The sequence below is a fragment of the Stegostoma tigrinum genome, chromosome 17 (genome assembly GCF_030684315.1).
Source record: "Stegostoma tigrinum isolate sSteTig4 chromosome 17, sSteTig4.hap1, whole genome shotgun sequence".
NCBI lineage: Eukaryota > Metazoa > Chordata > Chondrichthyes > Orectolobiformes > Stegostomatidae > Stegostoma > Stegostoma tigrinum.
Window position 1 is genome coordinate 10,379,328 of NC_081370.1, and position 72,089 is coordinate 10,451,416.

Sequence of the window (72,089 nt, forward strand, 5' to 3'; positions counted from 1 at the left end):
TATTCGCAGACCCTTGGTTCTTATTTACCCCTCAGTATATATCAGGAAAACTTACAGTGTGTTTATTGTCACATTTCTATTTGTACGAGTTTGTAATGCAAAGATCGGCCGTTTTGTTTGACCAATGACTTCATGAGTCCTCTTGGAAACGTTTTACTAATTTGAATGAGATCTTTATTCCATTGCCACGTGTATTCACCGAAGCTTGTCGGGCCCAACTTTTCTGCTGCACTTGCGAAATTAAAAAGTGTGAATACGCTTCAAAGCAATTAATCAGGTGGAAACCCACAGGAGGAATTTGCCTTGATACCGGCAATGCCATAAAAATGCGTCTCAGTCATTTTGTAAGAGCAACATATTTTGAGAACTCAAAGAGCTGCTGTTTGCCGAATCTGAAAGAATGGTGCGGCTTTGAGTCCTTGGCCATGTTTGCACAGGCATGTACACAGATCCTTCAAAGGGACAGGACTCCTGACATACCATAGATCCAAAAGAATGTGTGCAAAGAAGCTTTAGAACATGCCATTACTGGATTTCTTCCTGAGTACTGACCCTTGGAAGGGATTACTTCAAATACTTGGCATGAATTTTAGATATGGGTCAAGCCAAATGGACAGTTGATGCTGTTTCTATGGGAGAACTACCAGAACTGGCAAAATTACTGTCAGCAATCTGTGCTGACATATTGCACATTTTGTAACGCTAGGGCTGCCCACCAATGGAACTGGTGAGCGATTTGGCTAAATTTGCGATGTGTATTTTGTTGAATTTTGCGTGTCATATTCACATGAACCATTTTGCAGTGAGATTTCTATGCATTTAGCTTCAGCATTGCAACCAGTGGGCCTGACATATGGACTCGAGGATTGCTCCAAGACTCTTGAGCTTGTTTCACAAAGTTTGTTTCGTTTTCAAATTGGTTTGACTCATTTGGGAAGTGAGGATCGGTGTTCCTCTCAGTTATTTATGGGATAAATTTGTTTTGTTGTTTGTGTTTTGGTTAGTTCGACATGTGTATTTCTAACAATCTGTATCGTGTTAGTCATTAAAATTTTACTTGTTCTTTCTCAGAAAAACCGGCCGACTACTATCCACCAGGTAAAGGAATAGATGCTCATGAGCGACTGCCGCTGTTGTCCGGTTGATGACCCTGATGTCTTTTAAAGCAATGAATCCAGATTTGTAGCTGTTATATTTGGTGCGATTGGCATAATTGTTGTGTGTGAGACAAAGTGATTTCAAATTGCAGCCCAGGACAGTCAAATGGTAAGCCGGTTTTGAAATGATGACCGGACATTCATCATTAAGTTTAGCAGATTATCCCATCCTAGACTAAACTGTGCTGCTCTCTTCAGCACGATGTGTAGAACAGGGACATGTTGGGGAATTTGTCCCACAGCTCTGGCGGGTAGAGCCCCTAAACTGTCACAGCATTAATTCAGAATATATGACAGACCAACTTATACTTATTGAGGCCGTCATATATCGGCTGATGTGTCTATGACGTTTGTTACACAACACTTGGAAGTTGCACAGTTTGCAGCTTGGATATGGAGTTTCAATGTCCAAGATGTAGAATAGCAGAACCATTGACGAAAACCCAAAAGTCAAATCTGCTAGACTAGGCCTGCATGATGTGGTGAGAAATTGTGCAGAATAGTGAAAAATAAGTTGAGGTTTTTGACTGCAGTACTGTTGTTACAGCTACGTCAATCCATCTCAGTAATTTTGAGGAGGACATGTGTGCGGTCCTTGCCACCATTGTTGTCCTTTCTCGCACCGGGGGAATGCAGCATGATGTTGTTTTGCACTTGAAGAATGAGAATTGTGGAGGTTTTGAACCGATAGTGTGTGAGGTGTGTGAAAAAATGCTCTTAATTCATGCGATCGTCATTGCACTTGGAGAGAGGCTGAATGCCTCAATATCAAAGGGTTAGAACTCTTTTAAACACCTGAACCAATGTGTCTTGTCAGGCACTGAACAATTGAAGCAATACGTACGTATTAACTAAGCTCCACGTAGAAAAATGTCATAACACCAGGGGATGTTCACACCGTTGTCATCCTGTGACCAGGTGATGAAGGGATCATGTCCAATTCCCTGATGCACGACCTGAAATCATATTCATTGTTTGTGATGGTTTTTCAAAATTTCACTCTGAATTCCATTCACACTCAGCTACGATCCTGGCAGTACTTGACTCCAATTCTGTGGGGACTGTCTTGTTTGTGTTTGACTTCTGGCAAGGGATCAGTGATGGTACTGCGTGCATTCACATTCAAAATCATTGACTGCTTTACTTGAATATCTTCAAGTAAAGGAGTGATATGCGCTTTGATATCTAGAGCGAGACTTTGAACAAAGACCTGCCTGGTCCTGAATGAGGCGCACTTTGAGTCAACAAAGTGATGACGGTGTTTCACAAAGATGCTTGATTAGTTCATTCAGTCACTGAAAACCGGTCTTAACCTTCATTTTCCATGGATTAATTGTTCAGCCAGGAAGCAGGCATCAGTTGTATGCATGACAGAGCTTGATCTGAATAGCATTTTTCATGTTTTATTGAGGTTTTTCAACAGATGTCGATGTCAGATATTGTTCCTTGAATGCAGTATTGATAGCAGATTCCTTGATGTTTTCCAGAAAAACCCAGTGACTACTATCCACCAGGTAACTAACTTCATGACGGTACATGGAGATATTTAATTACCTTACTTTGGGATCTTCTCCATTCTTTTGATCACATTGAAGTTCGAGTGTCGGCGGTGGCTCAGCTGTAACAAATGTCATCTTTGGGGACAAGTGGATACTTTACATTTACAGCCGAGTTCTGGATGGTTGAAATATAATTGGCAGTGCATTGGTGAGGGAGTAGTAGGATTATCAGAGATATTTGCTTGTGCATGAATGCTGACATCGCCACGTCATGTTCAAGTTATTAAATCATGACGTTACCGCTGAAACTTTCAGGTCAGTTATTCGCAGACCCTTGGTTCTTATTTACCCCTCAGGAGACATCAGTAAAACTGACAGTGTGTTTATTTGTCACATTTCAATTTTTACGAGTTTGTAATGCAAAGATCGGCTGTTTTGTTTGACCAATGAGTTGACGAGTCCTCTTGGAAACATTTTACTAATTTGAATGAGATCCTTATTCCATTGCCACGTGTATTCACCGAAGCTTGTAGGGCCCAACTTTTCTGCTGCACTTGCGAAATTAAGAAGTGTGAATACGCTTCAAAGCAATTCATCAGGTGGAAACCCACAGGAGGAATTTGCCTTGATACGGGCAATTCCATAAAAGTGCGCCTCAGTCATTTTGTAAGAGCAACATATTTTGAGACCTAAAAGTGCTGCTGTTTGCCGAATCTGAAAGAACGGCTCTGCTTTGAATACCTGGCCATGTGTGCACAGGCATGTACACAGATCCTTCAAACGGACAGGACTCCTGACATACCAGAGATCCAAAAGAATGTGCAAAAAGAAGCTTTAGAACATGCCATTACTGGATTTCCTCCTGAGTACTGACCCTTGGAAGGGATTTGTTCAAATACTTGGCATGAATTTTAGATATGGGTCAAGCCAAATGGACAGTTGATGCTGTTTCTATGGGAGAACTACCAGAACTGGCAAAATTACTGTCAGCAATCTGTGCTGACAAATTGCACATTTTGTAACACTAGGGCTGCCCACCAATGGAACTGGTGAGCGATTTGGCTAAATTTGCGATGTGTATTTTGTTGAATTTTGCATGTCATATTCACAGGAACCATTTTGCAGTGAGATTTCTATGCATTTAGCTTCAGCATTGCAACCAGTGGGCCTGACATATGGACTCGAGGATTGCTCCAAGACTCTTGAGCTTGTTTCACAAAGTTTGTTTCGTTTTCAAATTGGTTTGACTCATTTGAGACGTGAGGATCGGTGTTCCTCTCAGTTATTTATGGGATAAATTTGTTTTGTTGTTTGTGTTTTGGTTAGTTCGACATGTGTATTTCTAACAATCTGTATCGTGTTAGTCATTAAAATTTTACTTGTTCTTTCTCAGAAAAACCGGCCGACTACTATCCACCAGGTAAAGGAATAGATGCTCATGAGCGACTGCCGCTGTTGTCCGGTTGATGACCCTGATGACTTTTCCAGCAATGAATCCAGATTTGTAGCTGTTATATTTGGTGCGATTGGCATAATTTTTGTGTGTGAGACAAAGTGATTTCAAATTGCAGCCCAGGACAGTCAAATGGTAACCCGGTTTTGAAATGATGACTGGACATTCATCATTGAGTGTAGCAGATTATCCCATCCTAGACTAAACTGTCGTGCTCTCTTCAGTACGATGTGGAGAAGAGGGACATGTTGGGGAAGTTGTCCCACAGCTCTGGCAGGTGATATAATTACACTATGAGTTTCGTTGTATTCAGCAAACATCCCAGAGTCCTGCATCAGCTGTACGATATGTCCACAGTCGGTCCTGTTCCAGTAGCAAGATGGTCCGCAAGACACAGCCACACACTGCGATGAGGTCAGGAATCAAACTAGAACCCTTAAACTGTCACAGCATTAAGTCAGAATATACGACAGACCAACTTATACTTATTGAGGCCGTCATATATCAGCTGATGTGTCTATGACGTTTGTTACACAACACTTGGAAGTTGCACAGTTTGCAGCTTGGATATGGAGTTTCAATGTCCAAGATGTAGAATAGCAGAACCATTGACGAAAACCCAAAAGTCAAATCTGCTAGACTAGGTCTGCATGATGTGGTGAGAAATTGTGCAGAATAGTGAAAAACAAGTTGAGGTCTTTGACTGCAGTACTGTTGTTACAGCTACGTCAATCCATCTCAGTAATTTTGAGGAGGACATGTGTGCGGTCCTTGCCAACATAGTTGTCCTTTCTTCGCACCGGGGGAATGCAGCATGATGTTGTTTTGCACTTGAAGAATGAGAATTGTGGAGGTTTTGAACCGATAGTGTGTGTGGTGTGTGAAAAAATGCTCTTAATTCATGCGATCGTCATTGCACTTGGAGAGAGGCTGAATGCCTCAATATCAAAGGGTTAGAACTCTTTTAAACACCTGAACCAATGTGTCTTGTCAGGCACTGAACAATTGAAGCAATACGTACGTATTAACTAAGCTCCACGTAGAAAAATGTCATAACAACAGGGGAGGTTTACACCGTTGTCATCATGTGACCAGGTGATGAAGGGATCATGTCCAATTCCCTGATGCACGACCTGAAATCATATTCATTGTTTGTGATGGTTTTTCAAAATTTCACTCTGAATTCCATTCACACTCAGCTACGATCCTGGTAGTACTTGACTCCAATTCTGTGGGGACTGTCTTGTTTGTGTTTGACTTCTGGCAAGGGATCAGTGATGGTACTGCGTGCATTCACATTCAAAATCATTGACTGCTTTACTTGAATATCTTCAAGTAAAGGAGTGATATGCGCTTTGATATCTAGAGCGAGACTTTGAACAATGACCTGCCTGGTCCAGAATGAGGCGCACTTTGAGTCAACACAGTGATGACTGTGTTTCACAAAGATGCTTGATTAGTTCATTCAGTCACTGAAAACCGTTCTTAACTTCATGTTCCATGGATTAATTGTTCAGCCAGGAAGCAGTCATCACTTGTATGCATGACAGAGCTTGATCTGAATAGCATTTTTCATGTTTTAATGAGGTTTTTCAACAGATGTCGATGTCAGATATTGGACCTTGAATGCAGTATTGATAGCAGATTCCTTGATGTTTTCCAGAAATACCCAGTGACTACTATCCACCAGGTAACAAACTTCATGACAGTACATCGACATATTTAATTACCTTACTTTCGGATCTTGTCCATTCATTTGATCACATTGAAGTTCGAGTGTCGGCGGTGGCTCAGCTGTAACAAATGTCATCTTAGGGGCGAAGTGGATACTTGACATTTACAGCCGAGTTCTGGATGGTTGAAATATAATTGGCAGTGCATTGGTGAGGGAGTAGTAGGATTATCAGAGATATTTGCTTGTACCTGAATGCTGACGTCGCCACGCCATGTTCAAGTTATTAAATCATGATGTTACCGCTGAAACTTTCAGGTCAGCTATTCGCAGACCCTTGGTTCTTATTTACCCCTCAGTATATATCAGGAAAACTTACAGTGTGTTTATTGTCACATTTCTATTTGTACGAGTTTGTAATGCAAAGATCGGCCGTTTTGTTTGACCAATGACTTCACGAGTCCTCTTGGAAACGTTTTACTAATTTGAATGAGATCTTTATTCCATTGCCACGTGTATTCACCGAAGCTTGTCGGGCCCAACTTTTCTGCTGCACTTGCGAAATTAACGAGTGTGAATACGCTTCAAAGCAATTAATCAGGTGGAAACCCACAGGAGGAATTTGCCTTGATACCGGCAATGCCATAAAAATGCGTCTCAGTCATTTTGTAAGAGCAACATATTTTGAGAACTCAAAGAGCTGCTGTTTGCCGAATCTGAAAGAATGGTGCTGCTTTGAGTCCTTGGCCATGTTTGCACAGGCATGTACACAGATCCTTCAAAGGGACAGGACTCCTGACATACCATAGATCCAAAAGAATGTGTGCAAAGAAGCTTTAGAACATGCCATTACTGGATTTCTTCCTGAGTACTGACCCTTGGAAGGGATTACTTCAAATACTTGGCATGAATTTTAGATATGGGTCAAGCCAAATGGACAGTTGATGCTGTTTCTATGGGAGAACTACCAGAACTGGCAAAATTACTGTCAGCTATCTGTGCTGACATATTGCACATTTTGTAACACTAGGGCTGCCCACCAATGGAACTGGTGAGTGATTTGGCTAAATTTGCGATGTGTATTTTGTTGAATTTTGCGTGTCATATTCACAGGAACCATTTTGCAGTGAGATTTCTATGCATTTAGCTTCAGCATTGCAACCAGTGGGCCTGACATATGGACTCGAGGATTGCTCCAAGACTCTTGAGCTTGTTTCACAAAGTTTGTTTCGTTTTCAAATTGGTTTGACTCATTTGAGACGTGAGGATCGGTGTTCCTCTCAGTTATTTATGGGATAAATTTGTTTTGTTGTTTGTGTTTTGGTTAGTTCGACATGTGTATTTCTAACAATCTGTATCGTGTTAGTCATTAAAATTTTACTTGTTCTTTCTCAGAAAAACCGGCCGACTACTATCCACCAGGTAAAGGAATAGATGCTCATGAGCGACTGCCGCTGTTGTCCGGTTGATGACCCTGATGACTTTTCCAGCAATGAATCCAGATTTGTAGCTGTTATATTTGGTGCGATTGGCATAATTTTTGTGTGTGAGACAAAGTGATTTCAAATTGCAGCCCAGGACAGTCAAATGGTAACCCGGTTTTGAAATGATGACTGGACATTCATCATTGAGTGTAGCAGATTATCCCATCCTCGACTAAACTGTCGTGCTCTCTTCAGTACGATGTGGAGAAGAGGGACATGTTGGGGAAGTTGTCCCACAGCTCTGGCAGGTGATATAATTACACTATGAGTTTCGTTGTATTCAGCAAACATCCCAGAGTCCTGCATCAGCTGTACGATATGTCCACAGTAGGTCCTGTTCCAGTAGCAAGATGGTCCGCAAGACACAGCCACACACTGCGATGAGGTCAGGAATCAAACTAGAACCCTTAAACTGTCACAGCATTAATCAGAATATACGACAGACCAACTTATACTTATTGAGGCCGTCATATATCAGCTGATGTGTCTATGACGTTTGTTACACAACACTTGGAAGTTACACAGTTTGCAGCTTGGATATGGAGTTTCAATGTCCAAGATGTAGAATAGCAGAACCATTGACGAAAACCCAAAAGTCAAATCTGCTAGACTAGGTCTGCATGATGTGGTGAGAAATTGTGCAGAATAGTGAAAAACAAGTTGAGGTCTTTGACTGCAGTACTGTTGTTACAGCTACGTCAATCCATCTCAGTAATTTTGAGGAGGACATGTGTGCGGTCCTTGCCAACATAGTTGTCCTTTCTTCGCACCGGGGGAATGCAGCATGATGTTGTTTTGCACTTGAAGAATGAGAATTGTGGAGGTTTTGAACCGATAGTGTGTGTGGTGTGTGAAAAAATGCTCTTAATTCATGCGATCGTCATTGCACTTGGAGAGAGGCTGAATGCCTCAATATCAAAGGGTTAGAACTCTTTTAAACACCTGAACCAATGTGTCTTGTCAGGCACTGAACAATTGAAGCAATACGTACGTATTAACTAAGCTCCACGTAGAAAAATGTCATAACAACAGGGGAGGTTTACACCGTTGTCATCCTGTGACCAGGTGATGAAGGGATCATGTCCAATTCCCTGATGCACGACCTGAAATCATATTCATTGTTTGTGATGGTTTTTCAAAATTTCACTCTGAATTCCATTCACACTCAGCTACGATCCTGGTAGTACTTGACTCCAATTCTGTGGGGACTGTCTTGTTTGTGTTTGACTTCTGGCAAGGGATCAGTGATGGTACTGCGTGCATTCACATTCAAAATCATTGACTGCTTTACTTGAATATCTTCAAGTAAAGGAGTGATATGCGCTTTGATATCTAGAGCGAGACTTTGAACAATGACCTGCCTGGTCCAGAATGAGGCGCACTTTGAGTCAACACAGTGATGACTGTGTTTCACAAAGATGCTTGATTAGTTCATTCAGTCACTGAAAACCGTTCTTAACTTCATGTTCCATGGATTAATTGTTCAGCCAGGAAGCAGTCATCACTTGTATGCATGACAGAGCTTGATCTGAATAGCATTTTTCATGTTTTAATGAGGTTTTTCAACAGATGTCGATGTCAGATATTGGACCTTGAATGCAGTATTGATAGCAGATTCCTTGATGTTTTCCAGAAATACCCAGTGACTACTATCCACCAGGTAACAAACTTCATGACAGTACATCGACATATTTAATTACCTTACTTTCGGATCTTGTCCATTCTTTTGATCACATTGAAATTCGAGTGTCGGCGGTGGCTCAGCTGTAACAAATGTCATCTTAGGGGCGAAGTGGATACTTGACATTTACAGCCGAGTTCTGGATGGTTGAAATATAATTGGCAGTGCATTGGTGAGGGAGTAGTAGGATTATCAGAGATATTTGCTTGTACCTGAATGCTGACGTCGCCACGCCATGTTCAAGTTATTAAATCATGATGTTACCGCTGAAACTTTCAGGTCAGCTATTCGCAGACCCTTGGTTCTTATTTACCCCTCAGTATATATCAGGAAAACTTACAGTGTGTTTATTGTCACATTTCTATTTGTACGAGTTTGTAATGCAAAGATCGGCCGTTTTGTTTGACCAATGACTTCACGAGTCCTCTTGGAAACGTTTTACTAATTTGAATGAGATCTTTATTCCATTGCCACGTGTATTCACCGAAGCTTGTCGGGCCCAACTTTTCTGCTGCACTTGCGAAATTAAAAAGTGTGAATACGCTTCAAAGCAATTAATCAGGTGGAAACCCACAGGAGGAATTTGCCTTGATACCGGCAATGCCATAAAAATGCGTCTCAGTCATTTTGTAAGAGCAACATATTTTGAGAACTCAAAGAGCTGCTGTTTGCCGAATCTGAAAGAATGGTGCTGCTTTGAGTCCTTGGCCATGTTTGCACAGGCATGTACACAGATCCTTCAAAGGGACAGGACTCCTGACATACCATAGATCCAAAAGAATGTGTGCAAAGAAGCTTTAGAACATGCCATTACTGGATTTCTTCCTGAGTACTGACCCTTGGAAGGGATTACTTCAAATACTTGGCATGAATTTTAGATATGGGTCAAGCCAAATGGACAGTTGATGCTGTTTCTATGGGAGAACTACCAGAACTGGCAAAATTACTGTCAGCAATCTGTGCTGACATATTGCACATTTTGTAACACTAGGGCTGCCCACCAATGGAACTGGTGAGTGATTTGGCTAAATTTGCGATGTGTATTTTGTTGAATTTTGCGTGTCATATTGACAGGAACCATTTTGCAGTGAGATTTCTATGCATTTAGCTTCAGCATTGCAACCAGTGGGCCTGACATATGGACTCGAGGATTGCTCCAAGACTCTTGAGCTTGTTTCACAAAGTTTGTTTCGTTTTCAAATTGGTTTGACTCATTTGAGACGTGAGGATCGGTGTTCCTCTCAGTTATTTATGGGATAAATTTGTTTTGTTGTTTGTGTTTTGGTTAGTTCGACATGTGTATTTCTAACAATCTATATCGTGTTAGTCATTAAAATTTTACTTGTTCTTTCTCAGAAAAACCGGCCGACTACTATCCACCAGGTAAAGGAATAGATGCTCATGAGCGACTGCCGCTGTTGTCCGGTTGATGACCCTGATGACTTTTCCAGCAATGAATCCAGATTTGTAGCTGTTATATTTGGTGCGATTGGCATAATTTTTGTGTGTGAGACAAAGTGATTTCAAATTGCAGCCCAGGACAGTCAAATGGTAACCCGGTTTTGAAATGATGACTGGACATTCATCATTGAGTGTAGCAGATTATCCCATCCTAGACTAAACTGTCGTGCTCTCTTCAGTACGATGTGGAGAAGAGGGACATGTTGGGGAAGTTGTCCCACAGCTCTGGCAGGTGATATAATTACACTATGAGTTTCGTTGTATTCAGCAAACATCCCAGAGTCCTGCATCAGCTGTACGATATGTCCACAGTAGGTCCTGTTCCAGTAGCAAGATGGTCCGCAAGACACAGCCACACACTGCGATGAGGTCAGGAATCAACCTAGAACCCTTAAACTGTCACAGCATTAAGTCAGAATATACGACAGACCAACTGATACTTATTGAGGCCGTCATATATCAGCTGATGTGTCTATGACGTTTGTTACACAACACTTGGAAGTTGCACAGTTTGCAGCTTGGATATGGAGTTTCAATGTCCAAGATGTAGAATAGCAGAACCATTGACGAAAACCCAAAAGTCAAATCTGCTAGACTAGGTCTGCATGATGTGGTGAGAAATTGTGCAGAATAGTGAAAAACAAGTTGAGGTCTTTGACTGCAGTACTGTTGTTACAGCTACGTCAATCCATCTCAGTAATTTTGAGGAGGACATGTGTGCGGTCCTTGCCAACATAGTTGTCCTTTCTTCGCACCGGGGGAATGCAGCATGATGTTGTTTTGCACTTGAAGAATGAGAATTGTGGAGGTTTTGAACCGATAGTGTGTGTGGTGTGTGAAAAAATGCTCTTAATTCATGCGATCGTCATTGCACTTGGAGAGAGGCTGAATGCCTCAATATCAAAGGGTTAGAACTCTTTTAAACACCTGAACCAATGTGTCTTGTCAGGCACTGAACAATTGAAGCAATACGTACGTATTAACTAAGCTCCACGTAGAAAAATGTCATAACAACAGGGGAGGTTTACACCGTTGTCATCCTGTGACCAGGTGATGAAGGGATCATGTCCAATTCCCTGATGCACGACCTGAAATCATATTCATTGTTTGTGATGGTTTTTCAAAATTTCACTCTGAATTCCATTCACACTCAGCTACGATCCTGGTAGTACTTGACTCCAATTCTGTGGGGACTGTCTTGTTTGTGTTTGACTTCTGGCAAGGGATCAGTGATGGTACTGCGTGCATTCACATTCAAAATCATTGACTGCTTTACTTGAATATCTTCAAGTAAAGGAGTGATATGCGCTTTGATATCTAGAGCGAGACTTTGAACAATGACCTGCGTGGTCCAGAATGAGGCGCACTTTGAGTCAACACAGTGATGACTGTGTTTCACAAAGATGCTTGATTAGTTCATTCAGTCACTGAAAACCGTTCTTAACTTCATGTTCCATGGATTAATTGTTCAGCCAGGAAGCAGTCATCACTTGTATGCATGACAGAGCTTGATCTGAATAGCATTTTTCATGTTTTAATGAGGTTTTTCAACAGATGTCGATGTCAGATATTGGACCTTGAATGCAGTATTGATAGCAGATTCCTTGATGTTTTCCAGAAATACCCAGTGACTACTATCCACCAGGTAACAAACTTCATGACAGTACATCGACATATTTAATTACCTTACTTTCGGATCTTGTCCATTCATTTGATCACATTGAAGTTCGAGTGTCGGCGGTGGCTCAGCTGTAACAAATGTCATCTTAGGGGCGAAGTGGATACTTGACATTTACAGCCGAGTTCTGGATGGTTGAAATATAATTGGCAGTGCATTGGTGAGGGAGTAGTAGGATTATCAGAGATATTTGCTTGTACCTGAATGCTGACGTCGCCACGCCATGTTCAAGTTATTAAATCATGATGTTACCGCTGAAACTTTCAGGTCAGCTATTCGCAGACCCTTGGTTCTTATTTACCCCTCAGTATATATTAGGAAAACTTACAGTGTGTTTATTGTCACATTTCTATTTGTACGAGTTTGTAATGCAAAGATCGGCCGTTTTGTTTGACCAATGACTTCACGAGTCCTCTTGGAAACGTTTTACTAATTTGAATGAGATCTTTATTCCATTGCCACGTGTATTCACCGAAGCTTGTCGGGCCCAACTTTTCTGCTGCACTTGCGAAATTAACGAGTGTGAATACGCTTCAAAGCAATTAATCAGGTGGAAACCCACAGGAGGAATTTGCCTTGATACCGGCAATGCCATAAAAATGCGTCTCAGTCATTTTGTAAGAGCAACATATTTTGAGAACTCAAAGAGCTGCTGTTTGCCGAATCTGAAAGAATGGTGCTGCTTTGAGTCCTTGGCCATGTTTGCACAGGCATGTACACAGATCCTTCAAAGGGACAGGACTCCTGACATACCATAGATCCAAAAGAATGTGTGCAAAGAAGCTTTAGAACATGCCATTACTGGATTTCTTCCTGAGTACTGACCCTTGGAAGGGATTACTTCAAATACTTGGCATGAATTTTAGATATGGGTCAAGCCAAATGGACAGTTGATGCTGTTTCTATGGGAGAACTACCAGAACTGGCAAAATTACTGTCAGCAATCTGTGCTGACATATTGCACATTTTGTAACACTAGGGCTGCCCACCAATGGAACTGGTGAGTGATTTGGCTAAATTTGCGATGTGTATTTTGTTGAATTTTGCGTGTCATATTGACAGGAACCATTTTGCAGTGAGATTTCTATGCATTTAGCTTCAGCATTGCAACCAGTGGGCCTGACATATGGACTCGAGGATTGCTCCAAGACTCTTGAGCTTGTTTCACAAAGTTTGTTTCGTTTTCAAATTGGTTTGACTCATTTGAGACGTGAGGATCGGTGTTCCTCTCAGTTATTTATGGGATAAATTTGTTTTGTTGTTTGTGTTTTGGTTAGTTCGACATGTGTATTTCTAACAATCTGTATCGTGTTAGTCATTAAAATTTTACTTGTTCTTTCTCAGAAAAACCGGCCGACTACTATCCACCAGGTAAAGGAATAGATGCTCATGAGCGACTGCCGCTGTTGTCCGGTTGATGACCCTGATGACTTTTCCAGCAATGAATCCAGATTTGTAGCTGTTATATTTGGTGCGATTGGCATAATTTTTGTGTGTGAGACAAAGTGATTTCAAATTGCAGCCCAGGACAGTCAAATGGTAACCCGGTTTTGAAATGATGACTGGACATTCATCATTGAGTGTAGCAGATTATCCCATCCGAGACTAAACTGTCGTGCTCTCTTCAGTACGATGTGGAGAAGAGGGACATGTTGGGGAAGTTGTCCCACAGCTCTGGCAGGTGATATAATTACACTATGAGTTTCGTTGTATTCAGCAAACATCCCAGAGTCCTGCATCAGCTGTACGATATGTCCACAGTAGGTCCTGTTCCAGTAGCAAGATGGTCCGCAAGACACAGCCACACACTGCGATGAGGTCAGGAATCAAACTAGAACCCTTAAACTGTCACAGCATTAATCAGAATATACGACAGACCAACTTATACTTATTGAGGCCGTCATATATCAGCTGATGTGTCTATGACGTTTGTTACACAACACTTGGAAGTTACACAGTTTGCAGCTTGGATATGGAGTTTCAATGTCCAAGATGTAGAATAGCAGAACCATTGACGAAAACCCAAAAGTCAAATCTGCTAGACTAGGTCTGCATGATGTGGTGAGAAATTGTGCAGAATAGTGAAAAACAAGTTGAGGTCTTTGACTGCAGTACTGTTGTTACAGCTACGTCAATCCATCTCAGTAATTTTGAGGAGGACATGTGTGCGGTCCTTGCCAACATAGTTGTCCTTTCTTCGCACCGGGGAATGCAGCATGATGTTGTTTTGCACTTGAAGAATGAGAATTGTGGAGGTTTTGAACCGATAGTGTGTGTGGTGTGTGAAAAAATGCTCTTAATTCATGCGATCGTCATTGCACTTGGAGAGAGGCTGAATGCCTCAATATCAAAGGGTTAGAACTCTTTTAAACACCTGAACCAATGTGTCTTGTCAGGCACTGAACAATTGAAGCAATACGTACGTATTAACTAAGCTCCACGTAGAAAAATGTCATAACAACAGGGGAGGTTTACACCGTTGTCATCCTGTGACCAGGTGATGAAGGGATCATGTCCAATTCCCTGATGCACGACCTGAAATCATATTCATTGTTTGTGATGGTTTTTCAAAATTTCACTCTGAATTCCATTCACACTCAGCTACGATCCTGGTAGTACTTGACTCCAATTCTGTGGGGACTGTCTTGTTTGTGTTTGACTTCTGGCAAGGGATCAGTGATGGTACTGCGTGCATTCACATTCAAAATCATTGACTGCTTTACTTGAATATCTTCAAGTAAAGGAGTGATATGCGCTTTGATATCTAGAGCGAGACTTTGAACAATGACCTGCGTGGTCCAGAATGAGGCGCACTTTGAGTCAACACAGTGATGACTGTGTTTCACAAAGATGCTTGATTAGTTCATTCAGTCACTGAAAACCGTTCTTAACTTCATGTTCCATGGATTAATTGTTCAGCCAGGAAGCAGTCATCACTTGTATGCATGACAGAGCTTGATCTGAATAGCATTTTTCATGTTTTAATGAGGTTTTTCAACAGATGTCGATGTCAGATATTGGACCTTGAATGCAGTATTGATAGCAGATTCCTTGATGTTTTCCAGAAATACCCAGTGACTACTATCCACCAGGTAACAAACTTCATGACAGTACATCGACATATTTAATTACCTTACTTTCGGATCTTGTCCATTCTTTTGATCACATTGAAATTCGAGTGTCGGCGGTGGCTCAGCTGTAACAAATGTCATCTTAGGGGCGAAGTGGATACTTGACATTTACAGCCGAGTTCTGGATGGTTGAAATATAATTGGCAGTGCATTGGTGAGGGAGTAGTAGGATTATCAGAGATATTTGCTTGTACCTGAATGCTGACGTCGCCACGCCATGTTCAAGTTATTAAATCATGATGTTACCGCTGAAACTTTCAGGTCAGCTATTCGCAGACCCTTGGTTCTTATTTACCCCTCAGTATATATTAGGAAAACTTACAGTGTGTTTATTGTCACATTTCTATTTGTACGAGTTTGTAATGCAAAGATCGGCCGTTTTGTTTGACCAATGACTTCACGAGTCCTCTTGGAAACGTTTTACTAATTTGAATGAGATCTTTATTCCATTGCCACGTGTATTCACCGAAGCTTGTCGGGCCCAACTTTTCTGCTGCACTTGCGAAATTAAAAAGTGTGAATACGCTTCAAAGCAATTAATCAGGTGGAAACCCACAGGAGGAATTTGCCTTGATACCGGCAATGCCATAAAAATGCGTCTCAGTCATTTTGTAAGAGCAACATATTTTGAGAACTCAAAGAGCTGCTGTTTGCCGAATCTGAAAGAATGGTGCTGCTTTGAGTCCTTGGCCATGTTTGCACAGGCATGTACACAGATCCTTCAAAGGGACAGGACTCCTGACATACCATAGATCCAAAAGAATGTGTGCAAAGAAGCTTTAGAACATGCCATTACTGGATTTCTTCCTGAGTACTGACCCTTGGAAGGGATTACTTCAAATACTTGGCATGAATTTTAGATATGGGTCAAGCCAAATGGACAGTTGATGCTGTTTCTATGGGAGAACTACCAGAACTGGCAAAATTACTGTCAGCAATCTGTGCTGACATATTGCACATTTTGTAACACTAGGGCTGCCCACCAATGGAACTGGTGAGCGATTTGGCTAAATTTGCGATGTGTATTTTGTTGAATTTTGCGTGTCATATTGACAGGAACCATTTTGCAGTGAGATTTCTATGCATTTAGCTTCAGCATTGCAACCAGTGGGCCTGACATATGGACTCGAGGATTGCTCCAAGACTCTTGAGCTTGTTTCACAAAGTTTGTTTCGTTTTCAAATTGGTTTGACTCATTTGAGACGTGAGGATCGGTGTTCCTCTCAGTTATTTATGGGATAAATTTGTTTTGTTGTTTGTGTTTTGGTTAGTTCGACATGTGTATTTCTAACAATCTATATCGTGTTAGTCATTAAAATTTTACTTGTTCTTTCTCAGAAAAACCGGCCGACTACTATCCACCAGGTAAAGGAATAGATGCTCATGAGCGACTGCCGCTGTTGTCCGGTTGATGACCCTGATGACTTTTCCAGCAATGAATCCAGATTTGTAGCTGTTATATTTGGTGCGATTGGCATAATTTTTGTGTGTGAGACAAAGTGATTTCAAATTGCAGCCCAGGACAGTCAAATGGTAACCCGGTTTTGAAATGATGACTGGACATTCATCATTGAGTGTAGCAGATTATCCCATCCTAGACTAAACTGTCGTGCTCTCTTCAGTACGATGTGGAGAAGAGGGACATGTTGGGGAAGTTGTCCCACAGCTCTGGCAGGTGATATAATTACACTATGAGTTTCGTTGTATTCAGCAAACATCCCAGAGTCCTGCATCAGCTGTACGATATGTCCACAGTAGGTCCTGTTCCAGTAGCAAGATGGTCCGCAAGACACAGCCACACACTGCGATGAGGTCAGGAATCAACCTAGAACCCTTAAACTGTCACAGCATTAAGTCAGAATATACGACAGACCAACTGATACTTATTGAGGCCGTCATATATCAGCTGATGTGTCTATGACGTTTGTTACACAACACTTGGAAGTTGCACAGTTTGCAGCTTGGATATGGAGTTTCAATGTCCAAGATGTAGAATAGCAGAACCATTGACGAAAACCCAAAAGTCAAATCTGCTAGACTAGGTCTGCATGATGTGGTGAGAAATTGTGCAGAATAGTGAAAAACAAGTTGAGGTCTTTGACTGCAGTACTGTTGTTACAGCTACGTCAATCCATCTCAGTAATTTTGAGGAGGACATGTGTGCGGTCCTTGCCAACATAGTTGTCCTTTCTTCGCACCGGGGGAATGCAGCATGATGTTGTTTTGCACTTGAAGAATGAGAATTGTGGAGGTTTTGAACCGATAGTGTGTGTGGTGTGTGAAAAAATGCTCTTAATTCATGCGATCGTCATTGCACTTGGAGAGAGGCTGAATGCCTCAATATCAAAGGGTTAGAACTCTTTTAAACACCTGAACCAATGTGTCTTGTCAGGCACTGAACAATTGAAGCAATACGTACGTATTAACTAAGCTCCACGTAGAAAAATGTCATAACAACAGGGGAGGTTTACACCGTTGTCATCCTGTGACCAGGTGATGAAGGGATCATGTCCAATTCCCTGATGCACGACCTGAAATCATATTCATTGTTTGTGATGGTTTTTCAAAATTTCACTCTGAATTCCATTCACACTCAGCTACGATCCTGGTAGTACTTGACTCCAATTCTGTGGGGACTGTCTTGTTTGTGTTTGACTTCTGGCAAGGGATCAGTGATGGTACTGCGTGCATTCACATTCAAAATCATTGACTGCTTTACTTGAATATCTTCAAGTAAAGGAGTGATATGCGCTTTGATATCTAGAGCGAGACTTTGAACAATGACCTGCGTGGTCCAGAATGAGGCGCACTTTGAGTCAACACAGTGATGACTGTGTTTCACAAAGATGCTTGATTAGTTCATTCAGTCACTGAAAACCGTTCTTAACTTCATGTTCCATGGATTAATTGTTCAGCCAGGAAGCAGTCATCACTTGTATGCATGACAGAGCTTGATCTGAATAGCATTTTTCATGTTTTAATGAGGTTTTTCAACAGATGTCGATGTCAGATATTGGACCTTGAATGCAGTATTGATAGCAGATTCCTTGATGTTTTCCAGAAATACCCAGTGACTACTATCCACCAGGTAACAAACTTCATGACAGTACATCGACATATTTAATTACCTTACTTTCGGATCTTGTCCATTCATTTGATCACATTGAAGTTCGAGTGTCGGCGGTGGCTCAGCTGTAACAAATGTCATCTTAGGGGCGAAGTGGATACTTGACATTTACAGCCGAGTTCTGGATGGTTGAAATATAATTGGCAGTGCATTGGTGAGGGAGTAGTAGGATTATCAGAGATATTTGCTTGTACCTGAATGCTGACGTCGCCACGCCATGTTCAAGTTATTAAATCATGATGTTACCGCTGAAACTTTCAGGTCAGCTATTCGCAGACCCTTGGTTCTTATTTACCCCTCAGTATATATCAGGAAAACTTACAGTGTGTTTATTGTCACATTTCTATTTGTACGAGTTTGTAATGCAAAGATCGGCCGTTTTGTTTGACCAATGACTTCACGAGTCCTCTTGGAAACGTTTTACTAATTTGAATGAGATCTTTATTCCATTGCCACGTGTATTCACCGAAGCTTGTCGGGCCCAACTTTTCTGCTGCACTTGCGAAATTAAAAAGTGTGAATACGCTTCAAAGCAATTAATCAGGTGGAAACCCACAGGAGGAATTTGCCTTGATACCGGCAATGCCATAAAAATGCGTCTCAGTCATTTTGTAAGAGCAACATATTTTGAGAACTCAAAGAGCTGCTGTTTGCCGAATCTGAAAGAATGGTGCTGCTTTGAGTCCTTGGCCATGTTTGCACAGGCATGTACACAGATCCTTCAAAGGGTCAGGACTCCAGACATACCATAGATCCAAAAGAATGTGTGCAAAGAAGCTTTAGAACATGCCATTACTGGATTTCTTCCTGAGTACTGACCCTTGGAAGGGATTACTTCAAATACTTGGCATGAATTTTAGATATGGGTCAAGCCAAATGGACAGTTGATGCTGTTTCTATGGGAGAACTACCAGAACTGGCAAAATTACTGTCAGCTATCTGTGCTGACATATTGCACATTTTGTAACGCTAGGGCTGCCCACCAATGGAACTGGTGAGCGATTTGGCTAAATTTGCGATGTGTATTTTGTTGAATTTTGCGTGTCATATTGACAGGAACCATTTTGCAGTGAGATTTCTATGCATTTAGCTTCAGCATTGCAACCAGTGGGCCTGACATATGGACTCGAGGATTGCTCCAAGACTCTTGAGCTTGTTTCACAAAGTTTGTTTCGTTTTCAAATTGGTTTGACTCATTTGAGACGTGAGGATCGGTGTTCCTCTCAGTTATTTATGGGATAAATTTGTTTTGTTGTTTGTGTTTTGGTTAGTTCGACATGTGTATTTCTAACAATCTGTATCGTGTTAGTCATTAAAATTTTACTTGTTCTTTCTCAGAAAAACCGGCCGACTACTATCCACCAGGTAAAGGAATAGATGCTCATGAGCGACTGCCGCTGTTGTCCGGTTGATGACCCTGATGACTTTTCCAGCAATGAATCCAGATTTGTAGCTGTTATATTTGGTGCGATTGGCATAATTTTTGTGTTTGAGACAAAGTGATTTCAAATTGCAGCCCAGGACAGTCAAATGGTAACCCGGTTTTGAAATGATGACTGGACATTCATCATTGAGTGTAGCAGATTATCCCATCCTAGACTAAACTGTCGTGCTCTCTTCAGTACGATGTGGAGAAGAGGGACATGTTGGGGAAGTTGTCCCACAGCTCTGGCAGGTGATATAATTACACTATGAGTTTCGTTGTATTCAGCAAACATCCCAGAGTCCTGCATCAGCTGTACGATATGTCCACAGTAGGTCCTGTTCCAGTAGCAAGATGGTCCGCAAGACACAGCCACACACTACGATGAGGTCAGGAATCAACCTAGAACCCTTAAACTGTCACAGCATTAAGTCAGAATATACGACAGACCAACTTATACTTATTGAGGCCGTCATATATCAGCTGATGTGTCTATGACGTTTGTTACACAACACTTGGAAGTTGCACAGTTTGCAGCTTCGATATGGAGTTTCAATGTCCAAGATGTAGAATAGCAGAACCATTGACGAAAACCCAAAAGTCAAATCTGCTAGACTAGGTCTGCATGATGTGGTGAGAAATTGTGCAGAATAGTGAAAAACAAGTTGAGGTCTTTGACTGCAGTACTGTTGTTACAGCTACGTCAATCCATCTCAGTAATTTTGAGGAGGACATGTGTGCGGTCCTTGCCAACATAGTTGTCCTTTCTTCGCACCGGGGAATGCAGCATGATGTTGTTTTGCACTTGAAGAATGAGAATTGTGGAGGTTTTGAACCGATAGTGTGTGTGGTGTGTGAAAAAATGCTCTTAATTCATGCGATCGTCATTGCACTTGGAGAGAGGCTGAATGCCTCAATATCAAAGGGTTAGAACTCTTTTAAACACCTGAACCAATGTGTCTTGTCAGGCACTGAACAATTGAAGCAATACGTACGTATTAACTAAGCTCCACGTAGAAAAATGTCATAACAACAGGGGAGGTTTACACCGTTGTCATCCTGTGACCAGGTGATGAAGGGATCATGTCCAATTCCCTGATGCACGACCTGAAATCATATTCATTGTTTGTGATGGTTTTTCAAAATTTCACTCTGAATTCCATTCACACTCAGCTACGATCCTGGTAGTACTTGACTCCAATTCTGTGGGGACTGTCTGTTTGTGTTTGACTTCTGGCAAGGGATCAGTGATGGTACTGCGTGCATTCACATTCAAAATCATTGTCTGCTTTACTTGAATATCTTCAAGTAAAGGAGTGATATGCGCTTTGATATCTAGAGCGAGACTTTGAACAAAGACCTGCGTGGTCCTGAATGAGGCGCACTTTGAGTCAACAAAGTGATGACTGTGTTTCACAAAGATGCTTGATTAGTTCATTCAGTCACTGAAAACCGGTCTTAACCTTCATTTTCCATGGATTAATTGTTCAGCCAGGAAGCAGGCATCAGTTGTATGCATGACAGAGCTTGATCTGAATAGCATTTTTCATGTTTTATTGAGGTTTTTCAACAGATGTCGATGTCAGATATTGTTCCTTGAATGCAGTATTGATAGCAGATTCCTTGATGTTTTCCAGAAAAACCCAGTGACTACTATCCACCAGGTAACTAACTTCATGACGGTACATGGAGATATTTATTTACCTTACTTTGGGATCTTCTCCATTCTTTTGATCACATTGAAGTTCGAGTGTCGGCGGTGGCTCAGCTGTAACAAATGTCATCTTTGGGGACAAGTGGATACTTTACATTTACAGCCGAGTTCTGGATGGTTGAAATATAATTGGCAGTGCATTGGTGAGGGAGTAGTAGGATTATCAGAGATATTTGCTTGTGCATGAATGCTGACATCGCCACGTCATGTTCAAGTTATTAAATCATGACGTTACCGCTGAAACTTTCAGGTCAGTTATTCGCAGACCCTTGGTTGTTATTTACCCCTCAGGAGACATCAGTAAAACTGACAGTGTGTTTATTTGTCACATTTCAATTTTTACGAGTTTGTAATGCAAAGATCGGCTGTTTTGTTTGACCAATGAGTTGACGAGTCCTCTTGGAAACATTTTACTAATTTGAATGAGATCCTTATTCCATTGCCACGTGTATTCACCGAAGCTTGTAGGGCCCAACTTTTCTGCTGCACTTGCGAAATTAAGAAGTGTGAATACGCTTCAAAGCAATTCATCAGGTGGAAACCCACAGGAGGAATTTGCCTTGATACGGGCAATGCCATAAAAGTGCGCCTCAGTCATTTTGTAAGAGCAACATATTTTGAGACCTAAAAGTGCTGCTGTTTGCCGAATCTGAAAGAACGGCTCTGCTTTGAATACCTGGCCATGTGTGCACAGGCATGTACACAGATCCTTCAAACGGTCAGGACTCCTGACATACCAGAGATCCAAAAGAATGTGCAAAAAGAAGCTTTAGAACATGCCATTACTGGATTTCCTCCTGAGTACTGACCCTTGGAAGGGATTTGTTCAAATACTTGGCATGAATTTTAGATATGGGTCAAGCCAAATGGACAGTTGATGCTGTTTCTATGGGAGAACTACCAGAACTGGCAAAATTACTGTCAGCAATCTGTGCTGACATAGTGCACATTTTGTAACACTCGGGCTGCCCACCAATGGAACTGGTGAGCGATTTGGCTAAATTTGCGATGTGTATTTTGTTGAATTTTGTGTGTCATATTCACAGGAACCATTTTGCAGTGAGATTTCTATGCATTTAGCTTCAGCATTGCAACCAGTGGGCCTGAAATATGGACTCGAGGATTGCTCCAAGACTCTTGAGCTTGTTTCACAAAGTTTGTTTCGTTTTCAAATTGGTTTGACTCATTTGAGACGTGAGGATCGGTGTTCCTCTCAGTTATTTATGGGATAAATTTGTTTTGTTGTTTGTGTTTTGGTTAGTTCGACATGTGTATTTCTAACAATCTGTATCGTGTTAGTCATTAAAATTTTACTTGTTCTTTCTCAGAAAAACCGGCCGACTACTATCCACCAGGTAAAGGAATAGATGCTCATGAGCGACTGCCGCTGTTGTCCGGTTGATGACCCTGATGACTTTTCCAGCAATGAATCCAGATTTGTAGCTGTTATATTTGGTGCGATTGGCATAATTTTTGTGTGTGAGACAAAGTGATTTCAAATTGCAGCCCAGGACAGTCAAATGGTAACCCGGTTTTGAAATGATGACTGGACATTCATCATTGAGTGTAGCAGATTATCCCATCCGAGACTAAACTGTCGTGCTCTCTTCAGTACGATGTGGAGAAGAGGGACATGTTGGGGAAGTTGTCCCACAGCTCTGGCAGGTGATATAATTACACTATGAGTTTCGTTGTATTCAGCAAACATCCCAGAGTCCTGCATCAGCTGTACGATATGTCCACAGTAGGTCCTGTTCCAGTAGCAAGATGGTCCGCAAGACACAGCCACACACTGCGATGAGGTCAGGAATCAACCTAGAACCCTTAAACTGTCACAGCATTAAGTCAGAATATACGACAGACCAACTTATACTTATTGAGGCCGTCATATATCAGCTGATGTGTCTATGACGTTTGTTACACAACACTTGAAAGTTGCACAGTTTGCAGCTTGGATATGGAGTTTCAATGTCCAAGATGTAGAATAGCAGAACCATTGACGAAAACCCAAAAGTCAAATCTGCTAGACTAGGTCTGCAGATCTAGAACTGGCAAAATTACTGTCAGCTATCTGTGCTGACATAACGCTAGGGCTGCCCACCAATGGAACTGGTGAGCGATTTGGCTAAATTTGCGATGTGTATTTTGTTGAATTTTGCGTGTCATATTGACAGGAACCATTTTGCAGTGAGATTTCTATGCATTTAGCTTCAGCATTGCAACCAGTGGGCCTGACATATGGACTCGAGGATTGCTCCAAGACTCTTGAGCTTGTTTCACAAAGTTTGTTTCGTTTTCAAATTGGTTTGACTCATTTGGGAAGTGAGGATCGGTGTTCCTCTCAGTTATTTATGGGATAAATTTGTTTTGTTGTTTGTGTTTTGGTTAGTTCGACATGTGTATTTCTAACAATCTGTATCGTGTTAGTCATTAAAATTTTACTTGTTCTTTCTCAGAAAAACCGGCCGACTACTATCCACCAGGTAAAGGAATAGATGCTCATGAGCGACTGCCGCTGTTGTCCGGTTGATGACCCTGATGTCTTTTAAAGCAATGAATCCAGATTTGTAGCTGTTATATTTGGTGCGATTGGCATAATTGTTGTGTGTGAGACAAAGTGATTTCAAATTGCAGCCCAGGACAGTCAAATGGTAAGCCGGTTTTGAAATGATGACCGGACATTCATCATTGAGTTTAGCAGATTATCCCATCCTAGACTAAACTGTGCTGCTCTCTTCAGCACGATGTGTAGAACAGGGACATGTTGGGGAATTTGTCCCACAGCTCTGGCGGGTAGAGCCCTTAAACTGTCACAGCATTAATTCAGAATATACGACAGACCAACTTATACTTATTGAGGCCGTCATATATCAGCTGATGTGTCTATGACGTTTGTTACACAACACTTGGAAGTTGCACAGTTTGCAGCTTGGATATGGAGTTTCAATGTCCAAGATGTAGAATAGCAGAACCATTGACGAAACCCCAAAAGTCAAATCTGCGAGACTAGGCCTGCATGATGTGGTGAGAAATTGTGCAGAATAGTGAAAAACAAGTTGAGGTTTTTGACTGCAGTACTGTTGTTACAGCTACGTCAATCCATCTCAGTAATTTTGAGGAGGACATGTGTGCGGTCCTTGCCACCATTGTTGTCCTTTCTCGCACCGGGGGAATGCAGCATGATGTTGTTTTGCACTTGAAGAATGAGAATTGTGGAGGTTTTGAACCGATAGTGTGTGAGTTGTGTGAAAAAATGCTCTTAATTCATGCGATCGTCATTGCACTTGGAGAGAGGCTGAATGCCTGAATATCAAAGGGTTAGAACTCTTTTCAACACCTGAACCAATGTGTCTTGTCAGGCACTGAACAATTGAAGCAATACGTACGTATTAACTAAGCTCCACGTAGCAAAATGTCACAACAACAGGGGAGGTTCACACCGTTGTCATCCTGTGACCAGGTGATGAAGGGATCATGTCCAATTCCCTGATGCACGACCTGAAATCATATTCATTGTTTGTGATGGTTTTTCAAAATTTCACTCTGAATTCCATTCACACTCAGCTACGATCCTGGTAATACTTGACTCCAATTCTGTGGGGACCGTCTGTATGTGCTTGAATTCTGGCAAGGGATCAGTGATGGTACTGCGTGCATTCACATTCAAAATCATTGACTACTTTACTTGAATATCTTCATGTAAAGGAGTGATATGCGCTTTGATATCTAGAGCGAGACTTTGAACAAAGACCTGCCTGGTCCTGAATGAGGCGCACTTTGAGTCAACAAAGTGATGACGGTGTTTCACAAAGATGCTTGATTAGTTCATTCAGTCACTGAAAACCGGTCTTAACCTTCATTTTCCATGGATTAATTGTTCAGCCAGGAAGCAGGCATCAGTTGTATGCATGACAGAGCTTGATCTGAATAGCATTTTTCATGTTTTAATGAGGTTTTTCAACAGATGTCGATGTCAGATATTGTTCCTTGAATGCAGTATTGATAGCAGATTCCTTGATGTTTTCCAGAAAAACCCAGTGACTACTATCCACCAGGTAACTAACTTCATGACGGTACATGGAGATATTTAATTACCTTACTTTGGGATCTTCTCCATTCTTTTGATCACATTGAAGTTCGAGTGTCGGCGGTGGCTCAGCTGTAACAAATGTCATCTTTGGGGACAAGTGGATACTTTACAGTTACAGCCGAGTTCTGGATGGTTGAAATATAATTGGCAGTGCATTGGTGAGGGAGTAGTAGGATTATCAGAGATATTTGCTTGTGCTTGAATGCTGACGTCGCCACGTCATGTTCAAGTTATTATATCATGACGTTACCGCTGAAACTTTCAGGTCAGTTATTCGCAGACCCTTGGTTCTTATTTACCCCTCAGGAGACATCAGTAAAACTGACAGTGTGTTTATTTGTCACATTTCAATTTTTACGAGTTTGTAATGCAAAGATCGGCTGTTTTGTTTGACCAATGAGTTGACGAGTCCTCTTGGAAACATTTTACTAATTTGAATGAGATCCTTATTCCATTGCCACGTGTATTCACCGAAGCTTGTAGGGCCCAACTTTTCTGCTGCACTTGCGAAATTAAGAAGTGTGAATACGCTTCAAAGCAATTCATCAGGTGGAAACCCACAGGAGGAATTTGCCTTGATATGGGCAATGCCATAAAAGTGCGTCTCAGTCATTTTGTAAGAGCAACATATTTTGAGACCTAAAAGAGCTGCTGTTTGCCGAATCTGAAAGAACGGCTCTGCTTTGAGTACCTGCCCATGTGTGCTTAGGCGTGTACACAGATCCTTCAAACGGACAGGACTCCTGACATACCAGAGATCCAAAAGAAAGTGCAAAAAGAATCTTTAGAACATGCCATTACTGGATTTCTTCCTGAGTACTGACCCTTGGAAGGGATTATTTCAAATACTTGCCATGAATTTTAGATATGGGTCAAGCCAAATGGACAGTTGATGCTGTTTCTATGGTAGAACTACCAGAATTGGCAAAATTACTGTCAAAATCTGTGCTGACATATTGCACATTTTGTAACACGAGGGCTGCCCACAAATGGAACTGGTGAGCGATTTGGCGAAATTTGCGATGTGTATTTTGTTGAATTTTGTGTGTCATATTCACAGGAATCATTTTGCAGTGAGATTTCTGTGCATTTAGCTTCAGCATTGCAACCAGTGGGCCTGACATATGGACTCGAGGATTGCTCCAAGACTCTTGAACTTGTTTCACAAAGTTTGTTTCGTTTTTGAATTGGTTTGACTCATTTGAGAAGTGAGGATCAGTGTTGCTCTCAGTTATTTATGGGACAAATTTGCTTTGTTGTTTGTGTTTTGGTTAGTTCGACATGTGTATTTCTAACAATCTGTATCGTGTTAGTCATTAAAATTTTACTTGTTCTTTCTCAGAAAAACCGGCCGACTACTATCCACCAGGTAAAGGAATAGATGCTCATGAGCGACTGCCGCTGTTGTCCGGTTGATGACCCTGATGTCTTTTAAAGCAATGAATCCAGATTTGTAGCTGTTATATTTGGTGCGATTGGCATAATTGTTGTGTGTGAGACAAAGTGATTTCAAATTGCAGCCCAGGACAGTCAAATGGTAAGCCGGTTTTGAAATGATGACCGGAAATTCATCATTAAGTTTAGCAGATTATCCCATCCTCGACTAAACTGTGCTGCTCTCTTCAGCACGATGTGTAGAACAGGGACATGTTGGGGAATTTGTCCCACAGCTCTGGCGGGTAGAGCCCTTAAACTGTCACAGCATTAATTCAGAATATACGACAGACCAACTTATACTTATTGAGGCCGTCATATATCAGCTGATGTGTCTATGACGTTTGTTACACAACACTTGGAAGTTGCACAGTTTGCAGCTTGGATATGGAGTTTCAATGTCCAAGATGTAGAATAGCAGAACCATTGACGAAAACCCAAAAGTCAAATCTGCGAGACTAGGCCTGCATGATGTGGTGAGAAATTGTGCAGAATAGTGAAAAATAAGTTGAGGTTTTTGACTGCAGTACTGTTGTTACAGCTACGTCAATCCATCTCAGTAATTTTGAGGAGGACATGTGTGCGGTCCTTGCCACCATTGTTGTCCTTTCTCGCACCGGGGGAATGCAGCATGATGTTGTTTTGCACTTGAAGAATGAGAATTGTGGAGGTTTTGAACCGATAGTGTGTGAGGTGTGTGAAAAAATGCTCTTAATTCATGCGATCGTCATTGCACTTGGAGAGAGGCTGAATGCCTCAATATCAAAGTGTTAGAACTCTTTTAAACACCTGAACCAATGTGTCTTGTCAGGCACTGAACACTTGAAGCAATACGTACGTATTAACTAAGCTCCACGTAGCAAATTGTCACAACAACAGGGGAGGTTCACACCGTTGTCATCCTGTGACCAGGTGATGAAGGGATCATGTCCAATTCCCTGATGCACGACCTGAAATCATATTCATTGTTTGTGATGGTTTTTCAAAATTTCACTCTGAATTCCATTCACACTCAGCTACGATCCTGGTAATACTTGACTCCAATTCTGTGGGGACTGTCTGTTTGTGCTTGAATTCTGGCAAGGGATCAGTGATGGTACTGCGTGCATTCACATTCAAAATCATTGACTACTTTACTTGAATATCTTCATGTAAAGGAGTGATATGCGCTTTGATATCTAGAGCGAGACTTTGAACAAAGACCTGCCTGGTCCTGAATGAGGCGCACTTTGAGTCAACAAAGTGATGACGGTGTTTCACAAAGATGCTTGATTAGTTCATTCAGTCACTGAAAACCGGTCTTAACCTTCATTTTCCATGGATTAATTGTTCAGCCAGGAAGCAGGCATCAGTTGTATGCATGACAGAGCTTGATCTGAATAGCATTTTTCATGTTTTAATGAGGTTTTTCAACAGATGTCGATGTCAGATATTGTTCCTTGAATGCAGTATTGATAGCAGATTCCTTGATGTTTTCCAGAAAAACCCAGTGACTACTATCCACCAGGTAACTAACTTCATGACGGTACATGGAGATATTTAATTACCTTACTTTGGGATCTTCTCCATTCTTTTGATCACATTGAAGTTCGAGTGTCGGCGGTGGCTCAGCTGTAACAAATGTCATCTTTGGGGACAAGTGGATACTTTACAGTTACAGCCGAGTTCTGGATGGTTGAAATATAATTGGCAGTGCATTGGTGAGGGAGTAGTAGGATTATCAGAGATATTTGCTTGTGCTTGAATGCTGACGTCGCCACGTCATGTTCAAGTTATTATATCATGACGTTACCGCTGAAACTTTCAGGTCAGTTATTCGCAGACCCTTGGTTCTTATTTACCCCTCAGGAGACATCAGTAAAACTGACAGTGTGTTTATTTGTCACATTTCAATTTTTACGAGTTTGTAATGCAAAGATCGGCTGTTTTGTTTGACCAATGAGTTGACGTGTCCTCTTGGAAACATTTTACTAATTTGAATGAGATCCTTATTCCATTGCCACGTGTATTCACCGAAGCTTGTAGGGCCCAACTTTTCTGCTGCACTTGCGAAATTAAGAAGTGTGAATACGCTTCAAAGCAATTCATCAGGTGGAAACCCACAGGAGGAATTTGCCTTGATACGGGCAATGCCATAAAAGTGCGTCTCAGTCATTTTGTAAGAGCAACATATTTTGAGACCTAAAAGAGCTGCTGTTTGCCGAATCTGAAAGAACGGCTCTGCTTTGAGTACCTGGCCATGTGTGCTTAGGCGTGTACACAGATCCTTCAAACGGACAGGACTCCTGACATACCAGAGATCCAAAAGAAAGTGCAAAAAGAATCTTTAGAACATGCCATTACTGGATTTCTTCCTGAGTACTGACCCTTGGAAGGGATTACTTCAAATACTTGCCATGAATTTTAGATATGGGTCAAGCCAAATGGACAGTTGATGCTGTTTCTATGGTAGAACTACCAGAATTGGCAAAATTACTGTCAAAATCTGTGCTGACATATTGCACATTTTGTAACACGAGGGCTGCCCACAAATGGAACTGGTGAGCGATTTGGCGAAATTTGCGATGTGTATTTTGTTGAATTTTGTGTGTCATATTCACAGGAATCATTTTGCAGTGAGATTTCTGTGCATTTAGCTTCAGCATTGCAACCAGTGGGCCTGACATATGGACTCGAGGATTGCTCCAAGACTCTTGAACTTGTTTCACAAAGTTTGTTTCGTTTTTGAATTGGTTTGACTCATTTGAGAAGTGAGGATCAGTGTTGCTCTCAGTTATTTATGGGACAAATTTGCTTTGTTGTTTGTGTTTTGGTTAGTTCGACATGTGTATTTCTAACAATCTGTATCGTGTTAGTCATTAAAATTTTACTTGTTCTTTCTCAGAAAAACCGGCCGACTACTATCCACCAGGTAAAGGAATAGATGCTCATGAGCGACTGCCGCTGTTGTCCGGTTGATGACCCTGATGTCTTTTAAAGCAATGAATCCAGATTTGTAGCTGTTATATTTGGTGCGATTGGCATAATTGTTGTGTGTGAGACAAAGTGATTTCAAATTGCAGCCCAGGACAGTCAAATGGTAAGCCGGTTTTGAAATGATGACCGGACATTCATCATTGAGTTTAGCAGATTATCCCATCCTAGACTAAACTGTGGTGCTCTCTTCAGTACGATGTGGAGAAGAGGGACATGTTGGGGAAGTTGTCCCACAGCTCTGGCAGGTGATATAGTTACACTATGAGTTTCGTTGTATTCAGCAAACATCCCAGAGTCCTGCATCAGCTGTACGATATGTCCACAGTAGGTCCTGTTCCAGTAGAAGGATGATCTGCAAGACACAGCCACACACTGCGATAAGGTCAGGAATCAACCTTGAGCCCTTAAACTGTCACAGCATTAAGTCAGAATACACGACAGACCAACTTATACTTATTGAGGCCGTCATATATCAGCTGATGTGTCTCTGACGTTTGTTACACAACACTTGGAAGTTGCACAGTTTGCAGCTTGGATATGGAATTTCAATGTCCAAGGTGTAGAGTAGCAGAACCATTGACGAAAACCCAAAAGTCAAATCTGCTAGACTAAGCCTGCATGATGTGGTGAGAAATTGTGCAGAATAGTGAAAAACAAGTTGAGGTCTTTGACTGCAGTACTGTTGTTACAGCTACGTCAATCCATCTCAGTAATTTTGAGGAGGACATGTGTGCAGTGTTCGCCAACATAGTTGTCCTTTCTTCGCACCGGGGGAATGCAGCATGATGTTGTTTTGCACTTGAAGAATGAGAATTGTGGAGGTTTTGAACCGATAGTGTGTGAGGTGTGTGAAAAAATGCTCTTAATTCATGCGATCGTCAATGCACTTGGAGAGAGGCTGAATGCCTCAATATCAAATGGTTAGAACTCTTTTAAACACCTGAACCAATGTGTCTTGTCAGGCACTGAACAATTGAAGCAATATGTACGTATTAACTAAGCTCCACGTAGCAAAATGTCATAACAACAGGGGAGGTTCACACCGTTGTCATCCTGTGACCAGGTGATGAAGGGATCATGTCCAATTCCCTGATGCACAACCTGAAATCATATTCATTGTTTGTGATGGTTTTTCAAAATTTCACTCTGAATTCCATTCACACTCAGCTACGATCCTGGTAATACATGACTCCAATTCTGTGGGGACTGTCTGTTTGTGCTTGACTTTTGGCAAGGGATCAGTGATGGTACTGCGTGCATTCACATTCCAAATCATTGACTCCTTTACTTGAATATCGTCAAGTAAAGGAGTGATATGCGCTTTGATATCTAGAGCGAGACTTTGAACAAAGACCTGCCTGGTCCAGAATGAGGCGCACTTTGAGTCAACAAAGTGATGACGGTGTTTCACAAAGATGCTTGATTAGTTCATTCAGTGACTGAAAACCGGTCTTAACCTTCATTTTCCATGGATTAATTGTTCAGCCAGGAAGCAGGCATCAGTTGTCTGCATGACAGAGCTTGATCTGAATAGCATTTTTCATGTTTTAATGAGGTTTTTCAACAGATGTCGATGTCAGATATTGTTCCTTGAATGCAGTATTGATAGCAGATTCCTTGATGTTTTCCAGAAAAACCCAGTGACTACTATCCACCAGGTAACTAACTTCATGACGGTACATGGAGATATTTAATTACCTTACTTTCGGATCTTATCCATTCTTTTGATCACATTGAAGTTCGAGTGTCGGCGGTGGCTCAGCTGTATCAAATGTCATCTTTGGGGAGAAGTGGATACTTTACATTTACAGCCGAGTTCTGGATGGTTGAAATATAGTTGGCAGTGCATTGGTGAGAGAGTAGTAGGATTATCAGAGATATTTACTTGTGCATGAATGCTGACGTCGCCACGTCATGTTCAAGTTATTAAATCATGACGTTACCGCTGAAACTTTCAGGTCAGTTATCCGGAGACCCTTGTTTCTTATTTACCCCTGAGTATATATCAGTAAAACTGACAGTGTGGTTATTTGTCACATTTCTATTGGTACGAGTTTGTAATGCAAAGATCGGCCGTTTTGTTTGACCAAAGACTTCACGAGTACTCTTGGAAACGTTTTACTAATTTGAATGAGATCCTTATTCCATTGCCATGTGCATTCACCGAAGCTTGTCGGGCCCAACATTTCTCCTGCACTTCCGAAATTAAAAAGTGTGAATACGCTTCAAAGCAATTAATCAGGTGGAAACCCACAGGAGGAATTTGCCTTGATACCGGCAATGCCATAAAAGTGCGCCTCAGTCATTTTGTAAGAGCAACATATTTTGAGAACTCAAAGAGCTGCTGTTTGCCGAATCTGAAAGAACGGTGCTGCTTTGAGTACCTGGCCATGTGTGCACAGGCATGTACACAGATCCTTCAAACGGACAGGACTCCTGACATACCAGAGATCCAAAAGAATGTGTGCAAAGAAGCTTTAGAACATGCCATTCCTGGATTTCTTCCTGAGTACTGACCCTTGGAATGGATTACTTCAAATACTTGCCATGAATTTTAGATATGGGTCAAGCCAAATGGACAGTTGATGCTGTTTCTATGGGAGAACTACCAGAACTGGCAAAATTACTGTCAGCAATCTGTGCTGACATATTGCACATTTTGTAACACTCGGGCTGCCCACCAATGGAACTGGTGAGCGATTTGGCTAAATTTGCGATGTGTATTTTGTTGAATTTTGCGTGTCATATTCACAGGAACCATTTTGCAGTGAGATTTCTATGCATTTAGCTTCAGCATTGCAACCAGTGGGCCTGACATATGGACTCGAGGATTGCTCCAAGACTCTTGAGCTTGTTTCACAAAGTTTGTTTCGTTTTCAAATTGGTTTGACTCATTTGAGACGTGAGGATCGGTGTTCCTCTCAGTTATTTATGGGATAAATTTGTTTTGTTGTTTGTGTTTTGGTTAGTTCGACATGTGTATTTCTAACAATCTGTATCGTGTTAGTCATTAAAATTTTACTTGTTCTTTCTCAGAAAAACCGGCCGACTACTATCCACCAGGTAAAGGAATAGATGCTCATGAGCGACTGCCGCTGTTGTCCGGTTGATGACCCTGATGACTTTTCCAGCAATGAATCCAGATTTGTAGCTGTTATATTTGGTGCGATTGGCATAATTTTTGTGTGTGAGACAAAGTGATTTCAAATTGCAGCCCAGGACAGTCAAATGGTAACCCGGTTTTGAAATGATGACTGGACATTCATCATTGAGTGTAGCAGATTATCCCATCCTAGACTAAACTGTGGTGCTCTCTTCAGTACGATGTGGAGAAGAGGGACATGTTGGGGAAGTTGTCCCACAGCTCTGGCAGGTGATATAATTACACTATGAGTTTCGTTGTATTCAGCAAACATCTCAGAGTCCTGCATCAGCTGTACGATATGTCCACAGTAGGTCCTGTTCCAGTAGCAAGATGGTCCGCAAGACACAGCCACACACTGCGATGAGGTCAGGAATCAACCTCGAACCCTTAAACTGTCACAGCACTAAGTCAGAATATACGACAGACCAACTTATACTTATTGAGGCCGTCATATATCAGCTGATGTGTCTATGACGTTTGTTACACAACACTTGGAAGTTGCACAGTTTGCAGCTTGGATATGGAGTTTCAATGTCCAAGATGTAGAATAGCAGAACCATTGACGAAAACCCAAAAGTCAAATCTGCTAGACTAGGTCTGCATGATGTGGTGAGAAATTGTGCAGAATAGTGAAAAACAAGTTGAGGTCTTTGACTGCAGTACTGTTGTTACAGCTACGTCAATCCATCTCAGTAATTTTGAGGAGGACATGTGTGCGGTCCTTGCCAACATAGTTGTCCTTTCTTCGCACCGGGGGAATGCAGCATGATGTTGTTTTGCACTTGAAGAATGAGAATTGTGGAGGTTTTGAACCGATAGTGTGTGTGGTGTGTGAAAAAATGCTCTTAATTCATGCGATCGTCATTGCACTTGGAGAGAGGCTGAATGCCTCAATATCAAAGGGTTAGAACTCTTTTAAACACCTGAACCAATGTGTCTTGTCAGGCACTGAACAATTGAAGCAATACGTATGTATTAACTAAGCTCCACGTAGAAAAATGTCATAACAACAGGGGAGGTTTACACCGTTGTCATCCTGTGACCAGGTGATGAAAGGATCATGTCCAATTCCCTGATGCACGACCTGAAATCATATTCATTGTTTGTGATGGTTTTTCAAAATTTCACTCTGAATTCCATTCACACTCAGCTACGATCCTGGTAGTACTTGACTCCAATTCTGTGGGGACTGTCTTGTTTGTGTTTGACTTCTGGCAAGGGATCAGTGATGGTACTGCGTGCATTCACATTCAAAATCATTGACTGCTTTACTTGAATATCTTCAAGTAAAGGAGTGATATGCGCTTTGATATCTAGAGCGAGACTTTGAACAATGACCTGCCTGGTCCAGAATGAGGCGCACTTTGAGTCAACACAGTGATGACTGTGTTTCACAAAGATGCTTGATTAGTTCATTCAGTGACTGAAAACCGGTCTGAACTTCATTTTCCATGGATTAATTGTTCAGCCAGGAAGCAGTCATCACTTGTATGCATGACAGAGCTTGATCTGAATAGCATTTTTCATGTTTTAATGAGGTTTTTCAACAGATGTCGATGTCAGATATTGGACCTTGAATGCAGTATTGATAGCAGATTCCTTGATGTTTTCCAGAAATACCCAGTGACTACTATCCACCAGGTAACAAACTTCATGACAGTACATCGACATATTTAATTACCTTACTTTCGGATCTTGTCCATTCATTTGATCACATTGAAGTTCGAGTGTCGGCGGTGGCTCAGCTGTAACAAATGTCATCTTAGGGGCGAAGTGGATACTTGACATTTACAGCCGAGTTCTGGATGGTTGAAATATAATTGGCAGTGCATTGGTGAGGGAGTGTTAGGATTATCAGTGATATTTGCTTGTACCTGAATGCTGACGTCGCCACACCATGTTCAAGTTATTAAATCATGATGTTACCGCTGAAACTTTCAGGTCAGCTATTCGCAGACCCTTGGTTCTTATTTACCCCTCAGTATATATCAGGAAAACTTACAGTGTGTTTATTGTCACATTTCTATTTGTACGAGTTTGTAATGCAAAGATCGGCCGTTTTGTTTGACCAATGACTTCACGAGTCCTCTTGGAAATGTTTTAATAATTTGAATGAGATCTTTATTCCATTGCCACGTGTATTCACCGAAGCTTGTCGGGCCCAACTTTTCTGCTGCACTTGCGAAATTAAAAAGTGTGAATACGCTTCAAAGCAATTAATCAGGTGGAAACCCACAGGAGGAATTTGCCTTGATACCGGCAATGCCATAAAAATGCGTCTCTGTCATTTTGTAAGAGCAACATATTTTGAGAACTCAAAGAGCTGCTGTTTGTCGAATCTGAAAGAATGGTGCTGCTTTGAGTCCTTGGCCATGTTTGCACAGGCATGTACACAGATCCTTCAAAGGGACAGGACTCCTGACATACCAGAGATCCAAAAGAATGTGTGCAAAGAAGCTTTAGAACATGCCATTACTGGATTTCTTCCTGAGTACTGACCCTTGGAAGGGATTACTTCAAATACTTGGCATGAATTTTAGATATGGGTCAAGCCAAATGGACAGTTGATGCTGTTTCTATGGGAGAACTACCAGAATTGGCAAAATTACTGTCAGCAATCTGTGCTGACATATTGCACATTTTGTAACACTGGGGCTGCCCACCAATGGAACTGGTGAGCGATTTGGCAAAATTTGCGATGTGTATTTTGTTGAATTTTGTGTGTCATATTGACAGGAATCATTTTGCATTGAGATTTCTATGCATTTAGCTTCAGCATTGCAACCAGTGGGCCTGACATATGGACTCGAGGATTGCTCCAAGACTCTTGAGCTTGTTTCACAAAGTTTGTTTTGTTTTTGAATTGGTTTGACTCATTTGAGAAGTGAGGATCAGTGTTGCTCTCAGTTATTTATGGGATAAATTTGTTTTGTTGTTTGTGTTTTGGTTAGTTCGACATGTGTATTTTTAACAATCTGTATCGTGTTAGTCATTAAAATTTTACTTGTTCTTTCTCAGAAAAACCGGCCGACTACTATCCACCAGGTAAAGGAATAGATGCTCATGAGCGACTGCCGCTGTTGTCCGGGTGATGACCCTGATGCCTTTTAAAGCAATGAATCCAGATTTGTAGCTGTTATATTTGGTGCGATTGGCATAATTGTTGTGTGTGAGACAAAGTGATTTCAAATTGCAGCCCAGGACAGTCAAATGGTAACCCGGTTTTGAAATGATGACCGGACATTCATCATTAAGTTTAGCAGATTATCCCATCCTAGACTAAACTGTGCTGCTCTCTTCAGCACGATGTGTAGAACAGGGACATGTTGGGGAATTTGTCCCACAGCTCTGGCGGGTAGAGCCCTTAAACTGTCACAGCATTAATTCAGAATATACGACAGACCAACTTATCCTTATTGAGGCCGTCATATATCAGCTGATGTGTCTATGACGTTTGTTACACAACACTTGGAAGTTGCACAATTTGCTGCTTGGATATGGAGTTTCAATGTCCAAGATGTAGAATAGCAGAACCATTGACGAAAACCCAAAAGTCAAATCTGCTAGACGAGGCCTGCATGATGTGGTGAGAAATTGTGCAGAATAGTGAAAAATAAGTTTTGGTTTTTGACTGCAGTACTGTTGTTACAGCTATGTCAATCCATCTCAGTAATTTTGAGGAGGACATGTGTGCGGTCCTTGCCACCATTGTTGTCCTTTCTCGCACCGGGGGAATGCAGCATGATGTTGTTTTGCACTTGAAGAATGAGAATTGTGGAGGTTTTGAACCGATAGTGTGTGAGTTGTGTGAAAAAATGCTCTTAATTCATGCGATCGTCATTGCACTTGGAGAGAGGCTGAATGCCTGAATATCAAAGTGTTAGAACTCTTTTAAACACCTGAACCAATGTGTCTTGTCAGGCACTGAACAATTGAAGCAATACGTACGTATTAACTAAGCTCCACGTAGCAAAATGTCACAACAACAGGGGAGGTTCACACCGTTGTCATCCTGTGACCAGGTGATGAAGGGATCATGTCAAATTCCCTGATGCACGACCTGAAATCATATTCATTGTTTGTGATGGTTTTTCAAAATTTCACTCTGAATTCCATTCACACTCAGCTACGATCCTGGTAATACTTGACTCCAATTCTGTGGGGACTGTCTGTTTGTGCTTGAATTCTGGCAAGGGATCAGTGATGGTACTGCCTGCATTCACATTCAAAATCATTGACTACTTTACTTGAATATCTTCAAGTAAAGGAGTGATATGCGCTTTGATATCCAGAGTGAGACTTTGAACAATGACCTGCCTGGTCCAGAATGAGGCGCACTTTGAGTCAACACAGTGATGACTGTGTTTCACAAAGATGCTTGATTAGTTCATTCAGTCACTGAAAACCGTTCTTAACTTCATGTTCCATGGATTAATTGGTCAGCCAGGAAGCAGTCATCACTTGTATGCATGACAGAGCTTGATCTGAATAGCATTTTTCATGTTTTAATGAGGTTTTTCAACAGATGTCGATGTCAGATATTGTTCCTTGAATGCAGTATTGATAGCAGATTCCTTGATGTTTTCCAGAAATACCCAGTGACTACTATCCACCAGGTAACAAACTTCATGACAGTACATCGACATATTTAATTACCTTACTTTCGGATCTTGTCCATTCATTTGATTACATTGAAGTTCGAGTGTCGGCGGTGGCTCAGCTGTAACAAATGTCATCTTAGGGGCGAAGTGGATACTTGACATTTACAGCCGAGTTCTGGATGGTTGAAATATAATTGGCAGTGCATTGGTGAGGGAGTATTAGGATTATCAGAGATATTTGCTTGTACCTGAATGCTGACGTCGCCACACCATGTTCAAGTTATTAAATCATGATGTTACCGCTGAAACTTTCAGGTCAGCTATTCGCAGACCCTTGGTTCTTATTTACCCCTCAGTATATATCAGGAAAACTTACAGTGTGTTTATTGTCACATTTCTATTTGTACGAGTTTGTAATGCAAAGATCGGCCGTTTTGTTTGACCAATGACTTCACGAGTCCTCTTGGAAACGTTTTACTAATTTGAATGAGATCTTTATTCCATTGCCACGTGTATTCACCGAAGCTTGTCGGGCCCAACTTTTCTGCTGCACTTGCGAAATTAAAAAGTGTGAATACGCTTCAAAGCAATTAATCAGGTGGAAACCCACAGGAGGAATTTGCCTTGATACCGGCAATGCCATAAAAATGCGTCTCAGTCATTTTGTAAGAGCAACATATTTTGAGAACTCAAAGAGCTGCTGTTTGCCGAATCTGAAAGAATGGTGCTGCTTTGAGTCCTTGGCCATGTTTGCACAGGCATGTACACAGATCCTTCAAAGGGACAGGACTCCTGACATACCATAGATCCAAAAGAATGTGTGCAAAGAAGCTTTAGAACATGCCATTACTGGATTTCTTCCTGAGTACTGACCCTTGGAAGGGATTACTTCAAATACTTGGCATGAATTTTAGATATGGGTCAAGCCAAATGGACAGTTGATGCTGTTTCTATGGGAGAACTACCAGAACTGGCAAAATTACTGTCAGCTATCTGTGCTGACATATTGCACATTTTGTAACGCTAGGGCTGCCCACCAATGGAACTGGTGAGCGATTTGGCTAAATTTGCGATGTGTATTTTGTTGAATTTTGCGTGTCATATTCACACGAACCATTTTGCAGTGAGATTTCTATGCATTTAGCTTCAGCATTGCAACCAGTGGGCCTGACATATGGACTCGAGGATTGCTCCAAGACTCTTGAGCTTGTTTCACAAAGTTTGTTTCGTTTTCAAATTGGTTTGACTCATTTGAGACGTGAGGATCGGTGTTCCTCTCAGTTATTTATGGGATAAATTTGTTTTGTTGTTTGTGTTTTGGTTAGTTCGACATGTGTATTTCTAACAATCTGTATCGTGTTAGTCATTAAAATTTTACTTGTTCTTTCTCAGAAAAACCGGCCGACTACTATCCACCAGGTAAAGGAATAGATGCTCATGAGCGACTGCCGCTGTTGTCCGGTTGATGACCCTGATGTCTTTTAAAGCAATGAATCCAGATTTGTAGCTGTTATATTTGGTGCGATTGGCATAATTGTTGTGTGTGAGACAAAGTGATTTCAAATTGCAGCCCAGGACAGTCAAATGGTAAGCCGGTTTTGAAATGATGACCGGACATTCATCATTAAGTTTAGCAGATTATCCCATCCTAGACTAAACTGTGCTGCTCTCTTCAGCACGATGTGTAGAACAGGGACATGTTGGGGAATTTGTCCCACAGCTCTGGCGGGTAGAGCCCTTAAACTGTCACAGCATTAATTCAGAATATACGACAGACCAACTTATACTTATTGAGGCCGTCATATATCAGCTGATGTGTCTATGACGTTTGTTACACAACACTTGGAAGTTGCACAGTTTGCAGCTTGGATATGGAGTTTCAATGTCCAAGATGTAGAATAGCAGAACCATTGACGAAAACCCAAAAGTCAAATCTGCGAGACTAGGCCTGCATGATGTGGTGAGAAATTGTGCAGAATAGTGAAAAATAAGTTGAGGTTTTTGACTGCAGTACTGTTGTTACAGCTACGTCAATCCATCTCAGTAATTTTGAGGAGGACATGTGTGCGGTCCTTGCCACCATTGTTGTCCTTTCTCGCACCGGGGGAATGCAGCATGATGTTGTTTTGCACTTGAAGAATGAGAATTGTGGAGGTTTTGAACCGATAGTGTGTGAGTTGTGTGAAAAAATGCTCTTAATTCATGCGATCGTCATTGCACTTGGAGAGAGGCTGAATGCCTGAATATCAAAGGGTTAGAACTCTTTTAAACACCTGAACCAATGTGTCTTGTCAGGCACTGAACAATTGAAGCAATACGTACGTATTAACTAAGCTCCACGTAGCAAAATGTCACAACAACAGGGGAGGTTCACACCGTTGTCATCCTGTGACCAGGTGATGAAGGGATCATGTCCAATTCCCTGATGCACGACCTGAAATCATATTCATTGTTTGTGATGGTTTTTCAAAATTTCACTCTGAATTCCATTCACACTCAGCTACGATCCTGGTAATACTTGACTCCAATTCTGTGGGGACTGTCTGTTTGTGCTTGAATTCTGGCAAGGGATCAGTGATGGTACTGCGTGCATTCACATTCAAAATCATTGACTACTTTACTTGAATATCTTCATGTAAAGGAGTGATATGCGCTTTGATATCTAGAGCGAGACTTTGAACAAAGACCTGCCTGGTCCTGAATGAGGCGCACTTTGAGTCAACAAAGTGATGACGGTGTTTCACAAAGATGCTTGATTAGTTCATTCAGTCACTGAAAACCGGTCTTAACCTTCATTTTCCATGGATTAATTGTTCAGCCAGGAAGCAGGCATCAGTTGTATGCATGACAGAGATTGATCTGAATAGCATTTTTCATGTTTTAATGAGGTTTTTCAACAGATGTCGATGTCAGATATTGTTCCTTGAATGCAGTATTGATAGCAGATTCCTTGATGTTTTCCAGAAAAACCCAGTGACTACTATCCACCAGGTAACTAACTTCATGACGGTACATGGAGATATTTAATTACCTTACTTTGGGATCTTCTCCATTCTTTTGATCACATTGAAGTTCGAGTGTCGGCGGTGGCTCAGCTGTAACAAATGTCATCTTTGGGGACAAGTGGATACTTTACAGTTACAGCCGAGTTCTGGATGGTTGAAATATAATTGGCAGTGCATTGGTGAGGGAGTAGTAGGATTATCAGAGATATTTGCTTGTGCTTGAATGCTGACGTCGCCACGTCATGTTCAAGTTATTATATCATGACGTTACCGCTGAAACTTTCAGGTCAGTTATTCGCAGACCCTTGGTTCTTATTTACCCCTCAGGAGACATCAGTAAAACTGACAGTGTGTTTATTTGTCACATTTCAATTTTTACGAGTTTGTAATGCAAAGATCGGCTGTTTTGTTTGACCAATGAGTTGACGAGTCCTCTTGGAAACATTTTACTAATTTGAATGAGATCCTTATTCCATTGCCACGTGTATTCACCGAAGCTTGTAGGGCCCAACTTTTCTGCTGCACTTGCGAAATTAAGAAGTGTGAATACGCTTCAAAGCAATTCATCAGGTGGAAACCCACAGGAGGAATTTGCCTTGATACGGGCAATGCCATAAAAGTGCGCCTCAGTCATTTTGTAAGAGCAACATATTTTGAGACCTAAAAGTGCTGCTGTTTGCCGAATCTGAAAGAACGGCTCTGCTTTGAATACCTGGCCATGTGTGCTTAGGCGTGTACACAGATCCTTCAAACGGACAGGACTCCTGACATACCAGAGATCCAAAAGAAAGTGCAAAAAGAATCTTTAGAACATGCCATTACTGGATTTCTTCCTGAGTACTGACCCTTGGAAGGGATTACTTCAAATACTTGCCATGAATTTTAGATATGGGTCAAGCCAAATGGACAGTTGATGCTGTTTCTATGGGAGAACTACCAGAACTGGCAAAATTACTGTCAAAATCTGTGCTGACATATTGCACATTTTGTAACACGAGGGCTGCCCACAAATGGAACTGGTGAGCGATTTGGCGAAATTTGCGATGTGTATTTTGGTGAATTTTGTGTGTCATATTCACAGGAATCATTTTGCAGTGAGATTTCTGTGCATTTAGCTTCAGCATTGCAACCAGTGGGCCTGACATATGGACTCGAGGATTGCTCCAAGACTCTTGAACTTGTTTCACAAAGTTTGTTTCGTTTTTGAATTGGTTTGACTCATTTGAGAAGTGAGGATCAGTGTTGCTCTCAGTTATTTATGGGACAAATTTGCTTTGTTGTTTGTGTTTTGGTTAGTTCGACATGTGTATTTCTAACAATCTGTATCGTGTTAGTCATTAAAATTTTACTTGTTCTTTCTCAGAAAAACCGGCCGACTACTATCCACCAGGTAAAGGAATAGATGCTCATGAGCGACTGCCGCTGTTGTCCGGTTGATGACCCTGATGTCTTTTAAAGCAATGAATCCAGATTTGTAGCTGTTATATTTGGTGCGATTGGCATAATTGTTGTGTGTGAGACAAAGTGATTTCAAATTGCAGCCCAGGACAGTCAAATGGTAAGCCGGTTTTGAAATGATGACCGGACATTCATCATTGAGTTTAGCAGATTATCCCATCCTAGACTAAACTGTGGTGCTCTCTTCAGTACGATGTGGAGAAGAGGGACATGTTGGGGAAGTTGTCCCACAGCTCTGGCAGGTGATATAGTTACACTATGAGTTTCGTTGTATTCAGCAAACATCCCAGAGTCCTGCATCAGCTGTACGATATGTCCACAGTAGGTCCTGTTCCAGTAGAAGGATGATCTGCAAGACACAGCCACACACTGCGATAAGGTCAGGAATCAACCTTGAGCCCTTAAACTGTCACAGCATTAAGTCAGAATACACGACAGACCAACTTATACTTATTGAGGCCGTCATATATCAGCTGATGTGTCTCTGACGTTTGTTGCACAACACTTGGAAGTTGCACAGTTTGCAGCTTGGATATGGAATTTCAATGTCCAAGATGTAGAATAGCAGAACCATTGACGAAAACCCAAAAGTCAAATCTGCTAGACTAAGCCTGCATGATGTGGTGAGAAATTGTGCAGAATAGTGAAAAACAAGTTGAGGTCTTTGACTGCAGTACTGTTGTTACAGCTACGTCAATCCATCTCAGTAATTTTGAGGAGGACATGTGTGCAGTGTTCGCCAACATAGTTGTCCTTTCTTTGCACCGGGGGAATGCAGCATGATGTTGTTTTGCACTTGAAGAATGAGAATTGTGGAGGTTTTGAACCGATAGTGTGTGAGGTGTGTGAAAAAATGCTCTTAATTCATGCGATCTTCAATGCACTTGGAGAGAGGCTGAATGCCTCAATATCAAATGGTTAGAACTCTTTTAAACACCTGAACCAATGTGTCTTGTCAGGCACTGAACAATTGAAGCAATATGTACGTATTAACTAAGCTCCACGTAGCAAAATGTCATAACAACAGGGGAGGTTCACACCGTTGTCATCCTGTGACCAGGTGATGAAGGGATCATGTCCAATTCCCTGATGCACAACCTGAAATCATATTCATTGTTTGTGATGGTTTTTCAAAATTTCACTCTGAATTCCATTCACACTCAGCTACGATCCTGGTAATACATGACTCCAATTCTGTGGGGACTGTCTGTTTGTGCTTGACTTTTGGCAAGGGATCAGTGATGGTACTGCGTGCATTCACATTCCAAATCATTGACTCCTTTACTTGAATATCGTCAAGTAAAGGAGTGATATGCGCTTTGATATCTAGAGCGAGACTTTGAACAAAGACCTGCCTGGTCCTGAATGAGGCGCACTTTGAGTCAACAAAGTGATGACGGTGTTTCACAAAGATGCTTGATTAGTTCATTCAGTGACTGAAAACCGGTCTTAACCTTCATTTTCCATGGATTAATTGTTCAGCCAGGAAGCAGGCATCAGTTGTCTGCATGACAGAGCTTGATCTGAATAGCATTTTTCATGTTTTAATGAGGTTTTTCAACAGATGTCGATGTCAGATATTGTTCCTTGAATGCAGTATTGATAGCAGATTCCTTGATGTTTTCCAGAAAAACCCAGTGACTACTATCCACCAGGTAACTAACTTCATGACGATACATGGAGATATTTAATTACCTTACTTTCGGATCTTATCCATTCTTTTGATCACATTGAAGTTCGAGTGTCGGCGGTGGCTCAGCTGTATCAAATGTCATCTTTGGGGAGAAGTGGATACTTTACATTTACAGCCGAGTTCTGGATGGTTGAAATATAGTTGGCAGTGCATTGGTGAGAGAGTAGTAGGATTATCAGAGATATTTGCTTGTGCATGAATGCTGACGTCGCCACGTCATGTTCAAGTTATTAAATCATGACGTTACCGCTGAAACTTTCAGGTCAGTTATCCGGAGACCCTTGTTTCTTATTTACCCCTGAGTATATATCAGTAAAACTGACAGTGTGGTTATTTGTCACATTTCTATTGGTACGAGTTTGTAATGCAAAGATCGGCTGTTTTTTTTGACCAAAGACTTCACGAGTACTCTTGGAAACGTTTTACTAATTTGAATGAGATCCTTATTCCATTGCCATGTGCATTCACCGAAGCTTGTAGGGCCCAACATTTCTCCTGCACTTCCGAAATTAAAAAGTGTGAATACGCTTCAAAGCAATTAATCAGGTGGAAACCCACAGGAGGAATTTGCCTTGATACGGGCAATGCCATAAATGTGCGCCTCAGTCATTTTGTAAGAGCAACATATTTTGAGAACTCAAAGAGCTGCTGTTTGCCGAATCTGAAAGAACGGTGCTGCTTTGAGTACCTGGCCATGAGTGCACAGGCATGTACACAGATCCTCCAATTGGACAGGACTCCTGACATACCAGAGATCCAAAAGAATGTGTGCAAAGAAGCTTTAGAGCATGCCATTACTGGATTTCTTCCTGAATACTGACCCTTGGAAGGGATGACTTCAAATACTTGGCATGAATTTTAGATATGGGTCAAGCCAAATGGACAGTTGATGCTGTTTCTATGGGAGAACTACCAGAACTGGCAAAATTACTGTCAGCAATCTGTGCTGACATATTGCACATTTTGTAACACTCGGGCTGCCCACCAATGGAACTGGTGAGCGATTTGGCTAAATTTGCGATGTGTATTTTAGTGAATTTTGCGTGTCATATTCACAGGAGCCATTTTGCAGTGAGATTTCTATGGATTTCGCTTCCGCATTGCAACCAGTGGGCCTGACATATGGACTCGAGGATTGCTCCAAGACTCTTGAGCTTGTTTCACAAAGTTTGTTTCGTTTTCAAATTGGTTTGACTCATTTGAGACGTGAGGATCGGTGTTCCTCTCAGTTATTTATGGGATAAATTTGTTTTGTTGTTTGTGTTTTGGTTAGTTCGACATGTGTATTTCTAACAATCTATATCGTGTTAGTCATTAAAATTTTACTTGTTCTTTCTCAGAAAAACCGGCCGACTACTATCCACCAGGTAAAGGAATAGATGCTCATGAGCGACTGCCGCTGTTGTCCGGTTGATGACCCTGATGACTTTTCCAGCAATGAATCCAGATTTGTAGCTGTTATATTTGGTGCGATTGGCATAATTTTTGTGTGTGAGACAAAGTGATTTCAAATTGCAGCCCAGGACAGTCAAATGGTAACCCGGGTTTGAAATGATGACTGGACATTCATCATTGAGTGTAGCAGATTCTCCCATCCTAGACTAAACTGTCGTGCTCTCTTCAGTACGATGTGGAGAAGAGGGACATGTTGGGGAAGTTGTCCCACAGCTCTGGCAGGTGATATAATTACACTATGAGTTTCGTTGTATTCAGCAAACATCCCAGAGTCCTGCATCAGCTGTACGATATGTCCACAGTAGGTCCTGTTCCAGTAGAAAGATGGTCCGCAAGACACAGCCACACACTGCGATGAGGTCAGGAATCAACCTAGAACCCTTAAACTGTCACAGCATTAAGTCAGAATATACGACAGACCAACTGATACTTATTGAGGCCGTCATATATCAGCTGATGTGTCTATGATGTTTGTTACACAACACTTGGAAGTTGCACAGTTTGCAGCTTGGATATGAAGTTTTAATGTCCAAGATGTAGAATAGCAGAACCATTGACGAAAACCCAAAAGTCAAATCTGCTAGACTAGGCCTGCATGATGTGGTGAGAAATTGTGCAGAATAGTGAAAAACAAATTGAGGTCTTTGACTGCAGTACTGTTGTTACAGCTACGTCAATCCATCTCAGTAATTTTGAGGAGGACATGTGTGCGGTCCTTGCCAACATAGTTGTCCTTTCTTCGCACCGGGGGAATGCAGCATGATGTTGTTTTGCACTTGAAGAATGAGAATTGTGGAGGTTTTGAACCGATAGTGTGTGTGGTGTGTGAAAAAATGCTCTTAATTCATGCGATCGTCATTGCACTTGGAGAGAGGCTGAATGCCTGAATATCAAAGGGTTAGAACTCTTTTAAACACCTGAACCAATGTGTCTTGTCAGGCACTGAACAATTGAAGCAATACGTACGTATTAACTAAGCTCCACGTAGCAAAATGTCATAACAACAGGGGAGGTTTACACCGTTGTCATCCTGTGACCAGGTGATGAAGGGATCATGTCCAATTCCCTGATGCATGACCTGAAATCATATTCATTGTTTGTGATGGTTTTTCAAAATTTCACTCTGAATTCCATTCACACTCAGCTACGATCCTGGTAATACTTGACTCCAATTCTGTGGGGACTGTCTTGTTTGTGCTTGACTCCTGGCCAGGGATCAGTGATGGTACTGCGTGCATTCACATTCAATATCATTGACTACTTTACTTGAATATCTTCAAGTAAAGGAGTGATATGCGCTTTGATATCTCGAGCGAGACTTTGAACAAAGACCTGCCTGGTCCAGAATGAGGCGCACCTTGAGTCAACATAGTGATGACTGTGTTTCACACAGATGTTTGATTAGTTCATTCAGTCACTAAAAAACTTTCTTCACCTTCATATTCCATGGATTAATTGTTTAGCCCGGAAGTAGGTGTCAGCTGTATGCATGACAGACCTGATCTGAATAGCATTTTTCATGTTTTAGTGAGGTTTTTCAACAGATGTCGATGTCAGATGTTGTTCCTTGAATGCAGTATTGATAGCAGACTCCTTCATGTTTTCCAGAAAATCCAAGTGACTACTATCCATCAGGTAACAAACTTCATGACGGTACATGGAGATATTTAATTACCTTACTTTCGGATCTTGCCCATTCTTTTGATCACATTGAAGTTCGAGTGTCGGCCTTGGCTCAGCTGTAACAAATGTCATCTTTGTAGAGAAGTGGATACTTTACATTTACAGCCGAGTTCTGGATGGTTGAAATATAACTGGCAGTTCAGTGTTGAGACAGTAGTAGGATCATCAGAGATATTTGCTTGTGCATGAATGCTGACGTTGCCACGTCATGGTCAAGTTATTAAATCATGACGTTACCGCTGAAACTTTTGGGTCAGTTATCCGCAGACCCTTGGTTCTTATTTACCCCTCAGTATATATAATTTAAACTGACAATGTGTTTATTGTCACATTTCTATTTGTACGAGTTTGTAATGCAAAGATCAGTTGTTTTGTTTGACCAATGACGTCACGAGTACTCTTTAAAACATTTTACTAATTTGGATGAGATCTTTATTCCATTGCCACATGTATTCACAGAAGCTTGTAGGGCCCAACCTTTCTGCTGCACTTGCAAAATTAAAACGTGTGAATACGCTTCAAAGCAATTAATCAGATGGAAACCCACAGGAGGAATTTGCATTGATACGGGCAATGCCATACAAATGCACCTCAGTCATTTTGTAAGTGCAACATATTTTGAGAACTCAAAGAGCTGCCAAATGCAGAATCTGAAAGAACGGTGCTGCTTTGAGTACAGGCCTTGTGTGCACAGGCATGTGCACAGGTCCTTCAAACGGACAGGACTCCTGACATACCAGAGATCCAAAAGAACGTCTAAAACGACAGTCTTTTGGTCGTCAGCTTGGGAACATGGCATTACTGGATTACTTCATGGTCAAGGCCTAGACCAGTGAGCCTTACCTCAGTCTTTGGTAAAGTGTTGGAAAAGGTTATAAGGGATAGGATTTGTAATCATCTAGAAAAGAATAAATTGATTGACGATAGTCAGCATGGTTTTGTGAAGGGAAGGTCGTGCCTCACAAACCTTTTTGAGTTCTTTGAGAAGGTAACCAAATAGGTAGATGAGAGTAAACTGGTTGATGTGGTGTATATGGATTTCAGCAATGCGTTCAAGAAGGTTCCCCACAGTAGGCTATTGTACAAAATGCAGAGTAATGTAATGTGGGAGACATAGCAGTTTGGATTGGAAATTGGCTTGCTGAAAGAAGACAGAGGGTGGTAGTTGATGGGAAATGTTCATACTGGAGACCAGTTACTAGTGGTGTACCGCAAGGGTCGGTGTTGGGTCCACTGCTGTTTGTTATTTTTATAAATGGTCTGGATGAGGGATTTGAAGAATGGGTTAGTAAATTTGCAGATGACACCAAGGTCGGTGGAGTTGTGGATAGTGACAAAGGATGCTGTAGGTTGCAGAGAGACATAGATAAGCTGCAGAGGCGGGCTGAGAGGTGGCAAATAGAGTTTAATGAAGACAAGTGAGGTGATGCACTTTGGTGGCAGTAACCAGAGGCAAAGTACAGGACTAATAGTAAGATTCTTGGTAGAGTAGATGAGCAGAGAGATCTCAGTGTCAATGTACACATATCCTTGAAAGTTGCCACCCAGGTTGACAGGGCTGTTAAGAAGGCATACAGTGTTTTAGCTTTTATTAATAGAGGAGTCGAGTTCCAGAACCAAGAGGTTATGGTGAAGCTGTACAAATCTCTGCTGCGGCTGCACTTGGAGCATTATGTCCAGTTCTGGTCACCGCATTATAAGAAGGATGTGGAAGCTTTGGAAAGGGTGCAGAGGAGATTTACGAGGATGTTGCCTGGTATGGAGGGAAGGTCTTACGAGGAAAGGCTGAGGGACTTGAGGCTGTTATCATTAGAGAGAAGAAGGTTGAGAGGTGACTTAATTGAAACATATAAAATAATCAGAGGTTTAAATAATGTGGATAGGGAGAGCATTTTTCCGAGGATGGTGATGGCGAGCACAAGGGGGCATAGCTTTAAATTGAGGGGTGAAAGATATAGGACAGATGTCAGAGGTAGTTTCTTTACTCAGAGAGTAGGAAGGGAATGGAATTCTTCGCCTGCCACGGCAGTAGATTCGCCAAATTTAGGTACATTTAAGTCGTCATTGGATAAGCATATGGACGTACATGGAATAGTGTAGGTTAGATGGGCTTGAGATCGGTATGACATGTCGGCGCAACTTTGAGGGCCGAAGGGCCTGTACTGTGCGGTAATGCTCTATGTTCTATGTTCTACTTCCCGAGTACTGACACCTGGGAGGGATTACTTCAAATACTTGCCATGAATTTTAGATTTGGGTCAAGACCAGTTGACAGTTGATGCTGTTTCTTTGGAAGAACTACCAGAATATGGCAAAATTAGTGGCAGCGATCAGAGCTGACATATTGTACATTTTGTGACACTGGGGCTGCCCATAAATGGAACTGGTGAGCGATTTGGCTAAATTTTCGATATGTATTTTGTTGAATTTTGATGTCTCATATTCGCAGGAATCATTTTGCAGTGAGATTTCTATGCCGTTAACTTCAGCATTGCAACCAGTGGGCCTGACATATGGACACGAGGATTGCTCCAAGATTCTTGAGCTTGTTTCACAAAGTTTGTTTCATTTTCGAATTGGTTTGACTCATTTGAGAAGTGGGGATCAGTGTTTCTATCACTTATTTCTGGGACAAAGTTGTTTTGATATTTGTGTTTTTGTTCGTTCGACATGTGTATTTCTAACAATCTGTATCCTGTTAGTCATTAAAATTTTACTTGTTCTTTCTCAGAAAAACCAGCCGACTACTATCCACCAGGTAAAGGAATACATGCGCATCAGCGATTGCCGCTGTTGTCCAGTTGATGACCTTGATGTCTTTTATTGCAATGAATCCAGATTTGTAGCTGTTATCTTTGGTGCAATTGGCATAATTTTTGTGCATGAGACAAAGTGATTTCAAATTCCAGCCCAGGACAGTCAAATGGTAACGCAGTTTTGAAAAGATGACCGGATATTTATCATTGAGTTTTGCAGATTATCCCATCCTAGACTAAACTGTGCTGCTCTCTTCAGTACGATGTGGAGAAGAGGGATATATTGAGGAAGTTGTCCCACAGCTCTAGCAGATGATATAGTTTCACTGTCAGTATATTTCCATTCAGCAAACAACCCAGAGTCCGACATCAGCTGTACAATATGTCCACAGTAGGTCCTGTTCCAGCAGAAGGATGATCTGCAAGACACAGCCACATACTGCTCTGAGATCATGAAGTCACGGTTATTTACGTTGTGGGCAATCAACCTAGAGCCCTTCAACAGTCACAGCATTAAGTCAGAATATATGACGGAACAACTTATACTTATTGAGGCAGTCATATATCAGCTGATGTGTCTGTGCTGTTTGTTGCACAACACTTGCAATTTGCACAGTTTGCAGATTGGATATGGAGTTTCAATGTCCATGATTTAGATTGGCAGAAACATTGACGAAAACCCAAAAGTCCAACCTGCGTGACTGGGCCTGCATGATGTGGTGAGAAATTGTGCAGAACAGTGAAAAACAAGTTGAGGTCTTTGACTGCAGTACTGTTGTTACAGCTACGTCAATCCATCTCAGTAATTTTGAGGAGGACAAGTTCACAGTCCTTGCCAACATGGTTGTCCTTTCTTCGCACCGGGGGAATGCAGCATCATTTTGTGTTGCACTTGCAGTATGAGAATTTGCGGGTTTCGGTCGGATAGTGTGAGAGGTTTGTGTAAAAAAGTTCTTAATTCATGATATCGTCATTGCACTTGGAGAGAGGCTGAATGCCTCAATATCAAAGGGTTAGAACTCTTTTAAACACCTGACCTGATGTGTCTCGTCAGGCACTGAATAATCGACGCAATATGTAAGTATTAACTAAGCTCCACGTTTCAACATGTCAGACCAGCAGGGCAGGTTTACACAGTTGTCATCCTGTGACCAGTTGACGAATGGATCATCTCCAATTCTCTGATGCTCGATCTGAAATCATATTCATTGTTTGTGATGGTTTTTCAAAATTTCACTCTGAAATCCATTCACACTCAGCTACGATCCTGGTAATACTTGACTCCAATTCTGTGGGGACTGTCTGTTTGTGCTTGACGTCTGGCATTGGTTCAGTGATGTTACTGCGTGCATTCACATTCAAAATCTTTGCCTTCTTTACTTGAATATCTTCAAGTAAAGGAGTGATATGTGCTTTGATATCTAGAGCGAGACTTTGAACAAAGACCTGCCTGGTCCAGAATGAGGTGCACCTTGAGCAAACACAGTGATGACTGTGTTTCTCAAAGATGCTTGATTAGTTCATTGAGTCACTAAAAACTGTTCTTCACCTTTATGTTCCATGGATTAAATGTTCAGCCAGGAAGTAGGTGTCAGCTGTATGCATGACAGAGCTTGATCTGACTAGCATTTTTTCATGTTTTTTTGAGGTTTTTAAACAGATGTCGGTGTCAGATATTGTTCCTTGAATGAGTATTGATAGCAGATTCCTTCATGTTTTCCAGAAAAACCCAGTGACTACTATCCACCAGGTAACTAACTTCATGACGGTACATGGAGATATTTAATTACCTTACTTTCAGATCTTGTCCATTCTTTTGATTACATTGAAGTTCGAGTGCCGGCGGTGGCTCAGCTGTAACAAATGTCATCTTTGGGGAGAAGTGGATACTTTACATTTACAGCCGAGTTCTGGATGGTTGAAATATAACTGGCAGTGCATTGGTGAGAGAGCAGTAGGTTTGTCAGATGTATTTGCTTGTGCATGAATGCTGACATCACCATGTCATGGTCAAGTTATTAAATCATGACATCCCGGCTGAAACTTTCAGGTCAGTTATTCACATAGCCTTGATTGTTATTTACCCCTCAGTATGTATCAGTAAAACTGATAATTGTCACATTTCTATTTGTGCGAGTTGGTAATGCACTGATCAGCTGTTTTGTGTGACCAATAACTTCACGATTACTCTTGAAAACGTTTCACTAATTTGAATGAGATCTTTATTCCATTGCAACATGTATTCACGGAAGCTTGTAGGGCCCAACTTTTCTGTTGCACTTGCTGTATTAACGAGTGCGAATACGCTTCAAAACAATTAATCAGGTGGAAACCTACAGGAGGAAATTGCCTTGATACAGGCAATGCCATATAAATGCACCTCAGTCATTTTGTAAGAGGAACATATTTTGAGAACTCAAAGAGCTGCTGATTGCCAAATCTGAATGAGCCGTGCTCCTTCGAGTACCTGGACATGTGTGCACAGGCATCTGCACAGACCCTTCAAACGGACAGGACTCCTGACATACCAGAGATCCAAAACAATGTGAAAAAAGAAGTCTTTTGGTTGTCAGCTTTAGAACATGCCATTACTGGATTACTTCCCGAGTACTGACCCTTGGGAGGGATTACTTCAAATACTTGCCATAAATTTTAGATTTGGGTCTAGACAAATTGTCTGTTGATGCTGTTTCTATGGGAGAACTACCAGAATATGCCAAAATTACTCTCCGCGATCAGTGCTGACATATTGTACATTTTGTGACACTAGGGCTGCCCATAAATGAAAATGGTGAGGGATTTGGCTAAATTTGCGATGTGTATTTTGTTGTATTTTGTGTGTCATATTCACAGGAATCGTTTTGAAGTAAGATTTCTATGTATTTAGCTTCAGCATTGCAACCAGTGGGCCTGACATATGGTCACGAGGATTGCTCCAAGACTCTTGAGCTTGTTTCACAAAGTTTGTCTCATTTTCAAATTGGTTTGACTGATTGGGGAAGTGGGGAACTGTGTTACTTTGAGTAATTTTTGGGACAAAGTTGCTTTGTTGTTTCTGTTTTGGTTGGTTCGACATGTGTATTTCTAACAATCTCTATCCTTTTCGTTATTAAAATTTTCCTTGTTCTTTCTCAGAAAAATCGGCCGACTACTATCCACCAGGTAAAGGAATAGATGCTCATGAGCGACTGCCGCTGTTGTCCGGTTGATGACTCTGATGTCTTTTATTGCAATGAATCCAGATTTGTCGCTGTTATCTTTGGTGCGATTGGCATAATTTTTGTGTATGTGACAAAGTGATTTCAAATTCCAGCCCATGACAGTCAAATGGTAACCTGGTTTTGAAAGGATGACCGGGTATTCATCATTGAGTTTAGCAGATTTTCCCATCCTAGACTAAACTGTGCCCAAGGACAAGTGTACAGTCCTTGTCAACATAGTTGTCCTTTCTTCGCACTGGGGAAATGCAGCATCATGTTGTGTTGCACTTGCAGAATGAGAATTGCGGAGGGTCAGAACCAATAGTGTGAGAGATGTGTGAAAAAATGTTCTTAATTCATGCTATCATCATTGCACTTGGAGAGAGGCTGAATGCCTCAATATCAAAGTGTTCGAACTCCTTTAAACACCTGACCTGATGTGCCTTGTCAGCCACTGAATAATTGAAGCAATACGTAAGTATTAACTAAGCTCCACGTTGCAAAATGTCGTAACAGCAGGGTAGGTTTACTCCGTTGTCATCCTGTGACCAGGTGATGAAGGGATCATCTCCAATTCCCTGACGCTCGACCTGAAATCATATTCATTGTTTGTGATGGTTTTTCAAAATTTCACTCTGAATTCCATTCACACTCAGCCAGGCTCCTGTTAATACTTGACTCCAATTCTCTGGGAACTGCCTGTTTGTGCTTGAATTCTGGCAAGGGATCAGTGATGTTACTGCGTGCATTTACATTCAAAATCTTTGCCTTCTTTACTTGAATATCTTCAAGTAAAGGAGTGATATGTGCTTTGATATCGAGAGCGAGACTTTGAACAAAGACCTGCCTGGTCCAGAATGACGCGCACCTTGAGTCAACACAATGATGACTGTGTTTCTCAAAGATGCTTGATTAGTTTATTCAGTCACTGAAAACCGTTCTTAACCTTCATATTCCAAACCGGCCGACTACTATCCACCAGTTAAGGGAATAGATGCTCATGAGCGACTGCCGCTGTTGTCCGGTTGATGACCCTGATGTCTTTTAAAGCAATGAATCCAGATTTGTCTCTGTTATCATTGGTGCGATTGGCATAAATTTTGTGTTTGAGACAAAGTGCTTTCAAATTCCAGCCCAGGACAGTCAAATGGCAACCCGGTTTTGAAAGTATGACCGGAAATTCTTCATGGAGTTTAGCTGATATTCCCATCCTCGACTTAACTGTGCAGCTCTCTTCAGTACGATGTGGAGGAGAGGGACATATTGAGGAAGTTGTCCCACAGCTCTAGCTGTGTTACATAGTTACACTCTGAGTACCATTCCATTTAGCAAACATCCCTGAGTCCTGCATCAGCTGTACGATATTTCCACGGTAGATCCTCTTCCAATAGAAGGATGATCTCCAAGTCACAGCCGCACACTGGTATGAGGTCAGGAAGTCACTGTCATTTACATTACGGGCAATCAACCTAGAGCCCTTTAACAGTCACAGCATTAATTCAGAATATACGATGGACCAACTTATTCCTTTTGATGCACTCATATATCAGCTGATGTGTCTGTGCCGTTTGTTACGCAACACTTGGAAGTTGCACAGTTTGCAGATTGGATATGGAGCTTCAATGTCCATGATGTAGAATAGCAGAACCATTGACAAAAATCCAAAAGTCAAACCTGCTAGACTCGGCCTGCATGATGTGGTGAGAAATTGTGCAGAACAGTGAAAAACAACTTGTGCTCTCTTGACTGCAGTCCTGTTGTTGCAGCTACGTCAATCTATCTCAGTAATTTTGAGGAGGACAAGTGTATAGTCCTTGCCAACATAGTCGTCCTTTCTTTGCACTGGGGGAATGCAGCATCATGTTGTGTTGCACTTGCAGAATGAGTATTGCGGAGGTTTAGAACGAATAGTGTGAACGGTGTTTGAGAAATATTCTTAGTTCATGTTATCATCAGTGCACTTGGAGAGAGGCTGAATGCCTCAATATCAAAGGGTTAGAACTCTTTTCAACACCTGAACCAATGTGTGTTGTCAGGCACTGAATAATTGATGCAATACGTACGTATTAACTAAGCTCCACGTAGAAAAATGTCATACCAACAGGGCAGATTTGCACCGTGGTCATCCTGTGACCAGTTGACAAAGGGATCATCTCCAATTCCCTGACGCTCGACATGAAATAATATTCATTGTTTGTGATGGTTTTTCAAAATTTCACTCTGAATTCCATTCACACTCAGCTACGATCCTGGTAATACTTGACTCCAATTCTGTGGGGACTGTCTGTTTGTGCTTGACTTCTGGCAAGGGATCAGTGATGGTACTGCGTGCATTCACATTCAAAATCATTGACTACTTTACTTGAATATCTTCAAGTAAAGGAGTGATATGCGCTTTGATATCTAGAGTGACATTTTGATCAAAGACCTTCCTGCCCAGAATTGCGTTCTGTCATACGGGAGCTTCCTTCAAGTCTTCTGAGTAAGGGTTGACTGTGCATTAACAACTATGTTGCATTTCTTAAGGGAATGCTTCAGGGATTCTTTGAAACACTTCCTTTTTCCTCCTATTGTTTAAATACCTTCCTTGAGCTGCACCAAGATTATTTGCTTTAGCAGTCAGGACTCAGGCATCCTAAGCACTATGCCCCGAGTGAAGGTGGTTGCATATGTTCGTGACTTCAATGCTGGTGCTTTGATTTCTTCAAGGACACTGACAAGAGTCCTCACAGTTGATGTGCAGAATCTGTCAAACAGCATTGGTGGTACATGTCAAGCACCTTGAGGTGGCATATAATATGCAGCCCAAGTTTCAGAGCCACACAGAAGAATCGGAATGGTGACTGCCTTATGCAAAAGCAGTTTGGGATCAGCACAGATGTTACAGTAGCAGGGAAGGTGATGGCCTAGTGGTATTATCCTTGGACTGTTAATCCAGATACACAGATAATGTCAGAGATAATGGGGACTGCAGATGCTGGAGATTCCAAGATAATAAAATGTGAGGCTGGATGAACACAGCAGGCCAAGCAGCATCTCAGGAGCACAAAAGCTGACGTTTCGGGCCTAGACCCTTCATCAGAGAGCCTCTCTGATGAAGGGTCTAGGCCCGAAACGTCAGCTTTTGTGCTCCTGAGATGCTGCTTGGCCTGCTGTGTTCATCCAGCCTCACATTTTATTACACAGATAATGTTCTGGGGAGAGCTAGTAGGAACTGCAAATGCTGTAGAATCTGAGATAACAAGGTGTAGAGCTGGATGAACACAGCAGGCCAAGCAGCATCAGAAAAGTAGGAAGGCTGTCATTTCGGGCCTACACCCGACATGGGTTCAAATCCTGCCATGGCAAACGGTGGAATTTGAATTCACTAAATATCTGGAACTAAGAGTATAATGATGACCATAAATCCATTATCAATTGCTGGGAAAAACTCATCTGGTTCACTAATGTCCTTTAGGGAGGGAAACTGCTATCCTTACTTGGCCTGGCCTATATGTGACTCCAAATCTACAACAATGTGGTTGACTCGTAACCATCCTCTGGGCAATTAGAGATGGGAATGAATGCTGCCTAGCCAGTGATGCCCTCATCCCATGAGCAAATAAAGGAAAAAATGTAGTTGTATACTGTCATCCTTAAGAGTCCAAAGGTGGCACTTGCATTTTAGATGTTATGCTGAATCTCCACATCAATATCAGTCTTTGATGAGAGGCAGCTTCCCAGAAAAGGGAAATGTGCCACATCTGGGAGGACTTCTCCATTGATCTTAATAGAGGATGGACTGGAACTTGACCTGGGACAAGTTGGTGAAAGATTTGAGTCTTGGTGCTGGAAGTGAGATCAGTCCTTCGACATGCTTTCGCGAAGGCAATAAACGAAGATTGAAAATTCTCTTCTAATAGAGCAGAGATGATATTGTCATCCACAAACGGAAGTTCCAAAGTGGGGATGGTGTCATTTTATTCTTGGATTTCAACCTGTTGAGTTTGAAAAGCCTTCTGTCATCATGCAGACAGTGTCCACTGCAATGAGAAGCCCTTTCTTTACAGATGAAGAGATCAAAAGCCTTGGTAAGATCAATGACGGGCATGTAGAGCAGTTGGTGTTGTTCCCAGCATTTCTCTTGGAGTTAGCGAGCAATGAAATTCACATCCACTGTTCTACAGTTTGGCCATATTGGCTTTCATGGTGACAGTCAATCGCCCTCCTACTGCCATCTTCATCTGCTGTTGCAGCCAATGATATCACACAAATAACATCTGCCTGGCTCACTGTTGAGTACATTTTGAATTGCACTTCATCTGGTTCCACCCCTCTGACCTTACTGTCTTGAGTGGTTCAACCAGGAATTGAGAAATCTGATATCAACACTCTTGTGATCAATGGAGCGCTCAAGTCTCTCAAATACAACAAGAGAGCAATCCACAGAAATGTCAAGAAAAGGATATAAAGAAAATGTAGTCTAAAATGGGCTAGCAAAACAGACTAAAGGGGAAGTCAGTGAATGAGAAATGGCAGACATTTAAGCGGATATTTCATAATACTCAACAAAAATTTATTCTGATTAACAAGAGGAAAAACTCAATCAGAAGGATGAACCAATATGGGTATCAAAAGCAGTCAAGAACAGTATCCAATAAAACAACCAAAGTAGCAAAAATTCATACTAGGCCAGAGGATTGAGGTTTTTTTTGGGAACCAGCAGCAGATGACTAAAAAGCTAATAGTGGGAAAAAGTTCAGTCACAGGATTTGTTTCTTAGACCAACATTTTTTGCCCATCCCTAATTGTCTAGATTGCAATTAAGAGTCAACCAATGGCACTAGTTCAAAATCTCATACTGTAGATCACATCAATGTTAAAGTATGTATATTTTTGATTGCCCTTTTTAACTCCCACTTCACATAATACAGTCGCCAGCAAGCTTCACAAATGTATGAGAGGAGCACATTCAGTCAGTTAAGCTTGTTATTCATCTTCAGTTTCTATAGTTCAATTGTCCGACCATTCTGAGAAGTAGGCATCAGCTATTTGTATTATGCAATTTTCTTTCTGTTTGACATGTATCCCACTCAATTTTAATTCTCCTTTTCAAAAAAAAAGACAACTACTATCCACCAGGTGACAAAATCCATGCAGTGAGTGAATATCTTTGATCCCTTCCATCTTGATCTAAGACCTAGCTTCCAATTCGTTCACATCTGACTGTCAATAGGATCATAGTTGGAAGAAGTTCTGCTTCTAAGGCAAAGTTTGTATTTTAGGTTTCACACCAAGGCTTGACTATAGTATTACAAGTGACAGTGTGGTGCAGTACTTAAGAGCGCTGCATCATCAGGCGAGCTACCCTCTGCAAGGAAATTTAAAGCACCTGTCCTCCTCAATTCTTCGTATCAATTGCTGTAGTATTATTTCAGAAAACATCGTATAAGTTATCTTCAGGGTCATATTTACAATTTATCTCTCAACAGACATCTGAAAAACTGAGTATATGATCATTGTCACATTTCTATTCATAGGAGATTGCAGTGCATAATTTTGCTGTCACATGTGTGTTATAGACTATACTAGACCACCTCGCACACCCCAAGTCTACTATGGAGATAGCCTTGACCTATCTTTTATATATTTTTAAAGAAGCGTGTAAGGTGCTGAGTTCCAGATATAATTTAATTGGTCCACCAGTAAACTTTAATCAAAACACATTTTATTCTTACAACACACTTAAAATAAAACAGAAAGAAAAATTGACATAACCTTAACCTGTTGAAACACTTAGCAAGGTATTGTATTATTTAATGGCTAATCATCAACTGTTCTAATATAGGCAGCATTCCATAAACACACGCTTGGCAAAAGCAATTGAACAAAATAGTTATGATTCTCGCATGCTGTCTCTCTCCAGTTGAGAAGGAAGAAACAATGAAAGAAACAATTTGCCTCTTTTGACTTTGAAGAAGAAGGCTCTCTGTCGAAGACTTCACTCTAGCAGCAGAAAACTCAGCTCTTTCAGCTCTAGCAGCTAGCAAAAAACCACTATTAAAGTAAAACTAAAATCCTCAAGGTGTCTAGACCCTGTCCATTCATGATTCTTTTGTCTTACTTTGAAAAAAAACACCCAAAGAGAACTCAGCTACCTGTATGAAGGAGATATTTTGGTACCATTGTGACAGCATCTCTCTGCAAAATGAACAGGACAGAAAACATCTCTTAAAGGCACAGTAACATCACTTTTGCTAAACTATTAAATGCAACTAAACTTCAATATACTTCATTAGTTTGGAAGTTGTGTGGATCGGCATGTATAGTGCTTGTATAAATGTATGTCATTGTTAAAGCAACAATATATTTTAAGAAGTTGAAGAGCTGTTGAATCCCTGAATCTGAGGGTCACGGTGCTTCTTCCATCTGGCTTGAGCATACATAATTCAAATGAGCCAAACTCCTGACAACACAGTGTCTAGTCAGACTGTGTAAATGGATATTCTTTTTGTCCTGGTACTATACTCACAACGGACTATCTATAGTTCACTGACACTTGAGAGGGATTATACAAAATTGATTCCCAGAATATCATCACTCGGTCAATACCTAATGGCAGTTTATGCTGTTTCTTTGTGAAGATTGCCAGAGTGTGCCAGTGCAGTGTAAATTCACAGTCAATCACAATGATCATGCACCAAAATTGAATTGACGAGGGATTATAATAAATGTATGATGTATGATTTGGTATCTTTAGTTTGCTATATTGACAAACTCATGCCTCACATCACCATTGCAACCAATGTGCTTCACAGAAATGTACAAGATCAGCCATATTCAGTCACTTGTGTCTCTTTCACAAACTTAAGTTTCTGTGACTGAAATGTTGGAGCATTTTAGTAAGTGGGCATCAGCTGTTCTTATGAATGAGTTCTGTGACAGAAATTATTTTGTATTTTTCCCTGTGTTTTTTAAAACATGGTTAAGTCAAAGAATCTCTGATGTATTATTGAATATTGAAGTTTTAATTCTTCTTTTTCAGAAGAACTGACTAAGAACTACCCACTGGGTGACAAGATCCATTCTAGTAGATTACCTTCATTGATTACCTTCCATTCTGATCTCATTCCTAGTCTCCAATAGATCAAAAGCTAAGTTTCAGTGGCCATTGGGGGTGGGGACTGTTTATGTTGGTGGTGGTGGTGATAGTAGGATTAGATTAGATTCCCTGCAATGTGGAAACAGGCCCTTCAACTCAGCAAGTTCACACTGCCCCTTGAAGCATCCCACCCAGCCCCATCCCTCTATAACCCACACACCCCTGAACACCAAGGGTAATTTAGCATGGCCAATCCACCTAGTCTGCACATCTTTGGACTGTGGGAGGAAACCGGAGCACCCGGAGGAAACCCACGCAGATATGGGGAGAATGTGCAAACTCCACACAGACAGTTACCCGAGGCTGGAATCGAACCCGGGTCCCTGGCGCTGTGAGGCTGCAGTGCTAACTATTGAGCCACCGTGCCACCCCAAGTGGGTGACCTGTGTCCAAATAGGTTGACTTTTAAACTAGTCTACAGGATATCTTAAGTAAGTACTACAGTGTTTTTGAAGACACCTTTAGGGGAAATGAAGGACGTCCACATTAATCTCAAATTGAGATCAGATAGTCAACCAAAACATCAGGGGGCACACAGTGTTCCATGCCCATCTGTGCAAAAGTAGAGGTAGAAGTAATGAGGTTGATGGATACTGGCAGACTTAAACTCAAACTAGTAACAACCAATGATTGAACAACCCTGATCTTGAAACACAGCAGATCGATCCATATCTGCAGTGCCATATGTTACTGTGAATCCACTGCAATGCAGATGCATTGCCCTTGGCCAAAGATCTGTTCAGTGGCCTGACAGGAGGGCAAAAATTTACAAAGATGGATCTTTCACAGGCCTACTTGAGGGTGGGAGTGCCTGCTGAATCCTGCTAACTGCTGACTAGAGTGACTCATTGTGGCTTGTTCCACAAAAAAACTCTTGGGAGCCCCAGGCTTATTTCAGAGGCCAGGGACCAAATTGTTAGCAGACTAAAAGGGGTACAATACTGCTGCAAAAATGTGTTGGCACAGGCATGGACAGCCGAAAGGTCCATTCCTGTGCTGTATTGTTACTTGTTCTTTGTAGAGATGATATCTTGATCACCAGCTGCAAAGAGGAAGAGCACTTGAAGAATCTGGAGGACAGCCTAAGACAGTTACAAGCACGCAGGTTGTGATTTTAAAAAAGAAAACCGTGAGTTCTTGCCGAATTCAATTGAATACTTAAGATATGCCATCAACTGCAAGAGTCTTCACAAGTCACCAAAGAAAATGGAGGCAAACATGGAGTCCCCTCAGCCTACTAATATGTCCCAATTAAGGTCTTGCCTGGGTGTCATGAATCATTATGGCAAATCCAGTAAAATTTGGCAACCATTTTGAAGCTGTTACACAATCTTCTGTGCAAGGGTGGCAATGGGATTAGAACTGTGAGCGAGCATCCCTCATGTCAAACAAGCACTCCAGATGACAGACATAGTAAGATCTGCCAATGCTGGGGTCAGGGATAACACAGTGTGGAGCTGAAGGAATACAGCAGGCTAGGCAGCATCAGAGGAGCAAGAAAGTTGGTGTTTTGAGCTGGGACTGTTCTTTATTTCTGATAGCATATGTCTTGGTTCACTCTGACCATGGGTTGCCCTTGTGATTGGATGTGTAATACTTCATCTTAGGGAATTGGTGCAGTACTGCCTTACACCATGCCCAACAGAGCAGAGAGGCCAATTGTCACTTCACACTCTCCCATTGGTGCAGAAGATATTCCCAAAAAATGGATAGCATCAGCATCATTTTTGGTGTGAATGAACCTTGCCACTACTTCAACAACCATCATTTCATTTGCCACCTCCTCATATACATTGCCAGCCCATATACTCGGAGGCCCTCATTGGTGGCTAGATGGCTACTACTCCTTCCAACATACTCATGTGATATACAATACACAAATATGGATGCGCTGTGCACACTGCCCTTCCCACCAAGCGAAGCGCAATCCAATATTTGGTTAAAGATTCTCTACTTCTCCCAGTTAGAAAATGTTCCAGTGACAACAGCACAAGTGAAGAATAATACCAGAGATGACTCCATTTTAAGCCAGGTGATGAAGTTGGTACTAAAAGAGAGGGCTAGTAGAAACCATCCAGAACTCAATCATACATGTCCTGAGGTGGGAATTGCCAGTTTAAAACAAATATCTCTTATAGAAGTTGATCTTCCCTCCAAATTTATGTTACAGGATGTTAGGGAAGTTTTGACATGCCCATAAGGGGCGATAAACATGAAAGAGCTAGGAAACAGCTATTTTGGTGGCCGAATTTGGATGTCCAGTTTAAAAATAAAGCTAGCCTGTGCCAGGCTAGTGCCAAAATCAGAAACATCCCACCCTTTCACCCTTACACCCTTTGGATGCCATAGGAACATGTCCATATTGATTTTGCCCACTCCTTTGAGCGTCAGATGCTGCTGCTTGTGGTAGCTGATGCTCATCCTAAGTGGCTGGTGGTAACAATAATGATGTCCATTCTGCTGAGCTGACCATCAAGAAGCTGGATGAAATGTTTACAAAAGTACAGTAACCCTAAGCAGTTTCTCAGCGACAATGGTTCTCAAATCATCACAAAAGAACCTACTGACTACATGGAATACAACTGCATTTGCAACATTAGATATATGCTCTATCACCCCTCAACCAATAGATTAGATTAGATTAGATTCTCTACGGTGTGGAAACAGGCCATTTGGCCCAACAAGTCCACACCGCCCCTTAAAGCATCCCACCCAGACCCATTCCCCTATAACCCACACACCCCTGAACACTACAGGCATGGCCAATCCATCTAACCTGCACATCTTTGGACTGTGGGAGGAAACCAAGGCAGACACAGGGAGAACGTGCAAACTAGAAAGATTGGTGCAGTTGTTGAAGCACTCATTGAAAGCTTCAAAGGATGTGGGATCACTAGTTCATTAAGTCATCAAACCTCCTGGCTATGTAGGAACAAATTACTGTAGAACCTGGAATCTCTACTGAAAACAACAAATGCTAGAGATCACAGCAGTTCCATCAGCATCCATGGAGAGACAGCAAGCTAATGTTCCCAGTCCAGATGGCTCTTTGTTAGAGTAGATGATGAACAGTCATCTAGACTGGAAATATTAGCTTGCTGTCTGTCCATGAATGCTGTCTGACCACTCTGACCTCCAGCATTTGTTGTTTTCAGCTTCCTGGCTATGTTCAAAAACACAGCTCATGCCTCTACCCAGAGCTTGCCAGAATATATGCTGTTTAAAGGGAAGTTACGAAACACATGGAACCAGATGCTACCTGAAGAAATGGATTTGATGGTCGCAAAGAATATAGTTGCCCAGATGTCCAGAGGGAAATGGATTCCAGCAGTGTGACCAAGTGCTGGCCCAGAGTTACAGCAGGACTAACACATGATACCTGCCATGAACTTGGCTCAAACAGAGTTCATATGCTACACATTCCCAACCCGAGAGAACAAAATCTGGTGGTGAAGACATGCTGACTTGCTGTTAGCAGCACATCCCCAACTGTTGGAACCAGCCATCACTACAGGGCCTCAGGAAGGCCCTGTGCCTTACTTACCAAAGGCAGCACACTATTCCCGAAGTAACCTACTGTAACCAGTGAGGATATAGCCCCTGTGCAAGAGGTTGCCTGTACATCCCTTAGGGACAAGCCCTCACTACCTGAGAGTATTCTTAAGGCAAATCCTGCACCAGAAGTAAGAAGTCACCCAACACAAAACAGGTCCCTGCCAATAGACTCTCATTAAATGGTGCTTTTATTTGCAAATGGATGTGCTGCATCATACCCATGTAAATAGTTTTGCTGCTCGTATATATGTGATGGGTTTGGAACTGTAAATATTGGGATTGTTAATTTAAGGGGATGTTTGGAAGTTAAGTGAATGGAGTGGTATGTATTATAGTTGGTGTATGTTATGTTAAGACAATGTACCTTGAAACGTTAAGTCACATGAGCACTGGCGAGTCACAGCCAGGTTGCAGACTTGTTCATACTTGTTTTGAGTTTTTACGGAGTGCATAGCTACAAAATCAAACTTGTCTCTTGGGATGCAGCAAATGACAAGTCATTTGTTCTTAAGTTCTGACTGGAGCCCAGTAACTGCCCAGTACAGGATAGTGGGTTATTGCCGTGCACAAACTGGCTGTTGCATTTCCTACATTACTAATTGTGACTACACTTCAAAATACTTCAGTAGCTTTAAATCTTTGTCAGACCTTGGATTGTCATGAAAGGTTCTATGAATGCAATTCATTCTTTTAAAAGTGACAATTTATTTAAAGCTTTGAAAGACTGCTTAATGCCTGGAAATCAAAAGATTGTAACATTTCCTGTACCTGGCATAACGTACGCAGGAATGTACACAAATTATTCAAATCAGCCAACCTTTTGACAATCCAGAAGTCACCAGAAGCAGGTAAATGGACACTTTATTGTACTAGATTGTGTTAATAAAATGTCACTGGATTATCAACTGTCCAGTGACCCTGAATGGTTTCCATAAATTTCACAATTGGATCAATACGAAATGGCAGTTAATTCTGTTTCTTCAGAGCACTGCCACATTGTGCCAAATGACAGTGGGGCATGGTGTAAATTCAAGGTTAATCATATTAATCTATGCCCCAGAATTGAATTGGTGAGAGGTTCTGTTAAATGCATGGCATATATTTTCATTTATTTATTTGCAAGTTTCACAAGAATCAGTCTTAGGTCATATTAGCATGAAATTCGGCTTCAACACAGCAGCCAGTATGCTTCACAAATATATAAGGGCAGCACATTCAGTCATCGAGCCTGTTTCACATCATTTAGTTTCTGTTGCTGGAAATTTCACCATTCTGATAAGCAAGCAGTAATGATATTTTTATGGATAAGTTTTGCGTCACAAATTAAGTTGTGTTTCTCCTTTTCTTTGTATGAACATGTCAAAAAGTTTCTATTGATTCTTGATTATAAGTTTTAATTCTTTTCCAGGAGTCACCAATTATTACCCACCAGGTAAAAACAATACATGCTTATCGTTGTCTATCGTCTGGATGATGTCACTTGTATCCAGGATGCACTATGTCCAAACTTTAAAATGTCAGCTGTGATCCAATTGGCACAAATGTTATGTCTGAGGCAAATAAAGTTCAAATCCCACGCATTATCAACAGTGCCACCGAAGTAAAAACAAATAGGCAGGTAATCTGTCTTTGACCTCTGCAAAGGCACTCCCAGTCCAAATAACTCTGAAAAGTTTCCTCAGTTGTGAAGAGAAGAAATTTAGCAAAGGCAAAAGCAGGCCCCTTATAATCAGAAATAGAGAAAATTATAATAGGGAACAAAGAAATGGCAGAAATATTGATTGCATATTTTGATCTGTCTTCACAGAAGAGGACACAAATAATTTCCTAGAAATACTAAGGCAGCAATGACTAGTAAGAGGGAGGAATTGACAAAAATTGTTATAGCAAAATAGCAGAACTGTGACTCAATGGCAAAAGATAAATCTGCCAGATGGGACCTGTATTCATGTGGCAAGAGAACAAGCATGACGGATAAAATTCTTGGCCCTTCCTCTCCCCTGCAGCTGTGGCTAGTGACAAATGGACAGCCCTTGTAGGGATAACAAGGTGTGGAGCTAGATGAACACAGCAAGCCAAGCAGCATCAGAGGAGCAGGAAGGCTGACGTTTTGGGCCTAGACCATTCCTGTCTCAAGGATATCACTGAGGATGCACTGCATCATGTTGTATGGCACTTCCAGCATTCAAATATCCATAGCTTCAGAATGTGAAAATTGTGACAACCACCAGCAGTAGGAGCAGATTGTTATTCAGTAAGAGTCTTTAATGGCTAGGAATATTTTTGATTTTTCAGTTCCCAGTAAAATGGAAGATTCACCCTGCGTGGACCTTTCTCAGTGTGTTTTAACTGTTTCTATTGCACAATTTTACTATAAGAAAATATTTCATCTTACTAAGCCATTCTTCACACATGTGTATGTCATCATCCTGTTTAAGATTGATTGATGATTTAATTCATGTTTTCCAGAAGAACCTACGCTACACTACCCACCAGGTAAAAAAAAGGCTCATCATTGTTTAATTATATAGATTATTGAACCAAATTAACACCTACTTTGTATCAACACAGCAGCCACTATGATTGATGGATATATAAAATGAGTTTGTTGCATCATTCAAGCCTGTTCTTCATCTACAGTATCTATAGTTCAGCTGCTCAACCATTCTGCCAGCTATCATAAGATGTTCATATTTATACAGTTTGCTCTCAAAAATGACTTCATGGTTTCTTTCCTATATGGCATGTGTCCATATTTCAAAACAATCCCACTTCTGTTTATCATTAATTCAAGTTTACCTCAATCTCAATAAATCATTGACCACTATCCACTAGCTGACAAATTCATGCAAGTAAGTGAATATTTTTGGTTCAGTTCAATTTTGACCTTGTCTGTGGTTTCAACGACATCCAAATCAAAGTATCAGCAGCAACTATGTTGGGAGAAATCGTGATTATGGGGCAAAATTTACGCTTGTATTTGTCATGTCAGTACTTGAAGTGGCACAGCGGTGCAGCACTGAGGAGGTGCCATATTGTCAGAGCTGCTGTCTCTTATTTGAAAATTTGGAGGATTGACCACCTCAAAATAACATATCAGTTCCTGGTATTATTTCAGAATAGAGCACATGAGTTATTCAGGCGGACTTAGTTATCCTTTATTCCTCAGGTCAACTGCATGTGATCTGCAATGCACAAGTTGGCTGTCTTAATTGCCACATTACTATGAGTAGCTTCACTTTAATATACCCAGAGCTTCCAGGCTGAGAGGTGACCTTGTAGCGGTTTATAAAATCATGAGAGGTATAGATAGAGTCTTTTTTCAAGAATAAGGTCAAGGTCTTTTTCTTTCAAGAGTAGGGGAGTCCAAAACTGGAGGTCATAGGTTTAAGATGAGAGGGGAATGACTTAAAAGGGACCTTAAGGGCAATATTTTCAGACAGAGGGTGATGCCTATATGGCATGAGCTGCCAAAGGAAGTAGTTGAGGTGAATACAACTGCAATAATTTAAAATATATTTTGACTGGTACATGAACAGAAGGTTTTAGACGGATATGGGCCAAACACAGACAAAGGCAGTGGAGGCCAACTCTCTGGATACTTTCAAGAAAGAGATGGATAGAGCTCTTAAAGATAGTGGAATCAAGGGTTATGGGGATAAGGCAGGAACAGGATACTGATTGTGGATGATTAGCCATGATCATAATGAATGGTGGTGCTGGCTCGAAGTGCCGAATAGTCTACTCCTGCACCTATTGTGAATTGTCTATTGTCTAAATGTGCAGTGGTGCAGTTTAGGAACCCTAGATGGCATAGACAAGTTGGACTGGAGGTTCTGTTTCCATACTATATGACTCTATGACTCAGCTGTAGAGGGGAAGACAAAGAGCAATAGTTATAGGAGCTTCCATAGTCAGGGACCAGATACGTGCTCAAGAGGACATGCTATTTTAGATCTATGCTGTCATGAAAAAGGGTTAATTAACAATCCTGATGTAGAAGAACCTTTAGGGCTGAATGACCACATTATGATAGAATTTTACATTGTGTTTGAAATTTTTGGTAGTTCATTTTAAAGTAAAGGTATTAAGTTTGAATAAGGGAAGTTAAGAAGGCATGTGATATAAATTGGTTGATGTGGATTACAAGATACATTAAATGGCATGACTGCACTTATACAATGTATAGCCTTTTAAGAACTTATAAAATTATACCTTTCTTCAAGGTGCTAAAACCCAAAAAAAGTCATCAACCATGGCTAACAAAGGAAGTTCAGGATTGCATAAGATTTGAAAGAAAAGCCCTATAATGTTGCCAGATATGTACCAGTAATTCTAACAATTGGGAGGTTTATAAAATACATCAAAGGAGGACCAAGAAATTGATAGGAGAAAGGAGCTTAGAATATGAATTGAATCTAGCAAGACATTAAAACAGACTGTGAAGTTTCTATAGGTCTGTGAAGGGGGAACGTTTGGCTACAATAAATGTTGGCACATTAAAGGCAGAGTCAGGAGAATTTACAAAGGTGAATAGAGAAATGGCACAGAAGCTAAATAAATACTATGTGCCTGTTTTCACTGAAGAAAATACAAGAAATCTCTGAGAAGGCAGGCTAAGGAGAATGAGGACTCGAAAGAAATTAGCATTAGTAAGAAAGTGGTGCTGGAGAGTTATTGAATTCACAGGACCTGGGATTTATCCCAGGATACTGAGGGTGGCAAGGGAAGAGATTGCTGGGACCTTGGCAGAGATCTTTGTTTCTTCTTTAGCCACAGGAGATGTAGCCAGTGTTTTGCTTTTGTTTAAGAATGGTAACAGAGATAATAGAGCAAATTATAGATCAGTGAGATATACATCAGTGAAAGGGAAATTATTGGAGAAAATTAGTAGGCAGGGATTTATTCAAATTTGGAAAAGAATAGATTTATTAGGAATTGTCAGCATGGCTTTGTGCAGGGAAGAACTTGGTCTCACAAATTTGATTGAATTGTTCAAGGAAATGACAAAGATAATTGATGAGTATAAGGCAGTAGACCTTGTCTACATGGATTTTACTGAAGCATTTGATAAGGCCCTTCATGGTTGGCTGATCCTGAGGATGAAGTCACATGGGATCCACTATGAGTTGGTAAGTTGGATACACATTTCTTGGTCAGAGAAGACAGAGGGTAGTCACGGAGGGGTGTTTTTCTGACTGGAGGTGTATAACCCATGGTGTTCCATAAAGATCAGTGTTGGGATCTCTGTTGTTTGTAATGTATACATAAATGATTTTGATGAAAATGTAGGTGATCTGATTTGTAAGTTTGCAGATGACAGAAAATTTGGAGGAGTTATGGATAGTGAGGAAGGTTGTCAAAAGGTACAGCAGGATATAAATTGGGTAGAAAATTGGATGGAGAAATGTTAGATACAGTTTAATCCAGACAAGTGTGAAGTAATGCATTTTGGGAAGTCAAATGAAAGTGGAAAGTATATAGTAAATGACAGTAAATAGTGGTTAGTAGTTTAAAAAAAGACACAGTGATTTGGTGCTGAGGAAGCCATTGGGTTGTATGCGATAGCGCTTTGAAATATAAAAAATTCAGACTAGAGCCACCTGTAGCACAGTGGTAGTGTTCCTACATCTAGGTCATGGCTCCCTGGTTCAAATCCCTCTTACGACGTTTCAGGCCTAGACCCTTCTTCAGATCCTTCTGAAGAAGGGTCTGGGCCCAAAACGTCAGCCTTCCTGCTCCTCTGATGCTGCTTGGCCTGTTGTGAACATCTAGCTCGACACCTTGTTATCTCTCTTTAACAGGATGTTGCCTGGATTGGAGTTTATTAGCAACAAGAAGAGTTTGGACAAACTTGGATTGTTTTCACTGCAAAGTTGGAGACTAAGGGCTGAGCTAATCGAAGTATACACAATTATGAGAGGGATGGATAAGGTGGATAGTCAGAATCATTTTCCCAGAATTCAGTCAGTGAGAGATTCTGATAAACCTATGATGTTTAATGTTGATGGTATTTATGTCTTCCCTTCCATCTTCTTTATGTCTTCTTTCTGGACACTACTATCCACCAGATGACAAAACGTATACTGGTGAATGAATATCTTTATTCCCTTCCATTTTAATTGCATCCCGGGTTTTGACTCTGTCAATAACTGAGTGTCAGCATAGACTGCGCTGGGCGAAATCATGACTTTGAGGCAAAGTTTTACTTTAAAAGTCACATGAAGACTTGACCATTGAAATCATAGTGTCATAGCAATGCAGTTCTGAGAGAGTACAGTATTGTTGGAGGTGCTGTCCTTTGCATGAAAATTTAAGGCAACGACCATCTCAGTTCCCCAGCATTATTTCCAATCAGAACAGATAGTTTGGTTTTTTACTGAGACTTAGTTATTATTATTTTCTCAAGATATATAATAAAAACTGGTCATATATATCCTGATGGGATTTTGTAGTACTGAAATGACTGACACATTTGTTGTAGCTACACTTCAATTTACTTGAATCATCTGTGTGATGTCAGATACTTTACATAAATCCATGCAATATTTTTAAGTTTATAATATTTTTTGAGAACTCTCAGTGCTACTGAATTCCTGAATTCTAAAGAGCCATGATGCTACTACTACCCTATTTTTCAAATGAGATACACTCCTCACAACACAGAGCTCACAAAGTTTGTATAAATGGTTGCTGTTTTTGTGCCGATGCTGGATAATCTAGTTTACACTGATCTTGAGAGAGATTGTGTGAAATGGTTTCTCTAAATTGCAAAGGCCAAATGACAGGTTACGCTGTTTCTTTGGCAGCACTGCTGTTCCTGAAAAATTTGACCATTCTTACAATTGTTTGTATAAATGAGATTTGTGACAAAGTATATTTAGTATTTTCATTTCTCTCTTTTAAATGTAGGTTTTGTATGCAATCTCTGTTCTAATGATGATTGAAGTTTTAATTCTTATTTTCCAGAAAAGCCGATCAACTACTATCCGCCAGGTGAAAGAGTATATGCTTGTCATTGACTATCATTGATCTGCTATTAATTATTAGACTCAGGCCCAGCATTGCACAGGGTCCAAACTTGAAAATATCAGCAATTATAGAATGTTTGTATCTGAGGCAAATCAAGGCCAATCACAGCTGAGGCAGTTGAGGACAAACCAGATCAAGTCTTGTAGAATTGAGAAAGTTGTCGCACAGGATTGTCAATTCACTTGTTATATAGCCACCTTTCAGCAAACATCCCAAATACCTCAACTAATTTCCTCAGTATATCCTGTTGCACTTGGAATATACACAACAAATGTTTACAGCTGGTGGCGGCACAGTCCTATAAAGTCAAGAAATCATGACCTGGAATATCTTACCAATGACTTGGATCAATTGAAGGCTCACTGCTTTAGATCAAATGTAGAAGTAAACCACATCTAATTATTGAGGCCACGATTTCACGGCTGATGAATGAGAGCTCCTCAGTTTAAACAAAACTTGAAAGTTGCACAACTTGCAGACTAGATGGGGAATTTCAATGTCCATGACCTAAAATGGGTCAGTATAGTAGAACGACTGATCACAGCTCAAAAGTTAGATCTGCTAGACAGGGGCTGGGTGATGTGGTGAGAGAACAAACACAAATGAATAAAGCTACTTTGAGGTCATCGCCTATCCTGTCATTGCAGATACCTCAATCTGGGAAAACATTGTTGTGAGGGACAAATGTACAGACCTTGTAATGAAATGTAGCCTTTCTTGACAATTTGGAGTGCTCCATCATCTTGTGAGGCACCTCTACCATATCCTGATTTATAAAGATTCAGGATAGCTATCATGAAAGCTGCCTGATAAATGTCATTGTCTTTAGTGGCACAATCTTCAATACAACTGGAGAGCTTCAGGCTGCCTGGATAGCAACGGATCAGGACACATCCATCTCCTGATCCAGTGTGAACTGTCATGTGCATGAGGATTGAAAGGAGCTAACCACCTGATATCACGTCGGTCAGCAGGATTGATTAAATTTGCACTGTTGCCCTCCTATGACCCGGTGATACATGGGCACCAGATAATCTACAATCCACTGATGCTTGACAGAATTAGATTTATTATTTGTCATGGTTTTTTAAAAACCTCACAATGAATCTCAGAGTTGTTTAAGAACCAAATAACACACTACTCATTTTGCAGGGAGTACTCTCTGTTTGCAGGCAGTGGGTTAACTCAGTTGACTGGACATTTGGTTTGTAATGCAGAGAGATTCAATGACAGTGTGTGTTTAGTTCCAGCACTCTCTGAGGACACCATAAAGCACTCACCACTTCAACTCACCCAAAGCATAATGTCTCTTAGGTTAAAGTCACCCCCTATCATCCCTCATTAATGACAAAGCAGCTGTGTGGTCCTCTGGGACAACAGTGTCT